We start from the raw sequence: 60,948 nt of genomic DNA, 5'->3' as shown, positions 1-60,948 counted from the left end.
GACATTTAACAAAATGAACAACAGAAGACGACGCGTCGGTGGTTCATTTTCTCATTTGAGGAAAGAGGTCCTCCTGCCTTGTCTGAAAGTCACTTTGATTGTTTATTGATTTAATAATCTAATGAGACTGGAATGTTTTTTTTCCTTTTCCCGTATATCCCCATAGCAACCGGTTTCTTGTTGGATATCTAAGCGGCCGTCGTCATTGATGTATTGATTGGGTGATAATGATGTTCGCAAAGAGCAACCGTGCCACAACACTCCTGGTTCACAAAAGGGCACGACATCATGACATGGCGTCGAATTCTGCCTTTTGCCGTGTCTTCGACAGTGCGAAATCGATACCTATGGATCGTGTCTTTCGGCGTATGCTCGTCCAACTCCAAGTGCTGCCTTTACACGATGTGCCCATCGCCCTGTTTGTGGTCTAAAACGGGGCTCATCTCAATTCTATCTGTTGGCGATTGTGTCTCATTCTCTCTTTTCATTTCAAATGTGTCTTACTGAGCATTCTATAATATTATACTTCATAAAAACAGACAGTCATGACATCATTGAATACAATTAAGAAGGTTTTTGCACTGCTTTCTCCTTCAATGCTCATTTTGGTGAGTGCGCCGTGACCTTCTGAGAGCAGGATCAGACAGAAATGTGGATATACTGTATGCGGCATATTTAATTAATAGATATGTGAACAACTATCGGCAAACCTTGTGAAATTGTGTAATATATTTGTAGAATCATCCCACTGGGGCAGCGCGACTGGTCTGGAGCGATCTGGGGTGGGGATCGGTCTCACGGTGCAGTTGTGCTTTGTCTCTGTCAGGACTCTAGCGCGCGACTAGCGTGCCACATTTAGAGGGAATGAAAGGAGACATTTTGATTGGCCATGATTGGAGTCAGTTGTGAGCATTCCCACAGTAGCGCAGCCCTCCTCCTTGCAGATCCGCCGGCGTGCACTTGTTTGCGGAAGCAGAGATAACGGGAGCCCCTTCGATGTTGAAGATTTGCTGGTGTGAATTGATCCAAACTCGAGAGTCTTGTTTGAACCTTTCAGCCGATACCTCCATCACCTTGTCTCCAGAGATCTTGTCGAGTGTTTTTTTTTCCCGGCGAGTGTCAGCTGCCTTTCGCTCAAAGTGCTCTGCCAGGACCTTGTGTGAAGGCTTAATGGAATAATGGTGGCGCACGCTCCCATGGGACGGAGTAGGAGGGTCCGGGGGGAGGGGAGGGGTCATTGGAGGTTGTTTTGTGCAGGTGACCCAACAGCAGCTGTAAACAGGATGCATTTGTAACCGGAGATGACAGGTCTGCTTGGCAACAAGTAGAGTAGATGTTCCAGTGGATTTGAGAAGTGGATGAAATAGAGCGCAATAGGTTTTTAAAACGAATTGCAAAAAGGTCATTTGCGGTATAATCTCTACAGTTTATTTGTAAAAGAAGCAAATATGTTCACGATTCCTTAATAAATGCAATATAGTGGTCAATAAACCCCAATGTTATGGGGGAACGCTTTTTTTCCCTGATTTTTATTTTTTTTCATCCAGTCTGTGATGTTCTTGCAAAGCCCTTGCCCAGAAATACGAATAAAATGGAATGTTTGTTGTCACATGTAGGCCGCAGCCTATACTTGCCAACAATTCCTCAGTGATCCTGCAGGCCTCTTCAGAGCCTCCGTGACCTGTTTTCGTCTCATCTTTTCATGCGTTTTGGAAGGACATCCAGTCCTCAGCGATGTCACTGTGATTCCATATTTTCTTTTTCCTTCTCATGCCGCATTACTTCTTTTGCGACATCCTCTTCTTTTGAACAGTAGAATTTCTTCTTTCTACAAAGTGTGGCTTTTACTGTAACTACACCCCAAAGTCAACATGCTCCCAATTGTGTTCAAAGTGGGGAATAATATGCTGATAAATTGTATATATTTTTTTTACTTCTCAGCAAATTATAGGAACTGAGCATTTTTATACAGTTTTTTTGCCGGAGCCTATCCCAGGTGTCTTCTGGTAGTAGGCGGGGTACACCCCGAACCGGTTGCCAGCCAATCGCGGGGCACGCAAACAAACAAGCCTTCGTGTTCACAATCACCATGAGGGGACCATTTGGAGTATTCCATTAAACCAGAGGTGGGCAAACTACGGCCCGCGGGCCGAATCCGGCCCATTGGTCTTTTTAATCCGGCCCGCCGAAGGTTGGTCCACAATTAAGGTTCGATGTGAATGATTGCATTCATTTCAATTGGACTTGTAATGACCGTCATTTCACCGCCAGGTGGCGCATTGACTTGAAGTTGCAGAACACGGGGGGGGGGGAATCTTTTCGACCACCTAGGACCTCTGTATCGCTCTACTGGTCTGATCACAACCCATCTGCAGCAATGCACAGGCTAAAATAGGTCATCACCAACACTTTTGTCATTTAAAAAAAGTATATTAATACCGTACTTTCATGCTTTTGTTCTGTTGATGTTTGATATGGACTGTCAACAAATGCAGTTTTTTTTTTAATGTACCATAGCTCGTGCTGACCTGGCCCTTCTGTCAAATTTTAAAAGTCAATGCGGCCCCCGAGCCAAAAGGTTTGCCCACCCCTGCATTAAGCTGTCGTGCATGTTTTTGGAATATGGGAGGAAACCGAAGCACCCGGGCAGAACATGCAAACTCCACACAGGAAGCCCAAAGCCGGAATCGAACCCCGCACCTCTGTACTGTGAGGCGGACCCGCTAATCAGTCCCACACAGTCCTGCCAAGCACGGATATGCCATGAAATGTAATCTTCATCAAACCTGATGTGCATGTTTCCGGAATGTGGGAGGACGCTGGCGTAAACGTACTCAAGCACAGGGAGAACTTACGCAGGAAGGCCGCAGCTTGGATTCGAAAGGCGACCCCATGACCGTGAGACCAATTACCACCAGCTCACCCTGCAGGCTAAGATGACTTTATTCACGATTAAACGATGCACTCGTCAATAAGAATGCATCACGTCCAATTTTCGCGCCCGTGTTTTTCCACGCCGTTCCTCCTTTTTCCCTCCCACCCGCTTGCCTGTCATTGTGCCACCACCGCCAGAAGCCAGTGAACGCATCACCGGCAGCGCGTGCGAATGCGCAGGAACGGCTCGCCGAGAAGTCAGATGGAAAAGAAGCAGCAGAGAAGGAGGACGGAGATCGCGAGGGTCCACTCGGCGTTTGCTTGAGAGGGCGGACGAGGGAAAAAGTGGCAGCGAGCATTTGGATACATGTTTCCAGCTGTCCGCTCCAAAGCAGGACTGCGGGGAGGGGACGAGAGAGCTTGAAGCCCGCGGCAGCGAGCGCGCGCCGAGCCTTTCGCCCCAAGCCTGGAAATCGAGCTCATTACGCGGTGCGGGAAGCGCGCGGAGGCGGATTTGGAGCTATTTGCGATTCAGCAAGTTCTGTCCTGTGATGAGGAAGCCACAAAAAGTGGACACCTTAGCCCGTCGTGCGTAATTTTGTTGTCCCCCCCCCACCCCACCCCACCCCACCTCCCACCTCCCCCATCTCTCCATTTGGTGCCTCGTATGGCTTCCCTCGGCTGGCTTGTGCAAGTCCACGCGCCCTGCTGATTATTTCATGGCTGTGGGGCGCAGCGGGAGTCGTGCGTGGAGAAAGAGGACGGTGTGAGCAGAAGGCAAGCGAGGCAGCGCACTTTTTTTCTTTCTCTGCTTTTATTTTATTTTCGTCTTTGCGCACGGACACTGGAGGAGGAGGAGGAGGAGGAGGAAGAGAGGAGGCGGCGGCAACTCACAGCAGCCGGACTTTTATTTGCACTCGTCTTCTCGCCGCCGTGATTATATTCTCACTGCATCTTGTTTTCTTCCGTAGTATGTCTGCACTCCGAAAGAAATTCGGGGACGATTACCAGGTAGTGACCACCTCATCCAGCGGCTCTGGCTTCGGCAACCAGGCGCCGGCGGAGAAGAAGCGCAAGCGTCAGCGCTTCGTGGACAAGAACGGCCGCTGCAACGTCCAGCACGGCAACCTCGGGGGCGAGACCAGCAGATACCTCTCGGACCTGTTCACCACCCTGGTGGATCTGAAATGGCGCTGGAACCTCTTCATCTTCATCCTCACCTACACGGTGGCCTGGCTCTTCATGGCGTCCATGTGGTGGTTCATCGCCTACATCCGCGGCGACCTGAACAAGGCGCACAACGACAAGTACACGCCGTGCGTGGCCAACGTGTACAACTTTCCCTCGGCCTTCCTCTTCTTCATCGAGACCGAGGCCACCATCGGCTACGGCTACCGCTACATCACGGACAAGTGCCCCGAGGGCATCATCCTCTTCCTCTTCCAGTCCATCCTGGGCTCCATCGTGGACGCCTTCCTCATCGGCTGCATGTTCATTAAGATGTCCCAGCCCAAGAAGAGGGCCGAGACGCTCATGTTCAGCGAGCACGCGGCCATCTCCATGCGCGACGGGAAACTCACGCTCATGTTCCGCGTGGGGAACCTGCGCAACAGCCATATGGTCTCCGCGCAGATCCGCTGCAAACTGCTCAAAGTAAGTAAGTCGTCCGAGTTTTGGATCAACGGCCCCGGTCTCGCACCGGATGCCGCGAGTGGGAAAGTAAGCAGTCAGAAAGCGCAAATACCTTCTCGCCGCGGCTGCTATGACTTTGCTTTTTTTTTTTTCACAGATTGCATATGTACATTGCTCTCATTCAATTTTGACACGATAAAACGGACACTCGAGATGTCCGCCACTGCATTCGTCCAATCCACGAGCCTTTCAAATATCTGCAGCGTCATTTTGCAAAAAAAAATCTGAAAAAAAAAATCCCCTCTTTCAATGAAGATTTCAAGAAAATAGACATTTCCACATAATGAAATGGTTTTCTTGAAACCTTAACCAATTCTATTATTACTAAATTACGAAGGTTGAATGAAACTAAATGTAATTTATTCGGGGGCAATACAAGGTCAATTCAAAGTTAGCAGGGTCAAATTCACGCCTACAGACAGTGCAGCGTCTTCACCTAACCTACCATGTCGGCAATCTTTTTATTTTTTTAAACTGTGGGAGGAAACGAGCAGAAAATCCAAACAGGCAGTGGGAGAACATGCAAACTCAACACAGCAAAACCAGACAATAGATTTGAACCTGCAACCCTCCCAACCGTGAGGCGGATGTGCTGACCAGCCGGCCACTGTGACACAAGCGACATTGCGACTGCAAACGGTACACTTGTCAAGTTTTCCGCTTGCGCTTGTCGCCACGTGACGACCGCTCGCAACAAGATTGCCTTGAGTTATTTCAACGTGAAGTCGACCAGATGTCATGCAAATTCCAATTGATTTAATCATGTCTGTCTTGCAAACATGAAAGTATTGACAAGCCTTTACATCTTAGATTGAAGTAAATGAAACGGGCAGGACAGGTCCTGTGGGACAAATCCAGTCAACCCCCCTGTGTCGTGGGTTCCGGGGTCGCGGTCCCGCTATTAGGCAGGTTATTATTATTATTATTATTATTCTTTTAGCCGCTTATTCTCACGAGGGTCGCGGGCATGCTGGAGCCTCTCCGAACAATCTTCGGGCAGTCGGCGGGGTACGCCCTGAACTGGTTGCCAGCCAATTGTAGGATACACACAGACAAACAAACATCCGCGCTCACACTCACACCCAGGGACAATTTGGGAGTGTTCAATCAGCCTGCCAAGCATGTTTTTGGAATGTGGGAGGAAACCGGACTACCCGGAGAAAACCCACGCGGGCCCGGGGAGAACATGCAAACTCCACACAGGAAGGCCCGGAGCCGGGATGGGACAGTCTGCACTGCGAGGCCTGAGGTGGACGTGTCAACCAATCAGCTATCATGTGTATATCGAGATCTATCGATCGATGGATCGATAGATATTGCCGATTTATTTATTTTTTTGCTGTTCATGGGCCGTACCAGTTCCTATTTTCCGCGAATAGTAGGAGCCGCTGCAATTTGAAAATGGTTGCATTTTGCCAAATGTGCAATCCATCCATCCATCCATTCAACTACCCAAATTCAATCATCCATACATCCATCTGCCCATCCATCCAACCATCCACCGAAACTTGTCCAACCATCCATCCATTCAACCATCTAAATTCAATCATCCATACATCCATCTGCCCATCCATCCATCCACTGAAACTCACCCATTTATCCATCCATCCACCCAAATCCATCCATCCAAATTCAATCTTCCATACATCCATCCATCCATCCATTCAACCACCTAAATTCAATCATCCATACATCCATCTGCCCATCCATCCATCCACTGAAACTCACCCATTTATCCATCCATCCACCCAAATCCATCCATCCAAATTCAATCTTCCATACATCCATCCATCCATCCATTCAACCACCTAAATTCAATCATCCATACATCCATCTGCCCATCCATCCATCCATCCACTGAAACTCACCCATTTATCCATCCATCCACCCAAATCCATCCATCCAAATTCAATCTTCCATCCATCCATCCATCCATCCATTCAACCACCTAAATTCAATCATCCATACATCCATCTGCCCATCCATCCATCCATCCATACATCCACTGAAACTCACCCATTTATCCATCCATCCATCCAAATTCAATCTTCCAAACATCCATCCACCCATCCATCCATCCAAATACATCCATTCACCCATCCAAATTCGATCAACCATAAATCCATCCACCCACATCCATCCATCCGATACACTCTCCGAAAATGTTTTAAATGTTTCCTTGTCTCGTCACCCTCAGTCTCGGCAGACCCCCGAAGGCGAGTTCCTTCCCCTGGACCAGTTGGAGCTGGACGTCGGCTTTAGCACGGGTGCAGACCAGCTCTTTCTGGTGTCGCCGCTCACCATCTGCCACGTGATTGACACCAAAAGCCCCTTCTACGACCTCTCGCAGAGGTCCATGCAAACGGAGCAGTTTGAAATTGTGGTGATACTGGAGGGCATCGTGGAGACCACGGGTGAGTACGCCCAGTCAAGCCTGCCCGCGGCGGTATTTGCTTTGGCTTGCCCGAAATGCTACGGCACCTATTTGTGGAGGTGAGAGAGGAACAGTATAGATCTTTTTCATCGTTTTACCAACTGACGGCCAAATGGGCTTCTTATCGAACCCTTGATTGCATCGTATTGATTCTGGCATCTGTGGCATACCGTCGCCGGTAATAGTAGCAGTTAGCGTTTCTGCGTCACGGATGGTCGATTTGGATTTCATGTCACGTAATTCGCAACCTATGTATTTTAACACTACTGGGTGATGATGAAATGGAGCTCGGTGTCGATGTACACTCGGGAAGGAAACATCAATATCGCAATATATCGCGTCTCCCGCGGCACAGTATGGATAGACAGACATTTGTACAGTTATGAGTCTCGTAGGATGAGAAAATGTTTGGAAAGTTTAATACAGACGTTTATGTAACATGGGTTCATGATTGTGTCCATGCGAGCTGCAGTCTCCTGGGTTCAAAGTAACCGAAAATGGGTGAAATAGCCAAGCTGGGTCCAAATCAGAGTGAGCCAATGTTGATCATACAAGATTGTAAAATGCGATTCCCACCCGGAGTGTACAATTATGAGCTCTGCTTTCAAACACTTTGGGCAATTTGTCTGTTCTGCGCTTCTTCTGCTCATCCAGCGAGATACTCCACGGTGGCTATTCTCACAGGGGAGGTGGGGGGGGGGGTAATGAATTGCCTTCTGTAGCCTCTTTGGAATTGGGGATTTCCGTTTTGCATGACGAGTAGTGCCTCAAGTACGGTTCCTTTCAACTCACTGCGTGTTTGACACAGTCGGTAAAGTGTGAGGGAATTCCTCCAAAGCGATCGGCATACGGCGAGATCGGTGGCAGCCGACTTTCTAAAATGGAAATTAGCCTTTCAGCTCCTAATGGAATGTGTTCGTAGTAAGTTAATGCACTTTCATTAGCACTCGAGGCGGCGCGAGACCTCCTTTATTTGCACCTTCTACGTGCACGCGTGTGGCACGGTGGGAAAATTTGAGCCTGAAGACTGACAGGCTGGAGCGGGAACTGTCACGGGTTGGCTGAAGTCGGGCTCACTGCCAACATGTCTGCCCGTGTGTGGGACAGATGACTCGCGGTCCACCTCCTGCTTCCATCGTTTTAGTTTAGATAACGATACACAATGGATTCCCGCTCCACCTGAACTGGATTTTCCACGATAACTGCAAAGTGTGCACTCATTGGACATTTTTCTTTTATTTATTTATTTTTTTTTTTTTTGGGGGGTGTATCGTGATCTGCCAAGCCGCTCCTTATTTCAAGTGAGTTCATTTGACCACCATACAGGGCTCGCAAGTCAAAAAAAGTCCAAATGATGGCGCAATTATTATTTTTTTGGGCGTTGGGGCACTCTCAAGGCACCGCAGTGAATGTCATGCAAATTTTGTCAAATGTTCTACATTTGTCAAAATGAGTGACATGGACGGAGCCGACGATTTGAACGCACATTTGGACGGTCGCAGATGTCGCCTTACAGATTTACAGTGTCAGAGGACTTGGCACAGACCGATACGGGCCTCGCAGTCCCAGCTTGTACTCGGATTGCTTATTTTAGGGCCCATTACGCTCACTTGTTTACCTCCTCGATGCTTCCGTACGGCCGGACGAGTCTTGACGGCGGCGGCGGACGAAAAGCGGGCCGACGGAGAAACAATCCCGAGTTAAAAAATTGATGTACAGTGAAAAGTCTAAATCCTCGGATTGCTTTCATTTCTGGCCAATGCGACTCTGTTTCCATGGCAACCTCTCCTTGAGTATGCAAGATTGCAGCACTGCACCTAAACTTAGCTTGTTCCATTCCTATAATATGTCAATGATAACGGGATTTGTGTAATAAAGCAGACAAATATGAGACGGCGCAATTAAATTGCTTTGTTAAGATAGCGCCGTGGCGACGCGCTTGAGGAGGAGCTGACTGAAAGGGGGGAAATCACCCACCGGCGTGATTGCGGCACAATAGGGGTGTAACAACATCTAATATGGATGTGAAGTATGGTGTTTGTGAGCGAGGAGTCGCCGAGGACGTCGTCCAACCCACCTGATCTGTCCTGTTTTTTTTTTTTCACGTATGGATTCAACGCGCTCTTCTCTCTTGTCGCTCGACAGTGTCAAGGGTTTGTCAGTGACCCTTGATTTAAAAAAAAAAGTTTTTCAAGAAAGCTATTCTCAGAGTTTATCTGAGGGAAATTATAAACATGTTGCCTGAAGTATCATTTTAAGTTGTAATAACAGGATTCACCACTAGAGGGCAGACCACATTTAATTGCTCGTCCATCATGGATATCATCACAAATAGGAAGCAGTTGCTTTCCACCTCCTGAAGAGGGGACTGAAGGACCCCCCACCCAGAAACAAACTACAACTGAGAGAGGCTGCAGTAAAGGCCTGGAAAAGCATTTCAAAATGAACAGTCTGCTGATGTCAATTTGTCACAGGCTCGATGCAGTTTTTGCAGGTCAGTGTTAACGGCACCAAAAATTAAACCGTGTTCATGTCGTCAATTTAACATTAGCCGTTCCAATACCTTTGCTCACTCGAAAAGAACTTTTGCACCTTTGCAACAAGATATTGACTGTGTAGGATTGTTCTACTTGAATCCCCCCCCCCCAACCTCTGCATTGTATAAGAACTCCCCAAGCTCTTCCTCCTCTCTTCCTCGGGAGTCGCAGCCCAAGGTGCTTTTGATCACAACTTCATGCGCTCTCCAAATGAGACGTGTAGGTTCGCTCCTGGAACGACGCCAGCAGCGGCTCGGTCGTCTTTTGCTTTGTTTAGTCTTTGCGCCGCCGCCAGATGATGATGAATGTTTTCGCGTTGTCGCGCTCGGGGTCTATCGGCTCGGCGTCGCAACGGATGCGGCGCTGAGGAAAAAAAAAACGTGGGTCCCTTCGATTAAAAAGAAGACGGTGACTACACAAGAGACATTAGCGAACACGAGCGACATCGGTTGAAACCCCACAGCGTGTTGCTTTTGCGGTCACGATGGCGCTTGACGAAAGATAACACGCGATAGGCAATGTCTGTCTGACACAACACGCACAATTTGCAACAGGATCAATAAAGCATCTACCGGAACAATCTAATGAGATTCAATACAGGAGCTGTCTCAAAAAAAAAATCAGCGAAAGGTCACACAATTCAAAGATACAGTATACAAATTATTTGTTCATGAAAGAGTTATACTGACAATCAATACAGGTTGCATCAATATGTAGTATCAGCGCATTTTTATAAGTAGGAGTACCAGTAATGTACCAATAACATTGCAGTAGCAATTCTGATTTAATAGGCAAGGTAAGGCAGCCTTATTTACTACGTATGGCACTTTTCAGGCAAGAGGCAACTCAATGTGCTTCACACACCCAAACACACAACAACTAGACGTTTTTCACCAACAAAACAGCCGAAGACATTCGAAAGCTAAGCAGAGAAAACCAAAATAGCTCATCAAAATTACGAAACTAACCAAGATTGACCGCATTCAAACACCTTAGCTGTTTAACGTATTAAAAAAATAAAGTATGGAAGGAAAACTGAGCTATTGATAAGAATTAAAAGACATTGAAAGTGATTTTAAAATGCTTCAAAATCTTTTCATCAAAGGCATGAAGGGGTGGGGGGAGGAGCATAATTTGGGATTTAGAAGCATTTATACGTGTGGGCTGACTTCACTTCTCTTTGCAGTCTAGTCCGCTGGCATGCAGCATAACAGCCAAGTGTGGCTTCACCCTGTTTGCTTTGAATTCTGGGCTCCACTAATTGACCCGAGTCACCATAATAATAATAATAATAATCATAAGTGGTCTGTTAACAGCAATGCTAACTTTTCACGCCGAGGGTATGTGAGATGTGTAAAGATATCTACGTTGTAAACCGATCAATCATCGTGCAGTTGCTACGACACCTTTCGATGATTTGCCGAGCGCACCAAACAAACTGATCGCGTCCCTTTTAGAAACGTTGTTCATGTCGCGGTCAATACAATACCATACATGTTGTGTCATCTGTTTAAAAATGAAAACACGAGAAGATAATAGTCCGGATCTGATTTTTTTCTTTTCTTTTTTTTTTTTTTTTTGGCCTACTGGTAGAAAGACAGCAATATGCCCCGATGCAGCGTGTTTAGCTTATCTAAATGTAAAATCCCTGGCAGAGAGCGCCATGTGATTAATGATCTTATTACGGCTCATAAAGGCAACATGGTGTTTTGTTTTCTTTTTTCCTCTCCTCGCTCGCTTTTAACAGAAAGACGGCCGCCTGTGAGCAGCGGCGCAGCCACTGTTATGGAGCCAGTTCCCATGTCCCCGTGTCGTTAAAGCGGAGTGAAAAAAAGGTGCGCTTGAAATGCTGAAAAAAAAAAATACATCTGAAATCGTTCAGCCCTGCACTGCTCGTCCTTCTAGTAAAGTGCCGGATATTAACTAGTGGGGCACAGGTGTCAAAGTCAAGGCCCGGGGGCCAGATGTGGCCCGCCTCCTCATTTTTTGTGGCAATCATTTTGTGATTTTGTGATTCCCCCCTGCCCATTTACACTCACTTAAATAATCAAACAACAAACAAATAGCTGTTTTTAAGACAGGTCACAAGGAAGAGGGCTGAAGTGACAGCCGAAACGGTCTCTGCTTGGTAAGAAAAGAAACCTAAAATCGAATTCAACAAACAAAACAGTTGACTTGAGTGATTTCAAAACTGATCATCCGTTTGTTGTTGTGTACATGCGGTGAAATGATGAAACATTCATTTGATTTCATCTTGGTAACGGCCCTCAGAGGGAAGTCGGAGCTCCAAAGTGGCCCGCGACAAAAAATGACTTTGACAACTCTGTCGTAGAGTTTTGTGAGGACAAAAGATTAAAAAAAAAAATAATCAAAAAACGAACTAACAAACAAGCGCATTGTCTTCCTCTGCGTTCCATGTTGTTATTGTTGCGGGCCCCCCTCTTCCTGGTCCGAGAGAGAGAAAAATAGCCCATCTGCCGATTGTAAAGCGAATGTGGGTGGCGAGCAACAGAGACTGGATCAACTGGTCATGTTTATTCATGTGTGAGAAAGCAGTTTGTGGAAATAATGCCAGCTATCGACGCTGCTAATTATACACCGGGAAAGGAGCTCGGCGTAGGTGCCGCTGCCGCCGAATCTCGAAACAATATTGCAGGCATTTAAAAGGGCGTCCGCAATTCAGGTTAAATAAAAAATAATGACCTGTTTTGTGCCGCTGGCGCAAAATAACGCGGCCCTCTAATTGTACCGTCTTACCTTTCGCTTGTTTTGTCGTTGTGAAAATGAAGCTTGAAATATGGCATTAAGAGTAATTGTTGCATGCAGCTTTTTTTTTTTTTTTTTCCAAGAAATCAGGCGGCGTAATGAATTGGAAACATTTATTGCGGTTGATGAGCAGAGCCCGATCCACGCCGTTATTATCAGCACATGTAATTGAAATGAAAATGGATTGCTTTCCTTTGTACGGAAGGCCTAATAGGTTCAATTAGGGCTCAAAGTGCTTGTACCCGCGGCTGCATGCGTATTTTAAATTTTTTTTAGATTTTTTTCCGCAATGAATTCAACTGTGACTGCCTGGACAAAATGACCCGTAATAAACGGCGAGCTACCAGTCCCGAAGGGTTAAAGTGACTTCAGAGGGGAAGTAATAACCGCACAAGAGTCGTTTGCCGTCCAAATCGGATGCGCTCGGGGTGACGACTCGGAGACGCAATTTCAACCCGCTAGGTGACTCTTCAACTCGATTTCATACTCTCGGCTGATTGACTGCAGAGGATTCCCGAGATTACAGTGGAACCGCCACAGTTGGACGCAATTTGTTCCGGCAAGACGTATTTGTTCAACTTTGACATTTTTTTTATTTTTATTCTCCCTCATGGCAAATATCGGAAATTGAAATAATCTGTTCTGGATTCATGCCCTGCCATTGGCTGGCTGGGGAATTTTGGATCTGGGCTCATTTCACCGTGGTTATAATTGGTTTATCGTTTTTTGTTGTTGTTGTTGTTGTTTTAACTTTTTTTTAAAATATCCAATTACTTTTAGATTTCAGAGGGGTCTTGTTAGTTTTTATTAGTTATTATTACTTTGCTTCGTTTAGGTTTCGTTTTTATTAGTTTTAGTATTAGTTTTAATTTTTTTGACGTATGGTGCATTTGTGGACTGTAGGGGGGGGGGAACGAGTCAAGTATTCTGTAATGAATACAGTAATCTACGATTCTCCAGCGACTGTTTGGTCTCACTTCTTCTGTACGACCGCTCGGTAATAGCGAAAGAAATACATTTAAAATAAACCCCCAATGATCATGTCTGAAATTCTTTGCCAGTGACAAAATAAAAGACATTTTCACTACAATTACAGTTAGTTTTAGAAATGTCGAATGTAGCTTCAGTTTCTTAGCGTTTTTCAAAAAATACTCGTTTTAATTTTATTTTGTTAACGAATGTGTTTCTGTTGTCAGTTTGCCATTTTGTTCGTTTTCGTAAACCGCAGGCACCACTTGGCTTGCTCGCCCGGTTCAGCAACCCATCGACCCCCATTTGCCTTATCACGATGTCCTGTTGATCCCGCTGACTAGAGTCTCTCAGACCGAAACCGAAAACACACTTTTGGATACCGAAAATTTTCGGTGGACTTCACTCAATGAAGTTAATTAACATCCGATCGTGTGAGGTGTGAACTGCAAATGCAACGCTAAGCGTTCTTGCGCTAATGTATTGTTGAAGTGTTGCTTATTTGTTATCTTGATGTACCCCTGTGTATATCCGCATATACGCAGCTATCCTTCGCTCCAAGACAAATTTCTCCCGAGGAAGCCCATGAAAGAGAAAACTTGAAGCTTGAACCTCAGTGATGCTCTGAAGTGAAGCGTCTGCATAAGAGGACGCCGGAGCGCCTGAAACAAGCACTCAGCGTGAGTGTCTGTGGCAGAACGGTGAGGCAGATTCGCTGGGCACTTGACAAGTCTGCCCGTAATTAGTCTGCGTCCGTTTCGTTCCGAGCCTGCCGGGCCTTCGCTCGTCCGAGGGCCGCGACCGGCGACCGAAGGCGGTCTAGGCTGAATTTCCTCATGTAGCGTAGCGAGCTAGCGGTTAGCATGTCTGCAGCACAGCTGAGAGGTTTGGTCTCCCTACGCTGGCGTGGGTTTTCGAGTGCTTCGGCTTCCGCCTACATTCTAAATCCATCCATGTTAGGTTCATTGACGACTCGAATTCATCCATGGGTGGAGGATATGAATGTGAATGCTCGTTTGGCTCGGCGTGTCCTGTGATTGGCTGGATACTAGTCCAGGGTGTACGCCAAATTCTCGCTCAAAGTCAGCTGGGGTAGGCACCCGTGTTCCAAATGAGGACTTGAAAATTGATAACCTCTGGATGTGTCAAATTATTTATTTTCACTTGACGGTGACATTGATGGTCGAGATTTACAGCGAGTGTTTTAGAGCGTGTTTATTTGCGTTGTCTGGGCGGACGCGGGTGAATCCATTTCACTTATTTCGATGATGTCTCGCTTTCATCGATGGGGTGTCCAATCCAATTTATGCGTTGTGTATGCTGCATATAGATGAGATTTTTACCCACGTTTGAAGAGGCCTGCTTGCGATCTGAAGAGATCCAATTCCAGGCTTTTTTTTTTTTTTTACTTTTCATTAAAACTGCCGTGATGCATGTTCAAATTGTTCCACATGACGGCAATTGTGTTCATGAAGTCTTGCAGTGTAGGCACAGTGATCCAGTGGTTAGCAGCGTTGACTACTAGAGGTCGTGGGTTTGATCCCGGCTCGGCCTCCCTGTGTGGAGTTTGCATGTTCTCCCCCGGGCCTGCGTGGGTTTTCTCCGGGTACTCCGGTTTCCTCCCACATTTTAAAAACATGCAGATTGAACACTCCAAATTGTCCTTTGGTGTGAGCGTGAGCGCAGATGGTTGTTCGTCTCCGTGTGCCCCGCGATTGGCTGGCAAGCGGTTCAGGGTGTCCCCCGCCTATGGCCCGAAGACAGCTGGGATAGGCTCCAGCACTCCCCGCCACCCTTGTGAGGAGAAGCGGATCACAAAACGGATGGATGGATATTTTACTTTCTTGCATAAAGCTTAGAATCTGATCATTACACCAACAGTGCACGTGTGCGTCGACGTGTCAGTGCGAACTCCACGAATCGGCCACCAGACGTCCCGGCTTCATTATCCCTTTGAGATGAACTCCGCCGGCTTCCCGAGTGGGGAGCACGTTAATTGTGTCTTGAGGGATTTGTCAAGCCCCTTTACCCCTTTGCCGGATGGCAATAAATCACCAGCAGACGAGCCGCAGGGGGGGGCACACCCGAGATGAACCTGCGTGATGAAACCAGTGGCCGAGCGTGTCGTTTCTTCAGGCTACGAGTCGCCTCCGTCGCTTCGTATCAGCAAAACAAAGAGAGAGCTCGCCGTTACGGGCACTCGGGGCGAAGCGCCGCGTGTTGTGTTAACGTGATAATATTGGCAGGCTGGCTTGTTGGCGAGCTCGTGATGCTCGGGCGGTGCTGGCCACAGGCATCATTGATTGGTTGAGCTGCCACCGTCCCTGAAGTGCCGGTGAATCAATGGCGAGGCCCAAACACAAAGCCACGTGAATCTGTTGCGCTCCGGCAAAGACGCTCCTCGGGGATTTTCCCGTTCTATTCTCGTCACTCCGATTCTCGGTGTCTGGACTTGTTTATGCCTTTTCTTTGGATATCTCCTGAGGCTTAGCACATCAAACTCGACTCTTCCTTGTGCTCATTTATCAGATCATAATTAGACTTTCGAGAAGGACGTGGGAAGCACCTCGGAATGCCGGGGTTAACCAATCACAGACCGGAATTGACAACCGATGAATCCAAAATGATTATTATGATTGATTGTTGATTAATAGCGTCGTGAAGGAAGGAGCCATTTTCGTAAAATAAAACTCGGCACCCTTTCGTGCAGAAAACCACAAATAATATTGCTTCGATGTAAATATTGCTTTCACTATGAATGTATTTATATATTTCGATAGGCTCCTCCTGCTGGATGATATCTGATGGATCAATTTGGTGCAAAGGTTAATAAGTAGGAGTGGTCAGGGTCATCACCAGACACAACACCTCAGCGAGCGGTGGTCGAACGCGTGGACATTCTTCAGTCTTCACGATTCGAAACATTGCTCCGAGGCGTGTTTTTTTTTGTTGTTGTTTATTGAACATAAAACATATACAGTAATAATTTGACAGAAAATAAGGTAGATAAAATAGTAAAAAGAAAGAAATCAGTCTTCATTCAACACAGTTATTATGTTCAAGGGAGTAGGAAGAAGTAAAAAACTGATCTAGTCCTACCCCGTTATGTGTTTATATCTAATAAATCATTTTTATATCAATCAGAAAAGAAAAAAAAGTAAGAAGAAAGAAGTCTCCATTAAGGCTCATACTTTACCCTTAACCGTGATATTTTTACAACTTTTGGTTTGTATCGGGATTATATAAATCCACACCCTGGCACTCTTGTGTCAATTTTCTCTTGTATTCATAATGGATATTTCAATACCTTTCTCTATTTATCAACTTAGTTCAGATTTATCATTATATTTAATGTTTAGAATTTATCATTTTAACTCTGATTGATGTAGGTTGTTTGTACTATTTTTTTGAATTTGTTTTTGAACTCAGCAAGTGATTTACTCAGTTCAAAAACAAATTCAAAACATTTTGTTTTGCTTGTGTTATGATTGTGTCGGGCAAGATTGGTCGATTGCATTTTATTTCTTAATTTCTTCCGTGACTGTGGGTGGTATGATGAACAATGACTTCTTGGCTCTGTTGTGTACTTGCTATGGTGTGAATGTTATGATTATGGTTCATGTTGAGTGTCAGAATCAAGCATGATTGACTGAAGACAGATTCTAACGATGGCTCTCTCTCTCTCTCTCCCTCCCCATCCATTTTCCGATCCGCTTGATCCTCACAAGGGTGGCGAGGGGTGCTGGAGCCTATCCCAGCTGTCTTCGGGCAGTAGGCGGGGGACACCTTCAACAGGTTGCCAGCCAATTGGGGAGAGAGGAAGAAGGAGGGAGAGAGAGAATGAGAGAGAGGAATTGCAAAGAGCTACGCTGCTCGTAATATGAATGCATGTGGGTGCATTATTATTATTATTATTTTCTTTTATGAGGGCTCTCTCTGTTGAAGGTGAATACCCCGCCTCTTGCCCAAAGTCAGCTGGGACAGACTCCAGCTCCCCCGCCTTCGCTCAGGAGGACAAGCGGTCCAGAAAATAGACGGATGGGTAGTTTGGATGCGGTGGCATCCGAGGCCGTAACGGGTGGCCTCCGTTGCGGACTTGCACTTGCGCCTCGTGTGTTAATGGCCTCGGGCCATATGCTCCTCGTTCCCTGCCCGGCTCCCCACCTTGCGCGAGGATGGCTGGCAGTCTCCGCTCATATCACCTTCCGCTCTTTCGCCCACTCGAGCCTCCTCGGCATCCAGGCCCCCCCCCCCCCCCCCCGCCACCCCCCTCGGTGCACTTCCTCTGCTTTTTCCTCCCATCACCCCCATCCCCCAAACACACACACACGCACTCATTTTCCTTTTGCTCAGCTCAGCCTCCGATGTGCAGAAGCAATAAAAGCTCCGAGCTGCCAACTACTGTAAGCCACTTTTGCGAAAAGATCGCACACTTGGACACAATTTCAACGGCGCAAGGGACTTACCTCCACCCTGGCAAATTCATACAGTGAAATAAGCAATGGAATGTTTCTGGATATGCTGCTGCCTTTTTTTTTTTTTTAATATACAGCTTGGTCACCATAGAAACAGTTGCTGTACTGAGCTAGAAATGGGGTTCTATTGAATTTGACTTTGAAATATGATTCAATCATCTCACCATTAAAACAAGATTGGCTCGGCGATGGCGTCGCATTCTTCGACACTTTTACCATTTCGCTTAATCAGCGACACCATTTAAGGATCAATTGGCGTTTTCTCGTCTTTTGCACAATGAATGGATTGATGTCATTTTGAAACACCGTCAGACCTCACAAATCCAATTCTTGAACATTCCAGCCGCTCCTTTAACACCAGAGGTGGGGGACTCGGGTCACATGACTTGGAATCGAGTCGACTGAAGTTGCTAATTTGATGACTTGCCACTTGCAAAAAAAAAAAAAGTTTTTTGGTCGGGTTTTTTTTTTTTTTTTAGGGTGTTTGTGTGTTCTGATGTTTCAGTGGGTGTCAGTTGGACGCAGATTGTGCATTAACTCAAAACGTTTGATTGATTGGAAATATAAGTGATTGGTCAGCATTCTTTTCTTAACTCACTGATCACGATCAGTTCCAAAATCCTCGTCATGTGAGGCCTACCTATTCTTGATTTGTTAATTTCTGACTGAGACTTTTTTTTTTTTTTTTTTTTTTTTTTTTGGAACACATAATACACAATCCTCCGCCATGACTAAAAGAAGCTTGTCAAGGGACTCTGCTGACAGCACGGCACCGGTGAGTGAGCGCGTGTTTGTATGTGCGAGAGAGAGTGACTGCGTGTAAGATAGAGCGAGATCGGAACAGACAGGGGGAGTGCATCCAAGAGGTACTTGGTGAGCTCTTCTCGAAATAGAATAAAGAACTCTCAGATGCCGCAATCCTTTTAAGACTTTTTTTTTTTCCACAACCAAGCCCAATTTCCACGCGGCGTCTGACGGATCAAAGTAACATCTCCAAGATTGACACGAGATTGCCTGCCGATTGTCCGCGGCCGGGAATATGATTGAGCCTTGTACCGAAATGAATATCATCCTCCAGATTCTACAAAGCGGATAAGAGCCTTGACGATAGGATGACTCGGTGAAAACCACTCAGGTTTTATTTTCTTTCTTTCTTTTTCAACCACGATCAAGGCTGGCTGAGTTCAGTGCTTTTCGATTGCAGCGGCAGCACCCCCCCCCTCCCCCCCTACAAAGAAGCCATTTTATCTTTGCTGTCACTGTGCTGACTCTGCGCCTGCCTCACTCTATTAGGCCACAGAAGCTGCGCACGATTAGGGGGGGAAAAAAGTGCATTTATCAGGAGCCTAAAACAGAGATGGCTTTGGGGGCGGGGCCATCTTGCCAGTTTGCGATGCTATGAGGATGTAGCGCGTACGGGGGAGAAAACACACGCATGTTGGGTTCACTCGAGACTTTCGGTTGTCTTGAAGTGCGAATGTGAGTGTGAACGGTCGACGCTAATGAGGCCAAGCGCGACAGAAAATGCACGGATGAATGGAATGAAGATGAGGAATGTTTTCCGTGGTCTTCCGATTTTTTTCAATGTCAATTAATCGATGTCAGTGATATTTTGTTGGTGAATGCTTCCATTAATTTTTCTTTACTATTGGTTGAACAAATTCAGGATTTTTTTTTTATATATATATATTTTTAAAAGTAAATATTTTCTGAAGGGGTTGACAAATTCAAATTTTGTTGTAATCACCGCTCAGGTGATGATAGCTTCAACGTCGATTATTCAGTGTATATTTGGCATTGATTTCTTCTCACGACGTGTTGAACAATTTCAGGTATTTTTCTTTTTGGTCAACACTGGAAAGAGATAATGAAAGTCTATTTGACTTTGACTCATCGATGATGTCATTATTTTTCAGTTCATATTTTCTTTCATCTCTCAACGAGCGGTTAAAATAAAAAGTCTGATTTGCTTGTAGTCAATTCAACATTGATTTTCCATTATCGTTGGGTTGAACAAATTCAATTTTTGGTGTCGACATTTAGGTGATTTTTTTTCGCTATTCAAACCCTTTCAGCATCACTAAAATGATGTGCTTTTATCAAATTATTTTTTTGTGTTTCATCCCTCTGCGTCCGGACTGCGGATGAATAACGCTAACAAAAAGCCACCGCTGGCTACTTGAACCGTCACAATTATTTGTATTCTATTACTTCAAAAGTATACGTTCCACATCATGTGCCACTTAAAATCTGTTAATATTCTACAAATGCATACAAATAGACCTCTCACCTAATGTATCGCTTTGATTCCAACAGACACCAGTGGCCTAAATAAATGCTTCAAGTCACTAGATCAGCAAAAATGGTATTCTATCCATGAAATATGAATGCTCATTCCCTCACACCGCTGAAAGTCGTCTTTATTTTTTCCCAAAATGCACTTAAAAAAAAAAACTCAGCAGAGGATTATTTTAATGCTGTTAGTGCTGTCACACGGTTAATCCAAACGAGAGCGCTCAACTGCCGGCTGAACTTCAACTTTGACAGACCCCCTGAAAGCCTTTTCTTCTCTCCCCCAGCGCTCTTGAGCTACGGTATTTGCCTAAAATGCGAAGCGAGTCGAAAGCCAGAAATCGAGCGAGGAGAATCTGCGTTCCTTCAAATTAGCGCAAAGCCTGAACATCCTCATTACTGGAGAGATACACGAATAGCTTTGGAAGTCACATTGACTTGGAGTAGTCAGATTGGACTCGCTAACATTGGTATGATGAGCAACCCCCCCCCCCCCCCCCCCCCCCAAAACCTCATTCGTGGGGATTCTACCCGGAAACCAGAAATTTACATTAGCTAGTTTGTGGCCACCTGGTCAACAGAATATCACTAAGCATAATCATCAAGTGAAGCCACTCCACACTGACCACTGGTGTTAGGAAGCGATCTTGCACAGTGGGTCTTTTTTTTTTTTTTTAAACATGTGGTAGGACCGCCACACAAAGACATTGACAAATTGCACAGTTCTGTGTACAAGCAGGGCAATCACTTGCTGGAGTGAAGCTACTTAACGGACGAAACGTGTGGCAGCCGAATGCTGAATAGGGTGTGATTGTTGCAATATGATTAAAAAATGTTTATTGATGAAAAAAGATAGCATTAGTTTGACGGGGCTTTATATCGTTGTAATAAAAATGAATAATGGCCAGATTTTTTTTTACACACCTCCAAATCTCAATTAAATTCAACCGACATTACAGTATGGCAGTTGATTCGGTCGGTTATTTTCATACACTTGTGCCTTTTGTTTTGGCAATTTATTTATTTTTGCATTAATTTGAGCATAACTTGAAGTCTGCGACCTTAATGCTAACACAGAACGGGAAACGCCATAACCAGGCTAAGGAATGGAATCTATTCATAATGTTATTCTGTTTTAAGGAACGGATTTTTGAACACAAATGGTAAAAAGACAATGTAGTCAATATTACAAATTGCTATTTGCGACGCGCTGTATCCTACCGAACAACAGTACGTCAACGTTATTTTTCAGATTCTTTCATTGCTTGCCTCGCTGCTTCCCTGCACTTCAGTTTGTGACAATATTCATACCCCACTCAGCAAATCAAATTATTTCACAATGAGGCACACTTTTTGAACCTCGGAGGGTGCCGTACAAAAGGAACTGGCCAGCCAATGATCTGTGGCCAACATTAAATAAATAAATAAATAAATAATATATAAACACACACACACACACACAGGATTTGTATCAGTGTTTTTTTGAAAGAATTTGGGGGGCTTTGTAAAATGCATTTCCAAGTGCATTTCAGTGGGCGTCAATCTCCCAGAATTTTCGCTATTTGCAGGCCGGCCCAATCCCTGTACCCCACGATAGCGGGGGCAGGGCGGCTGTACTTTACAAGCGGATGTTGATGTTATGCTTCATTAGTGGGGTTAGTTTGGATTGTATTGCCAAAGAAATAGCATGTTTCGAATCCCCGAACTGATTGTATTCAACCTTTAAGGTTCTTCTGCGTAATGGAGGTGCTCGGTTGGAGTATTGGTGGGTGAACACAGCAGATTTGTCCGCAGTGGAAAAACCCCCCCCAGAGAGTATCTCTCATTATGGGGCTCATTTTTGAGACGGGCCACCCCGGATTGAAACGTAATAGTATTGTCTTATACATAGTCACACAGGCGAGGCGAACACATGACCATTTACCGAGAGATGAAGCGTAATGGATCCGCACTGACACAATTCTCTCCTCTGCATGGGCCGCTTGAGCAATGGCTCCGTCAGAATCCAATGATGTTTTCTTCCCCGCAGCTTCCCTCCGACACCTTTTCTCCAACCGTTGTCATTTCCTGCTGTTTATGAGCCCCCGGACTAAAGGTGGCTGTGCACGGATTCTCTTTTATTGCCTGAAATATGAGGAGGGTAATTATGACTCTTCAAATGTACTTTGTGAAATGTCTGAAATAGTCACGTAAAAAAGAAAAAAAATGTGGCATTGTCATTATGGAGGCCCACCCACCCGTTGATGTATTCCGATTGCTTTTACCACCGGCTGTTCAAACTAAACTGTTCAAAAGTATTTAATTTGTTGTCATATAGGGAAAAGACAAGCAGCACACGAAGACGTAAATAAGATGACGCAAGCTAACGCCGGCAGATTCGTCTTTTCAAACCATGATTGCTGTGATTTGATTTGAATTTAGTCTTTGTCGCAATGTGGTCATTCCAAAGACATTCATTTTTGTCATTAGAAAACACAGTCAACAAGTTGTGTGTAGAGTCCGTTCATTTCTACAACTGAAAATGCGAACATCTTTACCCGCCAGCACTACACAGACGTTTCCCAAGCCTTCAAAGCTAGCACGTCTAGCTCACAAATGAGAGCTTCTGGGTTTAAATTCTGGCCCTTCTGTGTTGGGACTTTGCATGCAGCCAACGAGGACAAGCTCATCGTTTGGTGCACTGGGTTCTAAACTTGGGTGGCATAAATTGCGTAAGTACCAGCCTTGGGCAGGGCCACGCCGGTAAAAGACAAGAACAGTAAAACTAAAAAAAAATCAAGTCTCACGCTGAGTCAAAAGCCAAACAATAAAAATGAGTTTTAAGACGAGCTTTGGTTGCTTTAAGTCACGAACTGCCTCACTGTCATGTGGTGTTCCACAGGGTTCAATTCTGGGGCCTCTGCTGTTTTCGTTGTATCTGCTCCCTCCTTCAGTTTCCTTCAAGTCAATTTCCTTTGCTGGTAGCATGACCCGCTTTAGGAGAGAGGTTCTCAGGGGGTAATGTAATGGATGCCACCTCTCAATGTGGGATCCCAAAAAAAGAGGGTGGTGGCCACCAAACTGATTATCCGGGATTTTTGCTCAGAAGATGCACTCGAATGTCCACCCGGGTGATGTTGGTCGTGCGGGTTTGGGCCGCAGGCAGGACAGCGTCAGATGATCCTATTATATATGGAACTGCCTTCCTGGAGGAACCTCCGTACCGGTAGGTGAGTGAAACCAATGCGAAACTGTCCAGAAATCTGCGGAAATCGACAAAACCTGCCTGAACACAGGAGGGCTGGGGAATTGTCTGTCTGAGGGTTCTGATTGAGACCACAAACTTGACCGTCGTGTGTAGGGAACTGCGTTTCTGGAGGCGCTATTGTAGTTGAGTAAAACCAAAGCAAAAAATGTGGAAATCTCATTGAAAGTTGATAAAAGCATTCCTTTTTCACGGTTGACTTGGAAATAGTTCCTCCAGGTGTCTCGTCCATTCGCTATTCTTAATTGCCTCTCAAATGGTATCGATAGAGAATGGTTTCAAATAATCGACCACGCACGTTCTTATCCACTGTCATGTCTAATTCCAAAGACCTGTAACAGTGAATATTTGTACCGTGCAGGCCAAAGCTCATCTTTATAACAGAGCCTTGATTTTTGTTCAACGTGTCAGCGCGACTTTTCAACAAGCAGCGAGGCGGCTCATGACTTTGGAAAACACAGATTCCTATAGTTGGTTTCCATAGAAACACAGAGTCTCAGGCAAGCGTGGCTTCTTGGAGTTACGTAAGGCGCTGCCCATAATAAGAAATACACACAGTTGTGGGTTTTTGTCTTTTGTCTGAATTCCTATTTTTAGGTCTGAGACACAAAAGAACCACTCGATGCCACGTTTTTTTTTTGTCTTTTATGTCATGATGTCGAGTATCTTCTGCTTCGCGCATATTGTTGTGCGTTACGTACAAATCTAGTTGCGCTGGATGCCTCGTTGCCGCCGTTTGTGGGAGAGTGTGATGCCGAGCAGCTGCTCTTTAGCAACACAATTAAATACGGATGACACAAACGCCTATTTAATTACTGCCGCGGCCCAGGTGTCAATCCTTGAACAACCCACAACAATTGAGAGTATATTAATAACTCTGATTAAGGGTTGTACCATTGTCCCTTTTCACCATGATTAGACAGCTCGCGTTAGTGGGTTTTTCTTTCTGCTGGTGGCTGCAGACGAGGGGAAAATGCAGCGAAGTCCAAATGTTTGGGCGTCCACTGCCCTTATTATGACTTTATTATTCTCAACACTGTATGTAATTGCACTTAGTGAATTTCTCTAATTTTAGATATAACGGTGCTGAGATTTTTTCGGCACGGGTTGTCATTTGGACAATGTTTTTTTTTTTTAATTTGCTAGCAAAAAATGTAGCACCTTTGACAACAAGTAGCAGATCGGCAGATAGCAGACAATACTAAAGAGGCTTCAAGCTATTTATCGCCACCCCTAGTTGAAGTTTATTCACAAATTAAATGGAAACAAAGAGAATTGCAAGCTGTGTGTTTAGCTTAACGCTAACAAAAATGCCATAGATGGGCAAACGAATAGTATCGGTGTCATGGTGTTGTAACTCATCAAGTATGAATATTTGAACACTAATGTTGGAGCCACACATGGAACCAGATGATAAAACAATACTCACTGAAATGTATTATTTATCCTCCACGAAGAATGGCTAATATAAGTGCCGCTTACTGAAGCATTATTATCGACTCCATGTTTTTCTAGATTCCCAGTTTATATTTCCCCAAGGTGGCCCAGGCACGCATACCATGTGGAGGAACACAATGTCCATTGAAGTGTAGCAAAAAATGTGGCGAAAACTGTTTCACTCTTTCCCTCCTATTTAATCAAGCATTATAGTGTTGTTTTTATCATTAAGAAACACACGTGTGTGTGTGTGGATGTGCGTGTGTGTGTGTTTAGGAGAACGGAGTAGACTTCTGCTAATGATAAATTACATTTGTAAAGTTCATTTCTACAATTTCATTGCGGCACCCCCCTGGGGAAGCCTCCGCTGTGTTTCTCCTGGAGAAATTGTTGCGCTTCGTCGCCAAGCCTTACAAACAACTCCAACTGCAAGTGCAACAGAAGATTATTAATTGATGCTGGATCCAGCGTTATCTTTGTGTATTACCGTGGCAACCTTTTGCCTCGGGCTCATATTGGTTTCATCTGTTTGGACTCCGAAGCTTGTTATTTTCATTTTGTGGGCGCGCTTGGGCGAGTCCGCGGCGATCCAGCGATCCAACTTGTGTCGACTTGTGCGCAGTTTAGAGGCTCACGGCGACTCCCCGTTCGCCAGCCCGCTTTACTCCCAACCGCGGCTGTATTTCTTATTAGCTCCCCCCCATTAGATCCATTGCGGCACATGGTTGTACAGAATCTGAATTCTTTCACGACCCTTGGGAATCAGGCGCGCATGCCTCCACTTTCCATCATGACATCCTCATCTCACTTTGGACGCTAGCTGCGACCTCCGCTTTAAGTCGGTAATTAAAATCTCTGCTCATAAGGTGGCACAGTCACCAATTTCCTAATGGATTTCAACAAACCTTGACACTGGTGCCCCGCAGCCATTCCGTAATGCAAAAGAGGAAGGCTCTTTGGACTGATAAGAGCCGATTTAATCTTTTTTTTTCGACGCAAACTCAATTATCGATTATTTGAAAGCTCACTCACGTTAATGAAATAAATAGGCGGCGAAATGTCTCCGAGCTCTGCCGCGGGCAAAGTGGTAAAAGATGTAATGCGAGGGGTTGTAATGGCAGCCACTCAATAATGGTGATGAGCTGTCATTTGACTTAGCGGCAAATAACATGCGGCTGATCCGGTCTCACTTTTATTTCCGCTGGAACATTTTCACTTTGGACATTGTGTTGCTTGATTGGCAACACATCACGGGGGGGGGGGGGGGGATTCAAACACAAATGCCAGAATAAAAGCACATTGTTAAATACAGGATGTTCCCCTACAAAAGAAAATGGAGGTTGTTCAAACCCTCGCAGTGTAGCGTCAACTTACTGGCAAGGATCACTTTAGTAGCATGATCAGTCGTGTGTGGAAAAAAAATCAGTCCATAAATGTCCCTCTCCACACTATAATGAAATTTGCTCCATAAACGGAGCATTCTCGAGGACAAATTGCGTCTGTCATATATGACAAGTGCATGGAGTAGAATGGAGCATCTACCTCGCACTAATTTTCAGGTTGAAGTGTCCTTTTTATGAGTCACTCTGCAGTTGCTCATAAACATCCGGTTTAAAAAGTGGCAATTAATTATAAGCTTTTATTTTGGCAGCTGTGTCTGTGATGTCATAGAGCTCGATTATGTATTTATTTATTTTTTGGTCATAGAGCTCGTTTTTTTGTTTTTTTTCTCAGAAAAAAAAAAAGCTGCCACAAAACAAAATAGTGGATTGCAATGGGAGAGTGCCAAGCCTGCGATTAAAGCACCGCTGTGTTTAATCATCTCCTGGGATACACAACGGCAGATCATTTTTCGGCCATTGCTAACGTCCTGGATGCACGCATATACTTATCGATATATCGCTATGTACGGTTTCACAGTCCCTCAAGAGTGAAACCATCACAACAATGTGGCCATTGCCAAAAACGCTTTTTGACACCCCTGTGCTCGAGTCAATTTCTGGAGCTAATATGACATCATCTCATCTTGCGTTTGTGCCACTCGACAGGGATGACGTGCCAAGCGAGGACGTCCTACACCGAGGACGAGGTTCTGTGGGGACACCGTTTCTTCCCAGTCATCTCCTTGGAGGACGGGTTCTTCAAGGTGGACTACTCCCAGTTCCACGCCACCTTCGAGGTGCCCACGCCGCCGTACAGCGTGAAGGAGCAGGAGGAGGCCCTGCTCCTGTCCTCGCCTCTCATGGCGCCGTCTCTGTGCAACAGCGGCGAAAAGAACAGCTCCCTGGACTGCCTGGAGACCCTGGAGGACAATGACAGCACCACCAAGCTGCCCACCAAGCTGCAGAAGATCACGGGGCGGGACGGCCTCCCTAAAAAGCTGCTGAGGATGAGCTCCACCACCTCGGAGATGACTTACAGTTTCGGAGACCTGCCCATGAAGCTGCAGCGAATCAGCTCCGTGCCCGGCGTGTCCGACGATAAGCACGGCGGGAAGGCCTCCAAAATAAGCACAGAGCCCATCAGCAAGTCGGTGGCGGACTTACCCCCCAAACTGCAGCGACTGGCCGGGGGAGGCCGGATGGACGGACACCTGCCGCCCAAACTCAGAAAGATGAATTCCGATCGTTTTACATAAAGAAGCCAATCACCCGTCTTTTGACTTCCCTTGTACTATTCCCGATTTATGAATTGACATTTTACTCATGTACAATATGTGCACAGATATAATCTGTGTGTAATTCCTTCTGACCATTCTCAGTTGGCAATCGAAAAAGGGACTTCTTATTGTTTTGTTTGTTTTTTTAATCAAACTGTGACTCGACCCGAAAATGAGCTTTCAATTTTCATTTTTCAATTATAGGCTCGGATAAAAAAAAAAAAAAAAAGAAAAAGAAAAAAATAGGAAAACATAAAAAGGGGTCACAGGTTTCATTTGATTTTTACACAGTGGTGCTTTAATAGATAAAGATGGTATAACATTTTGTTTGTTTTTTGATTTTATGATTGCCAATTGAAAATGGAAAGAGTGAATGCAAAAGACTGAAGACCTTTGATCAAACAGGGGGATGGAATACCCTTTGAGTTTTCACAATTCATTTTCAGGCTTGGATCAGAAATGTAAAATTCGGTCACCGGACCAAATTTGATTTTAATATTGAATTGTTTATATTTACATGACCTCAAATTTTGCAAATGATTATGAGCAAAGATACGATAGCTTGTTAACCAACACAATCTGTCAAATGAGACGTATATAATGAGCGCACCAAGGTTAGAAGCGGGGGTGGGGGGGGGGAGGGGACTCTGATTGGCTAGAGTCGCGCATATTTCCCACATCAAGTCTGACGGAGTTCATTTGCTCACAGCTCTCAGGTCTGTCTCTGCGGCCCGGTACCGGTTCGCGGACCGGTGGGTGGGGACCATTGTTCTAATTAGCACTACAGGTGTCTTCCAACTTATAATCAATCAATCAATCAGTCTGTCTTTTTACAGGGTGACATGTAATCACTTCACTGCTTCGTGACCTGGTGTGTACCGCACTAACCACGAAACAAGAGGAAGCTAAGGAGAGCTTTCTCAGGAGATTCGAAAGAAACGTATAGACAAGCATGTTGAAGGCCATAAGACCATCTCCAAGCAGCTTGATGTTCCCATGACGACAGCTGCGCGTATTGAAGGTTCTCATATGGATGGATGGAACGTGGCGGTTAACAAGCTAAAATGTCTTTATTCATTCTAGCTACCAAACTGAGTCATGTGGCCCGTTTTTCATTTGTGTATTTTTGATCTGAGCCTAGATTTAAAATTGTGAAAAGTCTTATTTTTTTGGGGAGATTAAAAAAAAAAGTCTCTTTTCCCCTTTATTTTATTTTTCTTAATTTCTACTTCAAAATGAAAACTGAAAACGACAAATGATGCACAGATTGGATGGCGTCAAGCACATCTGTCCCCGGCTGTGTGACATGTACGTACAAGCAATGAAGAGAGACCTCAGACTTTTTTTTTTTTTTTTTTTTTTTTTAGGACGGTGTACAATTAGCACAATCAGGCATGTAAGAAAACAGCGCATGTAGAACCGAATCTCAATAATTCCTGGCATGAAATGTTTATATATGAAAAAAAACAATAAGTTCATTCGTGAATTTACCAAGAGTGGAATATTGCACAAAGCCATAAGATTTCAAACCAACATGAAATATGATTCTACGTAGGTTTGTGGCGACGGGCGGCACATACCATTTGTTCCTTGAGTTTCTTGCTTTTGTTGTTCAATGTAAAGTTGTGGCAATGTTCTGTTGACTGCATGCTCCTCTTACTGACTAGACAAAAGGTAATAGACAAAAATGTTTTAATATGCCTTAACTATATTACCTTGTTTCCATCTTTATGTTCCTTCACGGTGTTCCTTTGCTCTTTTCATCGGCGTGCTGCTTTGCCACGCGCCATTTTTAATGACTCTGTTCGTTGCGCCAACACGGAACATTTTGTCAAACGACGACTGCCTTTTACACTGCATCTCATGTCCCCGGATGAAACAGCGACGCAATTTCCACATGCTTATTAAAGTCAAAATTTCATTTCAAAGGGTCTGTCGCTGTACTTGAGAAGCACAATGCAATCACTCCATCCCATCCATCTGGAATGAGTTAGCATTTACATATGGGAAGCCGTTTCAGCATTCGTCCTCATAGCCAGCTTAAGGTCTGTGTACTAGGATGCCGTTCAAGTGCCAGTTTTGACAATTCAACTGTAACCCGTGGTGGAAATTTGTCATTTTATGTGAACTGTTCTTTTGAGGGCACCCGCGGCGGCTCCTCTCTCTCCTGAGGAGAGACATTTCATCTGTGCTGTGTGTTGCGCATGTAGCACATTTGACAATCAAGTTGATTTGATACTTGATACTTGAAAAATGTTTACTCCCATAGTAAGACACAATTATTCAACCAGTTCACGGAGCTATCTCGCTAGCGAGGACAAAGTGGATGCTAGTACACGGACCTAAACACTTCTTTTACTCAATATCCTTGACATCAAGTCCGTGTATTAGTACCATATTTGTCACCACTAGGAAAACAATTTGACTTTCCATAAAACCCATTTGGACATTTATTTGATAACTTAATGTACGAGTAGGACAACTACAGTAGGAGTGAAGCAAAACTGCGTGCCACGACTACTAGTGACACTCGCGGTAGTAGAGGTGTGTAGATGTAAACAAGTACATTTTTGCATCACTAGTCATGTAGTTGCCCTACAAGTATGCCAATTAGGGTGCAGCATTGTCATACAGCCATGGAAGGGAGTTCAAAAAATGGCGCAGATGAACACTGTGCCACATTTGTGCTGGTCATGAAAATAGAACCCAAAGAGCATACTAGTGCTGTAGACCTTAAGCTGGATCTAGAGGATACACACTAAAAAAACGTGGGTTCCTTTCCTAACTCATTTGCTGGGTAGTTATGGATTTTGATTGGGTTACTTTTCCCCAAGGTTGGGTTCATTCTTTTGACCCAGCAGATCGGGTTGACGGCTGGATTTGGCCGAGCAGAGGAGCCAAACCTGGTCTAGCATTATTTGTATCTTCTAGTGCTGTATTATTTTTAACCGCAGACACGTTGACAACCTGCTAACCCTTTTTTCTTGTAGCTTAATATTTGTACCCGCTTTGTTGAATCAAAGTCTTGACCGAACGTGCTGGGTCAAATTACATAAATAACCCAGCATTGGCTTTGTACCCAATGCTGGGTTACTTATTTCACTAAACTTGGGTTACAGTTTTAAGTGTGTATGGAATAAATCCTGAAAGGGCTTTCGATAAACAAGGGCATTCTGTCATAGACTTTCTAAGAGAGTCGGTGGATCAGTACCGAGCAGTTCTACCCAACTGAACACCAGTTGATCTTCATGGTCATTGGTCACACACACGAGTTACACAGCTCGGGCTGTGTTCACCTTGATGAAAGCAATAAAACAAAACGTCTCATTTTGATCAAGCCGCAGCCCCCCCATTGTCATTGTCGACTGAATGCCTCTCACCACGTTTCGGTTCTCTCTCAATGCATTCCAAACATTGTATGATACCCAGTCTCTTCAGGAATAAAGATCTAACAGAATTGTTTAAGCATTCTTTTGCTTGCATACTGTATTTTGCCGCCGAAGCTGAAATGGCTTTGTACCTCACAAGTTGTCGGTTACCGAGGTAACACTGAGCCGCTCTCTCTCTCTCTCTCTCTCTCTCTGTCCCGTTTTAGAGAACAGCAGTGATTGACAGTCAACTGTCAGTCACCGCTATTCTCTGCTCCCAGCGGTTGATCGCCTGCCCGTGGCGCTTAGAAACGTTTACCTTTGCGCATTTTTGCATGGCATTATTTCCCCTTTCGCCGCATCAGTTGGCTCCTGTCAATTTGACAGCGTGTTGTTCAGGTGACAATGTATTGCCGACATACAATGACAACAAAGATTTGCTGCCAAGTAATCGGAATGTTGCTTGTTAAACTGCTGGCTCCGTCGTTTCTCATAGTCCCCCCCCCCATTAGCACAGATTTTTTTTTTCACACTCAGGCCTAATTTTATTGCACAAAGTTTTACTTTTGAGAATTCCTTTCCTTTTTTTTCCCCTGCGGAAAGTTTTCAACCAAAATCTGGTCTTGTCATTAGCATATCATCGTATTTATTTAAGACATTTGTACAAACGGCCATGCCAAATCATCCTCAGTAAATCATTTTAAGATAATTCATACTATACTTTTAAGATTATGGCTGTAACAACAAAGTTGATGAAATCGAGGAGAACGGATTTTTAAAGTGTTCGAAACAAGTGTCATTATTGATTCATTTTGTGCGATTATTGTGTCGTTGCGCTTGTCTTGTCCTGGCTTGGCCACGTAGGGGAAGTGCGGTGCACAAAACGTCATTACTTCATCGGATAAAACACCAGAAGAAGAAGGTCACGATGGAACACAACCAAATGGGACGAAGCAAGCGATGCCTGTGAGTATCGCTATATTTTCCTTATTTGTGTATTTTGTGAATATTTGTTGTTTCGGGCCATGTAAAAACCGGCACTTGTTCTGTTTAGCCTAGCGCCGAGTAGGTAGCGATAAGCTAGCCGTGTTTGGAAAACAAAGTACAGCTTGTATCAAAATAAGCAACATGTTTAGTATGTTTTTTGTTGTTGTGTTTGTTCTTGCAATTAAATTAAAGTGAGTGTCAATAAGCAGCTGAAAGCAAACAAACGTTGAATATTTTTGAAAAAAAAACAGTTGGCTCTCTGCCATACAGCTCTCAGGAGCTGAGGACATAATTAAAAATAATTGACAGATGAATAGATTATTGAAATCATCGGCAGCTGAAGTCCTATTTAATTTTTTTTGGTGGGGGGGGGGCTGATTAAAAATACATGCAGAAGGCTGCGTCTGCTTGTGATCTTTTTCTAAAATGTGCTGGAAAGAGGCTTGCGCGCCAATGTCATAGCCAGAGAGATTTTCCTCTGGCACGTTTCATTGTTTTGATCCTACTCTGTGAAATAACCGCTGCTGTTCATTAGTCGCAATGCACTTTATTGCTGTCACACAAAGGGCGTAAATAATAAGGCGATTTATTATTATTATTATTATTATTTTTTAATTATGGAGAGAAAGGCTGCTAAAGAAACACTAGCAGCTTGATTCATTCTGTTTTTAACCTCATGTGGCGAACCTCTTTTTGGAACCAACCCACGGGAACAATCAGAAGAGCAAAGCGAGTGTCAGCAGAGTGCATTATTTCTTTTATTCCCCGCCTCAATCAACACTTCCTCTTTCAGAATACGCTCGGTCTTTATCACCAAGGACATCTTTGTGCCGACGTCCGTTCCTTTGTCGTGGTGGCAGCATGTCTCGGACTGCACCAAAAAGAGCAGGCGGGAATGGAATGCAACGTCACTGACGCGCGCGGCGATTAGAAAAGATGTGAAATCGTAGAGAGAGATGTTCTGAAGGTCTTGGTTGGCAGCTTTCATGACAAACAACATCTGAACAGAAACATGCCCAGACTTGCTGGTAACAGGACACAGAATGGAAAGCAATTGGTGCAATGACTCACATCCATTTTCTCTTCCAGATTGGGAAGGCATCTCGCTTAACTCCCCTTGAGGTCACACCCACAGAGATACAGTGGATATAAAAAGTTGATACACCCCGGTTTAAATGGCAGGTTTTTGTCATGTTAAAAAAACAAAAAAACAACAACATACCTTTAGGAATTGTGGTCAAAAAGTTCAGCGTTGGTTACATGACACAAAAGCAAAATCCGCCCCAAAAATGTGAGGAAATTGTGCTGTCCTCTGATTAAACCAAGGTAGAATTTTTTTTTAGCCAACACTGATCATCACGAAATGTAAATAAATTCTGGCTTCAAAGTACAAAAATGAACACCAGAGGTGAGGGCGTAGTGTTCTTGTCTAATTCCATCCTGACTTGTTTTACATTCAAGCACCGCTTTCCGACACAATCCATCAGCTCCTCTGCTGTCAGACCTGATTAATTCCCCTTTGTTGTATTGTAGAAACTCCCAGGGTTCCACATTATTCTGTCAGGATGAAGCCTGTTACATTATGCACGGACACTTGTTGGAGTGTCAGTCGTGCCGGTATTAAGAAAAAAAAAAAGACAAAAGCAAAGTGGCTGCTTTTTATGTTGTGATCGCTCTTAAATTGGCGGAATCATCTTTTTCAGGCTCCCGTGTGCTCTCTACGGTTATAAACGGGGATGAGGAATTCTCTGCGGAGGCTCCTAGGAAATATCTGTGCCATAAAACAAATATGATGGAAATTCCTTTCGTGCAGGTAGAGAGTACAATCCACCAAATTTCACAGATGCACAATACCTTTCGAAGCAACATTTTTCATGATGGAAGAAGAATATAATTCTTATCGTCCACCCCTTAACAAACACAAACAATACTAGAAGGACCCTTATTTACCTGCAGCCTCATCTACATCCTTGATTTCATCCATAACATCAAAAGGCAACGATTCGTTTCAGTTGAATGAGAGTTTGCAGTTTTTCTAGCGCTAGCAAGATTTGCATGTAGCCTCGATTCACTAATTTCTCCTGTCTCGGAACAAAGATGGTCATTCAGAATGTTGTTATGCAAGTGCTTGTCTTGACAAAATAGTCACAGAACGCAGTCCAGCGTCACCAAAATAGCAGCACGACAATACTAAGCTAGCATTAGCACTGGAAACGAGCTGGCGTTAGCTACGGTTGCTTGTTATGTCAACATGACTTATTCGCAAGTTTTACTCTAACACTGAATGTTGTGTTACAAGTTTTATTTAGGGGGATCTAAATAAATGAAAAAGAGGTCCTTTCGCTCTGCTTCTGTTTGCTAACTTGATACCAAACAAGAAACGGGCATATTCCGACAGTCTGAGCGAAGCTGATGAAGCTAAAACGAAGAGATCAGCACGAGTCTCATGCGGGTTGTGACAAGTGGAGACGGCAAACTTAATATGTTTATATGTTTAATAAATAACCTTATCACTTTATTATAGTATGCGAAAGGAATTTTAATTCAAATGTGAAGTGTCCAGAAAAGCTCTAGAATCTGATGTTTTTATTATTGTCACATCATCACATGATATTGGACTTTTTTTACTGTTGTGACAGCATTACGCTTTTGTAACGTGAAACCTTTCCTTTTTAAAAAAAAAAAAAACTGCAATAGTTTTATTAGCACATTTGAAGGATTTGAAGGCTAATTCAGGCCACAAATGTGGAGTATCACCCCGTTTCTGTTCTCAAATATGGTCCCTTGACCGATAAAGTGCTTCCTCGTTTTAATTGAGTTTTATGACTCATTGCTCGCTTATTCTGGAGTGCCATCCTGTAAAAGAGCAAACGGGACGAAAGAGGGACCTGACAGGCAGATGAGAGAATTGCACTACAGGCCTCAGAGGAGGAATGAATAATGCATTGGTCACAATGGTGTAACTTTGCAGAATGACAGTGATCAAAGTTGTGTCAGGCAAGGCTGGTATTAAGAAGACGGGGCCCGATTAAAACGGCTCAGTGAGTGTAAAAGCCCTCACCATGGGAAGAGACGTCTCTTCCGTACCCTTGACATTTTCTGTCATAACTTGTTTCACATTTACACTTTTGTCCCCCACCCCTCCATCCCCATCATCCCTTGGCTCCAATCCTGCCTTTATAAATAGCTTTGATAATTCACTTTGGAAATGATGTAACCGCTTTCCAGAAAGCGTTCCATGAAATGAAGAATACGCCGCTTCTCCTGCATGTTGAAGCTAAAAAGAAAAAAAAAATCTATCGTCTGTTTGTCTTTGCACAGTGGACGCAAACATCCACAAACACGCTCGCACGCAAACACACAGCCACAACAGACGCCTCGTCTCTGGCGTATTGTATTTGTAAGATAACTGGTGTGGGCGTCTGCAAAACAGCTCATTTTGCACCTGAGTCAAAATCCATCCATCAGCGCTTTTGGTCGCCAGCGGCGCCGGTGGAAAAGAGGCCTCGCAGTTGAGGCGCTCGCTGTCCGTCCAGCGGCGGGGCTGCTCCGGCCCGATGCTCGCTTTATCTGCCGCCTCCCATTTTATGTGCGCCATTAAGATCAATGAGTGACTGTCAAGCTTCCTTTTCCAGAGATATTACTTGGAAGGCAGCGGCAGCGCGGGATCTGCCTTTCGCCTGAATGGCGGCCGATTGCGAATACGATCTTCAGTAGATGATCACTCGAGACGTCGCGCTGTTGAGTTTATAGCATCAGTGCGCCTGCGTCGTTGCTTTTCCGTTGTTTGAACTGAGGCCACGTGGGCTCAATTTACACTGTAGTGTGGACGTGACTTTCGCAAGTTGAGGCTGAGGGGGCAGTTGGACGTCAATTTCCGTCGACAGCGGATGGCGATAACGGCAGCCAACTTTGACTGATGGAAACGGATTGATTCATTCATTCTTATTCCAAAAGCACAATTTTAATCAACTGGGAACACATCAAACATCTTATTACAAAGGATGTTTTTAGCTAGAGTTCCCAGATAACAGGGGGTGTCAAACTTATTTTTGGCGCGGGCCACTTTGGAGTCACGTTTTCACTCTGAGGGCCGTGAAAAAAACAGTTAATCGTCTCACCGCATTATTACTTGCACACAGCAAACGAATGGATGACTAAGTTTTGAAATCAGCCAGGTGAACTATAATCGTTTGTTCGATTGTTGAAGTGAGTGTAAACAGGGTAACGACATGATTGCAAAACCTCGTTATTTATTACACATGACATTTTGGTACGGGTTTTAGCAAGGATCGTGCAAGTTGACACACATGATTTGCTTTCGCGGGCCACATAAAAATGATGCGGCGGGCTGGATCTGGCCCCCGGGCCTTGAGTTTGACACCTCTGCCCTATAACAAAGTTGCTTGACAAATTATAATCCATTCTTAAAGTGGTAGTCGTAACAATGATAATGATAATAATGCATCACTAGTGGCATTTGATTGACAAGGGCTTGATTTGATTGATTGATTGATTTTTGTACATGATTTTGAAGCCTCATTTCATAATTTGGCAGTATTGTAACACTCTTCTCTGTGGTGAGTCAAATTTACAATATATATTTATTTCAGCTTTACGTGTCGTGTCATAAAAACGTCTTTCAAAATCTAAAATCATTACAACGCTGGCGTATCGGCAGAGTTTTTGTGTAGCCACGGCTTGAATCCAGCCTTTGAGAGATCTCTTTCTGACACCATATCATATGTATTTGGATTGACGCCTCCTCACAACACCGTTCCGAAAGGGAAAATGACCCAAACGCAGGCTTACGCAGGAAAGAAAAGAAAAAAAATCTAGCTGGCAGGGATTTTTTTTTTTTTTGTGCGACGCAGTGATCCCTCATAAATCACAACACCCTTTGTTTATCTATGTGCTGGCTGTACGCGCTGAGGAAAATGACTTCACGGGGCATGGAAGGGGCATCAAATAATTGCCGTGCTCCAGGCAGAGCCGCTAGGACTGAAATAAAACAAGTGCTCTAAAAATACGCCTGTTCACACGAGGATGCTGGCTTGTCGGCTGTTTGATGAGCGAGGGCACGTACGGTACAGAACAGTATAGCGCCACTGTGTAACGCTTTCCCTCTGCCAATGTGACACATGGACCGTAACTTTTTTTTTTTTCTGTTCATCTCGCTCACATAACAGTTTACGCATACCTTGGCCCATCCTCTCCTGCGATGCATACGTGAGTCGTGTTTGAAAAGACACAAAAGAAACGCATGCCGGCTGTGCGCATGCTTGCGTTTCGGTTCGACGTCGGAATCAAATTGGCTATTAATGACACTTTTTTAATACTTCATAACGAGGATATCCCCCTGAAGCCCTTGTTACCTAGCAACTGCAACTAGAACACACCGCATCCGGTTGTGGCACAGACTCATACTTAATGTAAATGTGGAGCTATTATAAGTACAGTATGCATTCCATAGGAAGGGTTTTAATTCCTAATTGCGTTCTTCAGTTAGCGCTTTCACTCGTCATTCTCCTTCGGCGGCGTGCTTGGATTCATCATTGTCTTTGGCCGCCGTGTCGGTGTCTGCGCTGGCACCGGGATGAATATTTCAAGAGTTGTTAATGTGTTCCATTTGTTACTTTGCTTGTAAACCGTCTCGGGCTCTTCCCCAGGTAGTCGGGTGCTCAAACGCTGCCAAAATAACGGTTGAACGTGCACAAACCGTAACCGAAATGAATTGCACCTGACACCAGCACTGTTTTGTTTGTTTGTTTTTTTTTCTTTTGGCATGTTTCCTTGCTCTTTTTCTTGCCGGAAAGTTCTCATCTCTCATTGCAGTGGTTTGATTTCAGAAATGAACATGCAACTGCAGGCCCCGCCGTTAGCATAGCCTTTAAAAAAAAAAAAAAAACAGGATTTGCGGTTCTCGCTGTGAGAGTGGTCACAGCCAACGGCATTATTGCGAATTACTTACCGCAACAACATGCAGTTGGCTAGCTAGCGGTGTAGTAGCTAGCTAGCTAGCTACACTGTGAAAATGTATTCTACCCGAATGCCACAATATACACAACAGCACGGCGTCATTACAGTATTTAAATTCCCTAACAAGGATGCTAACACAGATTTGCCTCCTGTCCGTCCATTATTCAAGAGGAGCACCGGGAGCCTCTTGTGAGCTAGCTGGTGGTTAGCGCCTTTCGTCGTAGCGTGGAAAGAAAGCCCCTCGATGACTAGCTGTGACATATTCCAGCCACCAGAGACTACAAGCTGATTTTTTTCGCACCTCAAGCGTTTAACGATGTGTAGACATGAGAATGTTGAAAGATTGAAAGCCTTATTTTGTACACGTACGGATTTTTGTTTTATTTTCAAATTCAAATTGGGCTTCATTCTCAACAGCACTGTCCCACATTTGCAAGACGCATTTGTTTTCACTTTACAGCGGGGGTCTTCAATCCTGTTCCTCAAAGGCCGCAATCTTGTGTGTTTCCCATTCCTCCCTGCTGCAACGCACCTGATTCAAAGGCGGGGCAGTGGCCCGCAAGGAACAGGATTGAAGACCCCTGCTTTACAGGGACTTTTAAGCAGCGCATCCGGATTGCCCAGTGCTCTTCTATCAGATAAATGAATAAATAAATCAAAAGCACCTCCATTTGTTAAACAGCCCTCACCATACAATTCGTGCTGCCCCCCGCCCCCCCCCCCCCCCCGTCATGCATTTTTGATGTTACAGAAGCAGCAGCCTGATGTTATACATTCGAGCCTCCCGTCAACACTCGCCCTCACAGAGCGGATTTTGCTAAGTGTTGCAAGACATGTTCATTCCAACTCCCATCTTTTTTTTTTTTTTCTTTCTCCTCTCCTCTTCTGTCGAGGTCATGTAGAAGCCAAAGAGTTTAATTATATTCCCCCCCGCCTGTAGTCTGAGATCAATGGAGGAAAAGACTGGGGGAAATGAGCTGAGGACATGGTGGTAACATTATTTTTCCTCCACTCAGGTGAAGTTGATTAAAACGGAAATTTGAATAATCTATCGAGGTTGCTTATCTAAGTGGCAATCTTAAATACTGCACTTAGCCACATCAATAGGGTCTTCGTTAAGTGGGATTAATTGCAGCCTTTCCGATGCGCGGGGGGAAAAAAAAGCGCTTTGCACAAAGAAGAGCAAAGGAACTCTTCCTCTGTCTAGACATTTAATGAAGTCTATTCGAAACCACGTGAGCAGTGTAGCTGTATAAACATACCAGTTAATTATCGTTTGCGACAACGTACACCCCCCCCCCTTCTTTACTTTCCCACTGAGCCACCGTATATCATTAGCATACCGAAGGTAACACGGGGCAGACATTTAATAATTGGGATCCAAAAAAATGAAAATAGGCATTGTTGTGCCAGTGAAGTTTTCGCTTGACAAGGCTGCTGCATTCAATTACGGGCTGCTTGTCAGGTGGAATAAATCATTCCTTGGGTGTAATGTTTAATCCAGTCAAACCAAACTTTGAGTGCCAAAAATAGTCTCATGTGGGACAACTAATGACTTGGCTGGCTGCTGTTGTTGCCTTATCATGAAATGTCACAGTCCCTCAAAGTAAAACAAAAAAAGAAATCATTTTCTGGGGGAAAAGGCGCAGAGTTCAACATGCGGCTGTTTGGAGTGAGTCACTGCTGCTGCTTGCCAGTGAGGCTGTTTTACACCTCGAGGTTCAAGTAACACAATTTTGCGTTTTTGATTTCAAATGGCGCCATTATAAAATGCAGCATTGCGGTGTAAATTTATTAATTATGCACCCATGCGCCCCCCCCCACCCCCCCAAAAAAACATGCACATCTTTGCTAGCGAAAGCATAGACCGGCGGTTCCCAAATCTTTCCACCAAGCATCACCTCAAAAAATATCTGGCTCTATAAGTAGCATCGTAGCTTTTCGTAGCACTGTGACTCACTGTCAACATTTGATTGAGAATCGGGTACTTGGACCTGCAAGGAAAAGCTAGCATAAGTCACAAAGCAAAATGTCACGCGACGGATGTTATCAACAAGACGGTGCGGCATCTCACCTTACAAAAGAAAACTATCGATGCTTTTTTTTAATTTTTACCCTGGGCCGCAGCTTTGGTAAATGTAGCGTCAAATGCTCTGCTCGTCATGACTGATAGGTCGGAGGGCACCTGTCCCCTCAAGGACAAACAGTTCCAGAGCCCAACCTGGAAAGATGCTGTTCAAGCGGACTGTCACCACCTCTTCACTTTGTGGTGTACTTGCGGGAATGCGTGTCATGCAGGTGCCACTCAACGGCAGGCGGAGAGGGGATGAGGGTGCAGCGTGGCGATGTGAAAACTCAGCCGTGATAAATAAATCCATTTTTGACGGCTCTACCGAGGCAGTGCTTGGCCCGTTCCGTCCGGTGGAAAACGTCGAAACGGATTAATGGCCTTTCCATTCATTTCAATGGGTAGTGATGATTTCAGATACAAACATTTTTAGTTGTGAGCACAATCACGAAAAAAATCACGAAAAAACTCATATCATCAAGGTGTCGCTGTACCGAGATTCGCATCACTTCAAGCTTCATTTTTTTGTGTTTTTCGTGGCAGTTGCAGGGGATGCTGTGTCATCCTTGTGTGAATTAATCACTCTGGCTCAGCTCAAAATATGCTTACCATCTGTTTCATTTTATTCCGGTGCCCAGCTCATGGCTCATGTTTAATGTATCTGTGCTAATGGCATCATCTATGTGCAGCACAATGGCTTGTCTGTGCATGCGGGGAGACGGTGGAAGAAAACGAGAGAGCCGAGGACCTTGCTTGTCTGAATGCCTTCAAAAACATCATCAAATCATTTGCTCCGATGCTTCCAAAATGGACAATTACCGTGAATAATGGCCATAAAAAGTCGGACGTAATTTGACAAACATTCCAATCGCGCCTCTTTGTCATCAAGGCGGCCCAGTTAGCCGCTAATTTGATCAAATTAGCCGAGTATTTATGATCTATTAAAATCGTGTGCAAGGCGGGGTCATGAGCGACTCGCTCTAATGTGATTATCCCCTTGAGTAATATACGAGGGACATATGGAAGCCGAATACGTAATCAGCCTTGGGGGCACACTTGCTCTCCTATACTGTACTGTGCGTTTGCCCATATAATATGAATGTCATATAAAACATGTACATGCCCACGCACATACGATGGGACGGATGCACATTCAATGTTCAGCGCGCGCATCAACATTTCATGAGCGCAAATCAAGCAGAATTTCGCAAACATCCACCTTCTCTGTGTCTGCTGGTTTCTGAGCTTACCGTGATGAACCGAGACTTGTCTGGATGCAATAATGAATCGATTAAGGGACAATTTTTAATCCTTCACTTCATTGATAATTATTTTGATAATCATTGGGGTTTCTTAAAATGGGCCTAGTCATCAGAAGTTCAGCATTAAACTGTGATAAATGGCGACGAAAGATGAGCTGCACTGGGTTGGGGCCCGGATCAAATGGCTCCAGCTTTGAGGAAGATGAGAGACTGTTGCTCCCACAACGGACATTCAGGAGTGACTTTAATCACCTTGCTGTGTGTTCTAGCTGCTGACGCTGGCTTCCTTGTCACATTTTGTCCTCTCCTATGAAGATGGCCTTGAAATTTACCACGTGAACAAAGCAAGGTGTGTTCCCTCCCCATAAGTCAAATTTAGAGCAAATGTTTGTATGAAAAAAAATCTTATAGGCTAAAAACATTAGACTAGGGCTGTCACAAATCAATTATTCTGCTTTAAAATGTATTTGAATTTTTTTTTTTGCCGTTTATCAAGCGAATATTGTTTTTCGGTGAGCATTGCGTCATGATTAAACAAATCAAATCGACAATTAACCAATCGCATGAGAGGCAATGATGTACTCCCCAAATGTTTTTGAAACCGAGAGTCGCGGAACAAATTAAATCAAGGTACCACTTTCGTCCCCTGTGGCAGCATCATCATAAAACAATCCAATGAAAACCAAAAATCAACTTCAGTTGCTCAAATGCCAACTTGTGCGACCTTTAGGGTGTCCGACTTTGTCGGTTCCACAGGACTGCGCATCCACGAATTACATTGCAAGCCAACGTTGTTCTCGGCAGTCATCAGTCCCTCAGCAAAACTGCACAGATACGCTCTCGGAATAATTGAGCTAATAAGTAGTGAGTCATTCAATGTTTTGGGAGGGGGCGGCTTTGCAAAATATTAATTAGACACATTTTTGCATAGAATCTTATCACAGCTGTGTATTATCAGTGTCACCTTTGTCCCCCGCAGTCAGTGACACCAAAGAGTGATTAAGCATGCAATATGACTGCGATTAAAAGGGAACGGTATCCGCTGTTCACGTATTTTGCCATCCGAGACATTTACAAAGGGACACGGGCACCCCATAGTCACCTCTACTCGAATCTTTTTACACAAAATACATTTTCACATTTTGTCACAATGCCCTACGCTTCTGGCAGTAGTGTTACATTTTTTACCGGGCGGCTGATTAATTCAGCAGAGCTTCCGAGCACCGTGCGGTGAGTCTGATGCGAAGTCAGCCAGATGGGAGTCAACGCAGCATCTTTTTATTTTTTTTTTTTTGCATCCTTTAATCTGGTGGAAAGGCTCCAGAGAGAAACAGGTGAAGAGAGAGAGCGAGAGACAGAGAGAGAAAAAAAATCAGGATGGAAGTACAAGGACACAAAAACAATTGAGACAAACCCCTGCTCTGCCAACCAAGATGTTGGATGCTGCAAGTCGAGTGGCATTCACAAGTGCCTGGACAAAAAGTGACGGACAGGATGAAGAAAACAAAGCAAAACCGTCGAGGCGGCCGAGCGGCAAGGCGAACACGACGAAGGAATCTGTATGAAAGTAATATGTATGCCAGTCGAGTATAGGGCGAAGCAATTATCCAATTCAAATTGACAAAACAACGTGATGGAATTTCAAGTCGCAAAGTCTTCGATTTGAAAGATTCAAAAAAAAAAAATCCTCCTTTGTGCTACATTTCTTTCAGTTGGTGGGCTTTATGTTTTTCCAAGAAATATTTGATTTAGTTCTTGCTGTAGTCTCGGGATAAACTCAGCGATTGCAATATTGAGGGAGGAAAAAAGAAACGCGGTTAGATTATTTTTCAAAAGCATTCTGCCCTAGTCCAGTACTTGGCCATATTTGAGGACACACCTGATGGATGTTTTTTGTGCAGTGGGGAAATTCATAAGGTCAGACTTGTGTAGATAAATGTCACCCAAAATCCGTGCACGTTTTGGAAAGAATATACGTTCGGAGAGGGGATGAATCACTTTAATGCTCCAAATGTTCTACACCTTTTGGACTGGGAGCCAAAAATTTGTCAAGTTTTTCCAAATCTTATAACCAGCGAGGTCTGCAGAAGCCGGATAATGACCCTGATTATTTGAATTAGGCGTGCTTGCAGTCAGGAGAGACGGAAAGCAGCCATCAAGGCACAGGATTGAAGACCCCTGCTTTTGGGGATATTGATTTTTGTGTGTTGCGTGTGATATTTATCCCGGGCCTGGATTTTTGACAAGTCGTCAATCACCGTGTTCTCGGTTTCCAGCGGACTTTAGTTCCTATGGCTGCGACACAGCCCGAATTGATATGTACTGTACGTCTGAATGCGTGTTTGTCTATCGCTAACCTGCGCCACTGCAGTGTTAAACTCATAATAAGAGTAAGTGGCCATCAAAGAAATCACATTTGTAAATCAAGGCTCCGCTGTATTTTAAGTATCGTTGTAAAGTGAGGAGTCCCTTTCCACACCCAATATTTGTGCATATCCTGCTCTTGGATACTGGAGCTGCTCCAAAGACACGCCTGATGTATGTGTTTGCGCGGTGGGAGAATTCATAAGGTCAAGACTGTGTAGATAAAGCGTCACCCGAAATAAATGGAAGTTTTGGAAAGAATATAAGAGAGTGCATAAATCATTGGAATGGTCCAAATGTGTACTGCAGCTTCTGGATTAGTGGGCCAAAACGTTATCAAGTAGGAAATGTTATCACTTCTGTTTAAAAAAAACAAAACAAAAAAAACCAGCCCTCGATATTACCTGAATTTTTATGCAAATCGGAACATTCCATAGTCCATTGCTAACCTGCACTAACGGGTCATTTTTGCACAACTTGGACCTGTAAAGAAAAATTCACAACAGGTTAGTTTGAAGTTAAATCGCCCAATAAACTGAACAACAAGGACAAGTTCTTCATATGAAGAACACAGAGTGCGGTCTTGTGAACTCACCAAATCCGCTCTTCCTGCGAACATCATTGAGCTTGTTCTTCCTTAGAACGTGAATCTCTTTGTGAATTGGAGCGTCTGTGTACTTGTGGACTCCCCCCCCCCCCCCCCCCCCGACTCTGATGTATCTTCTTGCTAGCAGCATGAAATGCATCTTTGGATATTTTCCTTGCCAAGCCATCACAAGGATCCAATGCGTCTTTGTTTTAAGCTATCTGACAAGAAAAAAAAAATCTGCGTATCCCGTGCATACTTGGTTTATTTGTCTTTTCAATTGGAAAGTGTCCTTGGGTGTCTTGAAAGGCGCTTATAAATAAAATGCATTATTATTATTATTATTATAACAGTACCTGGACCGTTGACATTTCACAAGATCACAAGGAACGTAAGAAAGGACAAGAACGCAAATTTCGAAACGGCTTCTATTTAGCCGCGTCAGTTAGCCAGAGCAATAGCTTAGCATCTAGCATTCCCCCACTCGTGTCCGAGCAATCTGAAAATCAGAGAAGGATGGCTGCCTTGATGTGGTCGCACGGCTCGAAGCTGGTGAAAAATCGATCGTGCCAGGCGGCAGCTCCTCCAGCTCTGTGGTCAAACGTGCTTTAAAGCATTTTCGGACTGAGGCAAATGCGTTATCGCGATCGGTCGGTGGAGTCCAAAACTCTGCCTACCTACCATCTGTGTTACGATTCCTTAGTGGAGTGTTGAGTCGCCTCGAAGGCGTGCGTGCAGGATCCTCGCACGGTGACTCGGAGTGATGGCGGTCACAATTTCACAAGGCAGCAGGAGTCGCAGGCCTCCCCGGAGAATATATCCTGTCTGTCAAACGGGTGATGAGGAGCCGTTACAGGGGTCATAAACCTCACAGCCAGACTCCGGGAACAGCAATGTATGCGATTCCTCACCTGCAAAGTCTCGCAACTTCACCCGCTTAGCTCTCGGGCCCTTGATGCACTCCTACCTTGGTGCTTCCTTCAACCTGATGTGCTGCATAATTGCACTTGAAATGCACAGTAATTCTCCAGCTCAGCCCACCCAGGGCAGAGAGTATCGCTTTTGTGTCACATCCGCGCGTACACTATGCGCTCCGCGGGGTGGTTTCGTGACACCGAGGTCACATTTTGAAATGATAATATATTAAAACCTCGGTTGGTTAAAAAAAGCCCAGGGTCAAAGTCACTCCTCTGCGCGGCACCGCTCTCCTTACATCCACTTTTTTTTTTTTGCAATTCATTCTTTTTGTCACATAGCGCAGGAAAAGGCCCCCCCACGTCCTCCCGTTCACGCCGACAGAACCGTGGCGAGAAACACTCGGGATGCAAGTGCAGCATACATCTTTTAACAAAGCCGACATGGAAATTGCGAGGCAGATTATTAAATGCACCCATGAGATGGGGAAGTATACTGTACAGTACATTGAAGAGGCGTTGCTAGGAAACGCTGCTGCCGGATGAGTCAATGAGCAATCCACAGACTCCAAGAGGGGCTACAATGGAGCAGACCGCCAAGCAGCAGCAGCGGCAGCAGCGGCGGCAGCAGCGCATTCATCCCCGGCTGGGTGGTCATTGCAGTTGCGCTAATTAACACCCATCTTTCAGCCACTCCAGTGAAACGCGGCGAGTGCTTCGCTCACTTGTCACCTATTAAAAAGAAATCATTGTATCTGCAGTGAAACGTTGAATCCGAACAGTAAGAACACGGAAAGCGTGACCGCTATCTATTACAACCGTGGATTTGGATAAAAAATACAGCATGCAAACAGTCGCCATGGTGTGCGAACCCTTCCGGCAGTGTGAATTGTCAAGCGAGTATGATCAAGTTCCCATTCTATAAATATGTTCAAACGTTCTTGAAACAAGCAGCTTCAATTACGATTCATGAGGGCTCATAAATGTTGTATCACTGATTCCCCCTAATAGTTTTCATTCTTTATCATGAGCGGTTCCTTGAACTTACAGTATATCAGAACAGCAATGCTATTTATTAGCTTGTCTGTTGTGCGTTAGCTTGAAGAGCAACGTTATTTATTAGCTTGTCTGTTGTGCGTTAGCTTGAAGCTAGCAGCCTTTTCGAAGTCCGGGGTTGTCATTCAACAACTCAAAAAAGATTTATTCTCTCAAACTGCTGCTTGCTGACAAGTCAAAGCAAAAACTTGCATGTTGGTTCACTCGTATGTCGAGGTGGAGTTAGAGGAGGAAAGTTGAAGAGGAGACAAAAAGGATGTGACATTGCGCAAGACGGTGTGAGAGCGCGCGTGTTACAGCGACACACTTGCCGTAAAGGTCAGCGGGTTGGCATATTTCGTTAAAGATGGTCAAGTAAAAAAATCTTACATCTCCAAAATGTGTCATCTACACCCAAAAAGGAAAATGTCATGCCACAGAGTCGCACATTCACATGCACACAGAAAACGGAAGGACTCGCTAATGAGACGCGACGCTCTCGTCAGAGAAGCTCTGTCAGGGGTGGAAGATTTCCCATTCTGATGTGGAGTGCAGGCCACCATTCACAGCAGGAAAGTGTTTCTCCACTTCCTGCATACCCCCCCCCCGCCCCCTCCTTGCTGCTCCCACTGTGAACCTCCCGCCAATTCAAGATTGAGCATAAATAATTCACATGACATAGAGGAGAATGAGGAGGGAATCCGTGTGGAAGTATGTTGTGAAATCTTCCATGCCATCTGTAGTTTGACGCCTTGACAGGACACATTTATTGTGTACCTTATCTCAGTGTATGTGGTGATTGTCTTAGATAAAGTCACAAAATAAATCCAATTGTAGGGTTTTTTTTTTTTTTAAATAAAAGTATTTCCGAAAAGACACTAGCAAATATGAAACAGTGGTCCGAGGGAAGAGGGCCAAGACAATATGCCCTCATAATTATACTTAGATGTATTTTTGTAAATTTGCTTTTCACAATTATAAAAATAGACAAACCACACCTTCACATGAGGACATTTATTGAAACAAGAAAGCAATCTTATTCCAAACGCATTACAAATCACACAGACAAAGTTGAGGTCAGAATGTTGTCTTGGCCCTCGGCAAACTTTCCGGCTTCTCATGCGGCCCCTTTGCAAAATGATCGCCCACCCCTGCGCTCAACTATATGTTGTATTGATTGTTATTTACCCAGAGTCCGGATCAGCTCTTGTCACTTAACAGCACCCATCATCAATTCTTCTTTCCGCAGACAGACACTATTGCCTCAATACAGCTGCAATTTTTTTCATTATTGTTAGGACAACACTACCCTCTTTTGGTGAAAAGCTTTATAGTGGGCGACCGGTTAGCACGTCTTGTCTCACCGGGAGAGGTCACTGGTTCAATTCCAGGCTCCGGCCTTCCTGTTTGGAATTGCGTGTTCTCCTCGTGACCTTTCCCCAGTTACTCTTGTTTCCTCCCCCCAAATCACGCACAGCAGGTTGACCACTCTTACTTGTCCCTAGGTGTGATTGATTGTGAGTGAGAATGGTTGTTTGTTTGTGTGCGTGTGCCCTGCGATTGGCTGGCAAACAGTTCAGGGGGGTACCTCGCCTCATGACCAAAGACGGATGGGGTAGGCTCCAAGCCTGTCGCCGACCCTCGTGAGAATAAGCGGCGAGGATAAGGGATGGATTTATCACTAGCAAGTTAGCGACGTGACAAGGGGCCACCGTCTTTTAAAAAAAAACATGAAATGAGCACTTGACGCACCTCTTAAAGCGTCCAGACCAAATAAATGAAGGGGGGTGGGGGGGAATGATGACTGAAGTACTTGACCTCTCCTACTGCGCACACCGTTTGTGCTATCTTAGTTAGGTTTTGAGGGCAAGTGACACCGTTTGATGTCATGGTCGTTCTGATGTGTGGACACCTGGGAATTTTGGACCATATGATTTAATAGGCGAATATTTTTAACTGAAATTGTCAGCCCGGCGGCAAAGACGTTCCCCAAGTAGCAAAATGAAAGGGTTGAGGAGATAGGTTGAAAAATAATGGCATGATACAGTTTTGCTCTTCATTTGAAGACATTTTTTTGACTGCACTCTTTATAGTGTGTGTGTGTGTGTTTCTCTATATATTATATATACAGTACATACAAAAAAAAGATTTTTTCTTGGGGGAGAAGCACAACAAACTTCTCCGTAAGCTATCATCTGATTTTCAAGGTTCTTAGTGTGCTGTGCTCAAGTTGAAGTGGCCATTCCAACCAGGCTGTCATTTGGGGGAATTCTTGTCACATTGCTTCTTGTCGTGGCCAAAATGGAACTCTTCGAGCAGTGTCCTGGATTGAGTCATTTATTTTTCTTGAGTGGCCCGCAGGTTTTGTTGCATTTCCAAATTGGAATTTTCCTTTGAGTCTTCATACTTAATGTAGAGTGTGTTTCCCTTAAAGCCCCCCACACATCACTGTGACTAAATAGAAATAAAAATCTGCTTTAATGTAAACGCTTTTCAGCTTTGCACAGATGATCCTGGAGGCTGTGAGTCAAGCTACTGTCCCAAGTTGACAAGCTGCAGCTGTTCCTCACATCAAATCCTTTGTACCAACATGACAGCTTTATCGTGTCAGAGCCCTGCAGGCAGGTTCCACCTCGCCCCCCCCCCCCGCCCCCCCATCACCCTGTAATGGTGGCCAGTCAATCGCATCGAATAGGGGAACTTTTACATGCACACCAATGGATAAATTAGTCAGGATTGCGTCTTCAATGAACCTAACATGCATGAAGCACAAGGACAATATGCCAACTCCACACAGGAAAGCCAGAGCCGAGATTTCAACTCAGAACTGTGAGGCACATCTGCTCCAACGCGGCACTATGATGCCCTTTGCTTTGCTTAGTCAAGTGAAATTGTCACTGCAGTCAGTACTGCGGAACGATGACTCCCCCTGCCGGTGATAGGCCTGATCTGCAGTTGCTCTCATAAACTCCGAATGGCAAAGGGCCCAAAACGTGTCATTACTGTACATTATATAATCCTCCATGTACAGTAATACCCACTTTGTACCCCCCCCCCGCACCTCCCCCCCCCAAAAAAACATGACACCACCACCAAACAAAAAAGTGAGGTGTTGTCGAAAATGAATGGATGTATGAAGCTCAGTGGAAATGTCAAAAATGTCAAAATTGTCTGCGGCACTGCAGTGTACAATTTGTACACTAGATGTCAGGCCCTGCTGTAGACTACACAGTTCATGTCTCGCTCCGAAAACCTGTCATTTACTCCAAACCATGCATCCTTTTTCGTAATATTTCTATGCCACCGATGTATACTGAATCACTAAGAACAGTTTAGTTGCATCTAAGTTTGAAGCATTGGGTCTTTAAAACACAACTATAAGGTGCATTTTTCATTGACCTTTATATGCTATACTATACATTTTAATAGAATCAAATAGTACAATTTTTTACTTTCCTATGTTTAAAAATTGCATTAATTTGGAACTGACCGTATCACCACTGTTCAAAAAACCCCTCCTCAACTCTGTTAAAAAAACAAACCCCAGACACAACTATTTTTCGGCCTACAGAAAGAAATTTAAGATGAAAAAAAATGTAAATATAAATGATTGATTTTTTAAGCAAATAATGTCTCTTTAAATTGAGGTTCAATAAAAGTACAATCAAACTGTAAAGTCTTATTTCTTTGGCGTGAAATGCAATAAAGCCTTTTTCTACAACAACAAAACATAAAACACTTTTTAAACAGTGTATCTGTTTTTGGTGACATTTACTTAAAAAATGGCCATGATGGTGATATGTGGAGATCTTTTTTTTCTTTTCTTAAGTGGGACAGTGTAAAACGTTTGACAGCCACTGCTGAAACGGGGCATTGTTCATTGCACTAATGTCCAAAAGAGGGCGACATTGCACTAGAAAGCACTACTGATTCTCCACACGGCAAGACTTCCTCATGTGTCTCATGTAAAAAGTCACTTGTGATCACTTCATGCATTGATGATTTGGTCACCAGATGACTATGTACGTTCCTTTGCAGCGTCGGTGTCGTCGCAGTGGAACAACACTTTCACCTTTGTCTCTTTTGCAGATGACACATTATGTTTGTGTGTCGAAAAGCCCACAATTCCAAAGTAATCCCGCTATGGACAACAATATTTGAGGAAATCGGGAAACATGAGATTGTAGGTTGGCTTCCCTTGTGTTGGGTTGCTGTCCTTCGACGGGTAGCGGCTCCTCGCTGCCTGCTGGAGATCTTGTCGCGGCCTCACGAGTTAGCCCTAAGCCGCTTTCTCCCCACGCAGGGCTCCCCTTCACCAGCATTCACCTAAATCTGTCACACAGATTTGACACCGTGTCACTTGGAGTGCACTCACAAATGACATGAAATGTAATGTGCAATATTGTGCACATTTACAGCCCGGACTCCCCTTACAGCATGAACTGTGCTCCCCCACCCCCCAGCCCCCATCCTGTGTGTATATGCCCCTTCCTTCTTTTGAGAGAAAACACACCTTTAATATTGTCTACACTGTAAAAAATAGTGTGTTAAATTTACTCCGTTTTATTTTGTCAAGTGACTGCCAAAATAAAATCATCTGGATCCAAACACATTTTTTTTAAAAATGTATATGTATAGTACACTTAAAAAAATGTATCGAGATCCAGATGATTTTATTTTGGGCAACCACTCGACGAAATAAAAGTAAGTAAATTCCACCCCCCCCCCCCCAAAAATCAGTGTAATCTTTCATTCTTATTCTTTTTATATATGAAAACCCAATGGAGAGATTTTTTTTGTGTCGACGTTTCTCTTTTGAAATTTTACATGGAAAAAAAAAAGTAGCATATTTCTGTGTGGCTCGTCACTGTCAATTTTGAATGACTTCAACTCAATTTTTAAAATTGTGTTAATTGGGAGGATGACCGCACTCTCTCTCTCTCTCTCTCTCTAGCACACCTTTCTGTCACTTCAACATATTGCGATATTAAATAACCCATTTCAAATACACGACTTATGACTCAAGCTTCTGCGTGCAGCTATCATGCTCCGTCCGCGTTCACCAACGCCAACGTGATAAGAAGCTCATGCTTGGCGAAGCATTGGAGAGAAGTGGGGGGGAAAAAAGGGACAAGCGGTAGACTGAGTGTCCCTCATCCCTGGCTTTACTTTCTCCCCTCGTTTCAGCTTCTGCTCTGTCGCTTTTCTTTTCTGGATAAACTCGGTGGCCACTAAGAAGGATTTTCTCCTCCCCCCTCAGCGAAGTGGCTTTTGTCTGTTTGCACAGCACAAAGTAGCTCGTTTGGGCTTCTTGAGAGAGTGTCACCGGTTTAAAAATGGAGAATATACAAATGAGGACATACTGTGATGTTGTTGCGCACAAACACCATATAGCTTTTTTTTTTTTTTGTGTGTGCTTTTAACGGAGTTGTTTTTGTCTTCTGCAGGCCGAGGAGGATAATTATGATTCACTTCCAGTTGTAAATGAGCAGTCATGGACGTCCCCTCCTTTGGGAATCTCCAGCCCTTTGAAAAGAAAATAGAGGTTAAAAATCTGCTAAATGAGTTTGCAGCAACCGAGATCCTTCTCTTCTGCAGGTAATGAGTTTGATTAATTTTTGACCTTTGGAAAACTTTGCTCAGCTTTTTGGGCCGCTTCATGTATTTTTCCCAACATGGCACAGTAAAATGCTGTCTTCTACTGGGATTTACATTGTGCACCTGAACTAGCCGCTTTGTTTCACATGGAGAGACCCGCACAGATACTTCATGTATTTTTATGCCGATTTATTTTTATTTTTTTATTTCCGAGTACTTCCAAAAAGATTTTGTCAAAAACTGAAGACTGACTGAGACTCTGAACAGTTAATCCAATTCAATTCGACATTGTGATGTAATTGAATGCAATTTTTAAAATCGCAAAGACTGCAGGATGGCCAGTAGGCTTTATTTCTTGACACATATGAATACCTTCCATATTTATTTATACAGTTTAGGGCTTTAAAAGGTGTAGTCTCCGCAGGTTACATTTCATTGTTTCATGAAATTGAAGTGATGAAGCCACAGATTTATTTTCATTATTGTTGTACTCTGACATGTGTCTTACTAACTTCGTTTTACGCCTCTCTTAAAAGACTGCAAGTCAAAATGGTTTGTAAGTTAAGCCCTATTTCATACAGTGGTCACATACTTCATGAAGAAATATAAAATGATAGTTTGGATCGCGAAAGCTGTTGAGTGTACTTGCAAAAGGTGCAGTTCCTTCGGAACTCAAAGGGAAACTTTGTGGCCCACAAATAATGCGGCGGGCGATGCTTATTTTCTCGCACACAGGTGTTTCGAGATTCCATCCGGGATAAATCATGATTTGTAAACTTTGCCATAGACAGCGGTGACAGGTTTCCCTGTGTAATGTAGAAAAATGGCAAAGGGCTTAAAGAAACGCCGTGATTTAGAGCAGAGGGATGCAGCGTCTCTCCCTTCCAGAGGAGGCCCTCCTGCCTTTGATTTAATTCTCTCCTCGCGCTATTAAAAAGGCCTTCCACTCCCCTCACGGCATGCACCTCGCTGTCATAAGTGGCACAAAATCATTCGTCATTGCGGCTTGTACGCAAGCGCCGCTACGGCCTTTCGCGGTGTATAGTTTTCCATTATTGATTGTGTGTGTGTGTGTGTGAGAGGCATGGGGAAATACAAAGATGGCTACCCGCTTGTGTCCAGGTATAGCGGGGGGTTTCGTTGGATCATTTTCTCAGTCTGCGAATCCATGTGGAAATAAAATGGCAAGCTCGACTTGAGAGTGATCCGGCTTACGAGTCTTTGGAGATACGAGCGATCGCTTGTATCGCCAATTTTGGCGTCTCGACTTGCAAAGCACAAATTTCACGACAAGAAGCGGTTGGGCGGCCAAGCGCTCCCAACGGCAAACCTAAACACCAAACAAAATCGACTAGCTTAATGCTAACACGCAATGCAAAATGCCTGAGGTAGGCTAACGAAACTAGCATCAATGTTTCCTTCATCATAAACCTGGAAACGACTTATACTTAAATGCAAGTGGTGGCAACATGAAATAGGTCTCAAAGATCTATAAACGAATACTTGATTATCAAAATTATTACATTTGATAATCGATGCCCGTTAAATTATGCTATTGCTGTTTTCTAGATGCAGGTTCACTACTGTAAAGTGCTATTTTATTTTATTCCTTGTTTTAAAATAGAGTGCTATCTTATTAAAAAAGATGTGCAGCGTTTTTGTTGGTGTTCGCTTAGGACGTTCGACCAGCTTCTATTTTGTGCAGTAAACTGAACTGGCCGTGAATGTCAGCGTCCTCCTTTGTTGTTTAATTTATTTTCTTTTCAAAGTGAAGGGAGGTGTGCTTGCTGTGAGAGGTAGTCATTGATGTGGTTATAGTTAGTCCGCGCTCCCGCTGCGCCAGTCTGCAGCAGAAGCTCCTTCCTTTCGCCCCGCTTGGTCTGCTGCTCCATTTGCCTGCCGCCGTCGACCTCGTCGTCTCGGATGGTCAGTTGGGCAGAATTTTCTTTCTTTCTTTCTTTCTGCGAGATGATGAAGAGCTCCAAGCCTGTACGCGTGTCAGGGTGTCAAGGTTTACGTGGTAAAAGCCCTTGTGTACCAACACTAGTTTGTGGCTAAATCAGGGGTCTGCAACCTGCGGCTCCCGGGCAGCATGAGGTTCTTTCATCTTTCTGCTGTGACTCCCTGTTAAGATTATGATGTGCTTGCAACATGAATATACATATATATATTTTTCTTGCTTAAATGGTGTCACAGCCATTGATTTGTGACTACTGGCACCTGTATGTGAGATTAAAGTCAGCGAGGAGAAATGCAAAACTCATCCAACGTAAACAATCACCTCACATGCTGTTTTGAAAGTTTATTTGTCGGACGTGAAGAGTTCAAACCAAAAAAAAAAAACCCCTAACTTTCTAACACGACTCATTTTTAGTCACCAAAAATAATACTGAGCAGTTCAATTTTATAGTGATGTGGACATTTTGGACTTGTTTGTACCTCTTTGAACGACCTTTCCAATGACTTCATTCACATTAACCTCGAATGATTAGCTTTACCTTGGAACCAGAAAATGAACTCTTTTCACTGAAACCACAAAAATGTTTGTTTTTGCGAGTGATTTAGCGATCTATGCTTTTAGCCATATAGCATGGAATGACTTCTGTTCTTATCTAGAAAAAGTTCTCCATTCCCCCATTTATTTTGAAGCCCCGTGCTCAATACACCGCTGCCCCTCGTGCGGTTTATCACCCCCACATCTTTGCGTGCAGTGCAAAAGTGAGCCGGGCCTCTGAGGGCTAGCATGCGGCTCTCCGCAGGCTTTGTACAGGATGAAGAAGTCATAATCCTCAAACAGACTTAAATTCCAGCCGAAAGTCTCTCTTGATCCCGAATCCACTCATTTTCTTCAAACAAGCGCGGCTGCAATCGCCAATTTCAATCTGCGGCAGGCGGGCACCGGCGCACGTGCGCATCACGTCGCGGGAATCGCGTGAGTCGCGGCTTGCGTTTTTTTTTTTTTTTTCGCCGCGAATCTCGGCAGTCTTGTCAGACGGCGTTATCGTCTCAAAGCTTATATGAAAATTTGTGTTTGTTCTGCGCTTTGGCGTCACCCACGCAGCGGCTGCCGGAAGGTACGGGTCTATTTGATAGTGTGTTTTTCATTGCCGCCGAGAGACCGTGTTTGTCTTGCCGTGTTTGTCGGCTCATATTTGAGCTGAGGGTTCCTATTAAAACTAAACAGCATATCAGAGGAATATTGCCGCTGCCAAAAAGCGCATCGGCGCCGTGGAAGCAATTTAGTCTTCGCGCCGTTTTTCGCGACTTGCGACGTTTCTGTTTACTCTCGACTCTCGTTGCTCGCATTTCATATATTCCTGTCTTTATATTGCTTTTCTCATCCAAACGGGCGCATGCTCACGTCTTTAATTCGTCTCAATGAGACTGTGCCGACTCGATGATCAGTTTTCAAGCAACTCGAGTCTGTCCTGCCGTTTTTGTTTACTGCCCTGGCTTTTTATTATTTTCACTTTTTAATTTGATGGATAAACAAGACACTGATGTTTTCCGAGCCATATCATCAAAAGAAAGCAACAATGAATGAGAATAGTGCGGTAATTACAAGTTGTACCGGTCTGAAAAAGAAATTCAGTGGATATTAAAAAGTTTGCACGTGCCTGCTCAAATGCCAGACTTTTGTGATATATATTCAAAAAAAAAAGAAAAAAGAGAGAGATATGACATGGCATGACATAGACATGATAAATCATTTCAGATTTTTTCTCACCTGTAATGTGACCTACAACCTGTGCAACTCAATCAGGGTGGAAAAAAAATACATTGTTTGTTTAAAAACAACTGAAATGATAATAATCACATTCCTTCCACCATTGAAAGTGCCTCTGATTAGCCCCAAAATAAAGTCCCAGTTGGCTTTTCCCTTCTAATTTGGGCATTTTGTAGAGCGCGGGCGGGTGTGTAGACTTTTTATATCCCGTGTAATTAATAGTCACTGCGATCATTTAAAAAAATGTTGTTGCAGCAGAACAACTTTACTCTCACAACATTGACGCTATTCCTGCAACATTTGTCATTTCTCTTGTAAAATTCACCGTCGCCTTGAGATGAAATTCATCTTGCGTATGTCAACCTTTTCTGGTACATTTATTGTTTGCGTATGCATCTGTAGGACACGCACGAATGAGAATTTCTGACATCGCAACTGTGAAACCCAAGAAATGCCTCTCAAATCCGCCTTCATTGAGATAAGAAGCCTCCCTACCATCTTTTTTTTATTACGATACACTCGTAAGTGACAATTAATACCATAAGTAGCGGCTATAGATCCGGCATCCACCTGCGGATGACTAAATCAATACAAAAGCAATATAAGGATTTTATGGTCATTAGTAAGTTTGCAGAACAAACACGCTTTGCACATCCACAACACGGAGTGGCTGGGGAAATAAAAAGGTACTTACATTAGTATTGACCTTGTTACCGCTCCTGTAGCTGTTTGCTCTCTGCGCACGTGCACACACACACACACACACACACACACACACACACACACACACACAAACTCACTCACACAAACACGCGCGTTCACATCCATTGTTTTTTTTTTTTGTTTGTTTTGTTTTGTTTTGTCCCCCGAAGTAGAAAAGTCAGGATTACAGATTGAAATAAAGTCATTAGCAACGCATGAACACACTTTACTAATGTCTCTTTAAAGACATACTGTTTTGCTCATCAAACATTTGACTGAAAATACAATTTGGGAGGGAGGGGGGGCGGGTAAAAAAAAAGTTAATCAGCAGGGCAAACGGCGGTCTATCCCTGCGAGTGCAAGAATCCGTAGCTCGATATGAGAAAAAGAGTCCAAGGCGTGTAAACAAGGCGCTTCTCCGGGCTGATTAACATATGATTGTAATTCATCATATCATGTGCAGCTGGTGACATCTCGCAGTCGCATTCGTTTCCGTGTTGCTACATGCCTTTGGCTTCCGTCACGACGACTCTTAACAAACAGATTGCAAGCTGTTGCCGCAGCGGCTCATTGCGAGCGGAGGAAAAGTATTCGGGGAAACCAGGTGTTGCGGGCGATTAGCTCGATCGTGCCTCGGATTCATGCGGAAGCACGAGAATCTTACCGTGTGAATTCAGATTCGTACTTAACCCGTTCGGGGACAGCGGTTACTACAGTGGACAGCTTTCCATGTTATCAGGTTACAGGGTGCATGAAAGGGGTTAAAGGTGGAGTCTGAGATTTTCAAGCCGCGAGCGCGATTTGATTGTCGCCTCACATCAGGAGCTTTTAATCACTTTATTGAGCACGCTTTATTGTCGGCCAATTATTATTTTGACTGTCTCTGCTGCTATTCTGACCTTGGATTAGCAGTTCCATTTTTCATGAAGATAGAGAATCACCAAATTCCCCCGGTGAGTCATATAGGCCCCCCCCCCCTCCCCCAACAAGTGTTGCTCTTTTTTACTGCAATATGTAATTGCCCCTCAGATCCCCCGTCCTTTCCATTTTGCACTCCTGGCTGTGGTGCGCTGGGAGACGGCGTTGCTCGCAGCTCTGTTGTCCACCATTCTCAGGACAGCAATGGGACACAGCCACCGGGGACCGTGTTTAGCGAGTGTGGACTAAGGGAAAACTGACAGGCGCAGAAGAGCGGGGGGAGAGAAATGCGGGGGGGGGGGGGGGACCCAGGACTTCTCCTTCAGTGAAGTTATAAAAGCAAAACACACTCCCGACATGTGGACTGACTGTAGATCTAAGCCCCTCCTGAGTGGGGCTCCTTATGATGTTGTGCAGCGGTGAGGGGGCCCCGCGGGGACGTCCCGAAGGCTTGTTGTTTCTTGTCGGCGATTAGATTGAACCAGGGCGGCTGTGGTTCACACTCATGCCTGAAAGAAGCCAAGACTCCCTGCCACTGACCACAACCCCTGAACATTGCTCTGCTGTGCTCTCTTTTCATGCATTTCTCTTTGTAGACTCACTTAAAGTCTCAAGCGCACTCAAGGGCCTTTGGAGGGGGGGCATGTTGACGGCGGAGTATTTTGAGTCAGCCGTCCATAGCAATCATTGATAAGCAATGATGTCATCGGAATGAATCGATGATGGACTGAAATAGTAGATTAAAAGAGACTTTTGACCAGAAGCTCAAGAAACCTGTGTGGGAAAGTTCCATAGACGGTTTGAGAAAAGAGAAGCAGTCGTACATGTTTGTTTGTGATTCATATGTGACGAGTTCATTTTGTTCCGTGACCGTGCTTGCGACCCCAAGCATACGTCTCAAATCACCTTTTCCATTGAAATGGACCGATATGCCATTCATCCAACAAACAAATTTGTTAAAAAAATTTGAAAAATGGCACCCTCTCATATTTATACTTTATGATAACATACTGTAAGGGCCTGATAAAATAGAATGTAAAAAAAAAATGGACTGGCAAAATTGTTTACAGCAATTTAATGGACATTGTGCTGTGCCTTGGCCACCTGGGGGCAGTATAATACAGATCTACTACTCAGCAAGCCGCAGTCAATACTCCTTCTTCGCAGAGGATAAATAAGATATGCCTGTGACGTGTCTTGATTTTTCCCGTTATGTGTTAGTATTAGGCGAGCAAACTGTTAAGTTATGTTGTCACTCAAACAAAAATCCAGGTACTTCTTCGAACATTTCCTGCAAACAATTCTTGCCTCGCTCATATTAGACGCCAAGAAATCTTCAGTGCTTGAAAAAGCCTATTTCCAGCATTTGGCCCGTTCCTTAGTAAATTGCGCTGTAATTGCACGGCCACATACTTGCCACCTGTGCCGCAATAGTCACGCATCCCTCTGAGAGGAAAGACATTAGCCGTCCGTTTCCGAGCGAAGCCTTCAAGAGTGATCCAGCGAAAGCAGCTGTCAGCGAGGTAAAGAGCACTGACAGTGATACGTCATCCCTGCCCGGTGCCTCCCCACCCCCACCCCATCCCCTGCATTTAAAAGACTATGGCAGTCAAGAGCCCATAAAAGTGAGTGAGTCGTCGGCAGCATCTGCCGCCACGTGCGGGGAGGAGATTCAATGTGAAAAAGGGGAGATAATGTGCTATCTCACTAATGGGCACCCGACAAGACACAGGCTCATTTTTCACATCATGTCATCTGTGAGGTTTGAATAAAAGTAATGGCCACCGAGGAGCCCGCCCGGGCTCTCTCCCAGCCATTACGGCTTCTGCCTCCTCACTTTTATTTGTGTTGACTTGTACAGTCGGAGGAGATGACAGTGTGCGGGGAACGCGGATCGGGCCGAGCGATGATCCCCACTGCTCTTCCCCTCGCCTGACAGGTCCCTTCTTTTTTGGCAGGCACGGGAGGCCGTAATGCCGGGCGACGTCAGATCAAATGGCGCAATCTGACAGAATAAAAGGAATTTGCACACTGGGGACATCATAAACTCTTGTCTCTTGTAATTTTCTGACAAAGACAGAAGGGGGAAGTGATGAGGCTTCCGCAGCTGCATGTAGTAAGAATTAGTGTCACTCAAAGTTAAGCGGCTATTTTAGGATAAATAGGGGAGGATCTCCATGACATGTTTTGGGGCGCTGGGCCTTGGAATACTATGCTGATGTGAGTGGATACTTATTGGTCATTGGACGTTTTCATTTCCACAGTAGTTGGTTACATGTCCAAGTATCTGTTCTGAAAAGGTTAGTGCGTAATTAATGCTTAAATTCCCTTCTGCTGTCAACCATGTTTAGTTCACGGCATAACCCGAAATCTCATTTTAATATTTGTACTCCGAGTGGCAACTCAAAAAGCTGAAAATCAACAGAGCCCACCACGTGTTTCACTATTTTTAAGTCTGTGCTTTTTTGCACCAAACAGTTCGATGATTCCATACCAAAAGTGTTCGATGACCATTTTGTGCAGTTTTGTATTGCTCATTTTATTTGACACAAATTAATCTCGCGCTATGAAAATATACCGAAAACATTATGAGGTGAAGTGGCAGCAAAACAGGCCAAAATCCAGATCTCGTTTTCCACTTGCAAGGCACTCCAGAGTTCTGAAGACCACTTAAAGAATGCTGTAGAACTTGCGGAATTCCTTAAGAAATTGCAGTTTATTGTCACTAAAGTGCGTAGAGAGACAACAGCTTCAAGCTGTTGTCTGTTCACGAACCCAAAGAATTAAAAGAAATATTTCGCTTTAATGTTGAGGTTCTTCATCTCCAAGACAAATAATAATTATTTGAAGGAAAAAAAAAAGATTTAGTAGTCACTTAAAAAAAAAAGGCATTTTGGGACTCCTTAAATTCTCATTGTATTTCGCTCCAATTCATTTATTGTAATAATCTGCCCCAAACTGCAGTGAAATTCCGATTAAGTGTTATGCCTTGGTGCCCGCATAGAGCATTTTCCATGCTGCACGTTTTCCCCGTTGCTGTCAAACTTGCTCTTTTCTGCCCGATTCTTTGCATGATTTCCTACTAAATTCTTATGAGAATCTGTGAAGCCTCCACTTGACTGGAGGGCCCCTTTTTTCCTCTGTTTTCGCAAAGCATTACAGTACTCTCCGACACAAATTGTATGCTTCATCATTGACTTGGGAAATAAAAAAGAAAATGCTTTCCTGCTTTGTCAGTTCCTGGCAGGATGGATGAGAAAACAAGTGATTTCCTTATTAAGTTGAGGAGTCAAAGGCCTTGTTCCGGAGCCGTGGACTTCAAGAGCCCAGAAGATTAAGACATATATTGGATTCGTGATGGAGGCCACATAGTTCATTTTGAAAATAAAACAGAATATTATTCACAATCCTTTTAAAATTCAGATTGCCAGGTGACCTGTGACTTGGAAGTAGTGTATTACATTTTCAATGAGCTGCTGCTGTGTCACCAAAAGGATCCCGAAAGCCAGAATTCCGCCTCTTGTATTCTCCTTTGGAAAGGGATTCACGCACTGACCGCAGTTTTAGGAACTGAGAAAAAAATAATTGTAGGGGGCAAAAAAAAAAAAAAAAGATGTTGTCGATCATGAGATCTTGCCGATACTGAAATTTTACCAATAAATAAAAATCTCTGCCGTTGATATTAGAAAAGACACATGCACAAAGGCTGATTTTCATATATATTAAAAGTGCGGGCTGCAAAAGTGTGCAAAAATGCTAAGGCCCGAGCTTATGCCGCAACTTCCTCCCTTGATTCCGAATATCGTCTCTGTTGTCTGACCCTCGGGGAAAAAAAAGGCGGGCAATAATCTCACTCGCGCACTGTGTCACCGGAAGACACATCGGGCTGCGGAAGTAATATTCACGTTGCTGAGCGGCTTCCAAGCCTACTTGTCATACACAAACATGACGGAAAGTTGACACTTTTCCTCCAAGCAACGTACGCTGGAATGGAAGTCTCAATTTATACCTCCGAGCCAACGGAATCCGCGTACTCTCTTGCCACCGACACGATATTGAGT

The 60,948-nt window shown here is 44.2% G+C and overlaps 1 protein-coding gene across 1 annotated transcript; it reads left to right on the top strand.

Annotated features, from left to right (window-relative positions):
• The first annotated feature begins 3,098 nt into the window (after positions 1–3,098).
• kcnj3a (potassium inwardly rectifying channel subfamily J member 3a) lies at positions 3,099–30,839 on the top strand. The gene is made up of 3 exons (XM_086123929.1): positions 3,099–4,527; positions 6,764–6,980; positions 26,769–30,839. The coding sequence occupies exons 1-3, from the start codon at positions 3,847–3,849 to the stop codon at positions 27,356–27,358; spliced, it is 1,488 nt and encodes a 495-aa protein (XP_085980055.1). The 5' UTR covers positions 3,099–3,846; the 3' UTR covers positions 27,359–30,839.
• Positions 30,840–60,948: the final 30,109 nt, after the last annotated feature.

The sequence above is a fragment of the Hippocampus guttulatus genome, chromosome 11, assembly GCF_054856545.1.
Source record: "Hippocampus guttulatus isolate MCC_2025c chromosome 11, RoL_Hgut_1.0, whole genome shotgun sequence".
Taxonomy (NCBI): Eukaryota; Metazoa; Chordata; class Actinopteri; order Syngnathiformes; family Syngnathidae; genus Hippocampus; species Hippocampus guttulatus.
This window is presented reverse-complemented; position numbering and strand designations above follow the sequence as displayed.

What these genes read in the sequence shown, in the direction of transcription:
- kcnj3a (XM_086123929.1), top strand. Translation starts at nt 3,847, where the DNA reads ATGTCTGCACTCCGAAAGAAATTCGGGGACGATTACCAGGTAGTGACC. An exon ending in TCCGCTGCAAACTGCTCAAA is followed by an intron (nt 4,528 to 6,763) that starts GTAAGTAAGTCG and finishes CGTCACCCTCAG; the next exon opens with TCTCGGCAGACCCCCGAAGG. An exon ending in GGGCATCGTGGAGACCACGG is followed by an intron (nt 6,981 to 26,768) that starts GTGAGTACGCCC and finishes GCCACTCGACAG; the next exon opens with GGATGACGTGCCAAGCGAGG.